Source organism: Cupressus sempervirens, chromosome 2, assembly GCF_028749045.1.
Source record: "Cupressus sempervirens isolate cs-2001-9-10 chromosome 2, ASM2874904v1, whole genome shotgun sequence".
NCBI classification, from domain to species: Eukaryota; Viridiplantae; Streptophyta; class Pinopsida; order Cupressales; family Cupressaceae; genus Cupressus; species Cupressus sempervirens.
In genome coordinates, this window is record NC_143119.1 from 701,223,914 (window position 1) to 701,296,002 (window position 72,089).

Here is a 72,089-nt window from a genome sequence, read left to right on the forward strand (position 1 = left end):
GGAATATAATATGTTCATGATAAGGGCCAACCTAGAAGAGTCATGTCCTTTGTAAGGACATGCCTCTTGGGTTCAATACAAATATAGGGTAAGTATGAGGATAGAGAGCACACAATACAAAATAAAGTCTGCTCCTCTACATTACTGCCTTATACAAATTATTGCAGACTAAGAACATTTCCAGAATTGATATTATTCCATTGAAGACACTTCATATAACTCGGATACATAGAAGATAATATCTAGCAAATATATTCAAAGCATTGTAAGCTTGGTAGTTCAGAGTTTACAGAAACTTTACATATTATCAGAGCTCTAGTAGTCGAACCTAGGCTCTGCAAATTGACAGTCAGATTTAAATATCTAGCGACATCCTTCTACATTCAATGGCTAGCACAATCAGACCCGAAGATAAGCTTCATGGAAATGAACACTTTGTTGCTTGGAAGTTTAGAATTATGATGATTCTTGAAGACAATGATGCAAAACAGTATATTGATAAAGAATCCAAGCAACCTAATGTTGAACCTAATAAAACTATCTGGAGTAAAGGAAATGGGAAAGCCGTGCAAATCATATTAGATAGAGTGAAAAATGAAATAGTACCTATGCTAATGAAACATCAAACAACATTTTGTATGATGAATGCATTATTAAATGCACATGAGGTTAACAATGCAACTAGAACCCTTCAACTAAAAAAGCAACTAAATCATATACAAATAAAGAAGGGAGAATCTATGAATTCATACTTCCTAAGGGTGGCTAGTCTATGAGATGAACTTGCAAGCATAGGGACCATAATTGAAGACAAAAAGTTAACACTTATGGCTATCGATGGCTTACCGGATTCATGGGAAACATTCTCACAAGGAGTGAGTGCTAGAGACAATCTTTCAGACTTCAATAGACTTAAAGGAGATTGCCTTCAAGAAGAATCTACGAAAATTAAGAAAGGAGGAAAATTGAAAACTGAAGATGAAGAACTCCATGTTCTCAACACAAATTCCTATAAAAGTAAGAAGAAGCACTTCAAGAAGAAGAGAGGTAATCAAAGAAATGACAAACCTACGAAAGATTTATCCAAAATTAAATGCTTCAAATGTGAAAAGTTTGGACAATATAGATCTAATTGCCCTGAGAATACAAAGTAGCAAGTAAAGTGTACAAATGTTACCAGGAAAGAAGAAATCTATGATCCTGAAAATCATGTATTGTATTCTACACTATCAAATGAAGAATCGAGAAAAACATGCGTAATTGATAGTGGATCATCTCGACACATTATAGGATACAAAGAAGTACTAGATTCTATATCAGAAGAAGTTGATGGCAAAGTTACCATCAGTGATAATTCCCCTCATTCAGTCAAAGGAATTGGGAATTGCACCTTGAAACTAAAGTCAGGTATTTCTCTACATCTCAAAAGAGTACTCTATGTACCAAGAATAAAGAGAAATCTAATCTCTGTTACAGCACCTGAAGATGATGGACATAATCTGGCATTCATGGATGGTAAAGTAATGACCTAGTCTAAAAACTCTTCATTTAAGAAATCAAAGTTGATTGGTCATAGAAAGGGATTCTAGTACAAATTAAATACAGAAACTAGTCAACCCATTCAAGCCTTAATTCATGAAGTTGTTGATATAAACGAAATATGGCACAGAAGGTTAGGACATCAAAATTTCAAAGCTTTATCGACTATGGAGAAGATGGTTGCTGGTTTACCTCAAGGGCCCGTTTGGATCGTGGATTTGAGCAGGAATTAGAATTCGAAATTCTTAAAAAAAATTAATCCACTGTTTGGGTCGCAAAACAGGAATTGGAATTCGGACAAATGTGGATTTGGTATCCCCATTTGACTCCCAAAATAAGAATTCCGTATTCCTCCAAAATACTTGTTATTTGGGATTCCCATTTTAAATCCCATTTTTTTCCAGAACATTCGTCGCCAGAACAGTTAAACGGTTGCTCCCCAACTTCAATGTGGTGAAATCAACCGTACCAAGCGTACCACAGATACCACCCCATCTAAATTCATATTTGATACGTTGAGGGCGATGACTGAGTGAAAGGAGGGATCGCAGGTAACAGTAGACCAATTGCAGAGCAGGTGTAGGGGAGTCCAATCTGCCAGTGAAGAGGCATTGTTGGTTGAAATTATAGCTGCTTTGAATTTCAAGAGCAATTGTTGCTGTTGAGAGATATTCAGAGCGGAGGCTAGAAAGACGCAGAGCATGATGAACATAAGAGTAGCCATGATAGACTAGGCCAGGGGAATCAATTAATAGGAGATGGGGTCTAAATAAGTTAAGCCATTGCATTTTAATCCTTTCAGACTGGATGGTAAAGGAGTGGACGTCCTCAAAACCTATCAATATGTGGCCTGTCATCTATTATTAGTTTAGTATTTTATACGATGTTTAAAAACAGAAGAAAATTATATTTTTAGTCAGAGCACAATTAGATAATGTAGAAACTCAAATAATACAGTATTTAGATTACTTACATTACTAATAAGAAAACACTTATTCGTAAAGTATGCTTTGATTAATAAGATAAATTGAGATTTCACAGCAGGCGAGAAAAATCTTGATGAGTGAAGGGTTTAAAGTCATCAAACTTATTGAAGTCTCCAGTAATGAGAAATTCTATAACAAAATAGTGGTGAAACCATGTAAACTGGCTAAACAAGTATTTAAATTTGACATGCCACTTATATTAGAAGTCTATTCGACAGGCAAGATATAGCATAGATTTTTCAAGTTTGGGAATGCTTTCCATTTCCTGCACCAAGCGGACGACAAATACCAGTTCACTCTCCAGTCACAGAACATAATGAAAGAACACTAATTCAGAATTCTTAATTTCAACCAAACAGTCCTAACGTAAATCTGGAAACCGTAATCTAGATTTCAAGTTCTAGAATCCCAAATCAAGGGTTTCAGATTCCCATTCCTAAATTGTATTCTAGCAACCAAACGGGGCCGAATTGAATAAAGATCATTCAAGTATATGCAAAGGATGCACTCTAGGTAAGAACACCAAAAGTTCATTTCATGATAGCACTAGAAAAACTAACAATGTTTTGAAATTAGTTCACTCAGATTTATGTGGACCTATGTTTGTTCCTTCTCTTGGAGGATTCTGGTACTATATACTTTTCATAGATGATTTCTCTAGAAAAACATGGATTCACTTCTTAAAATGTAAAGAATCAAAAGAAATCCTTAAGAGATTTAAAGAATTCAAAACCTTAACTGAAAACTTATCAGGACATAAAATTAAAACTCTAAGGACTGATAATGGAGGGGAGTATACTTCAGACCTGTTTAAAGATTTTTGTAAAGCAGGAATTAAGAGGGAGAATACTATTCCTTGTAATCCATAGCAAAACGGGGTTAGCAAAAAGGAAGAATAGAACAATTATAGAAGCAGCAAGAGCTGTGATATTTGATCAAAATTTAGAATATTATCTTTGCACAAAAGCCTCATGTATTGTTGTCTATATTCAAAACAAAAGGCCTCACTCTCATCTTAGAGATAAAACACCTAAAGAAGTCTTTACTAAGGTTAACCTTATATAAGCCATCTTAGGATATTTAGGTGCCTATTATATATACATGTCCCAAAATAAAAGCGAACTAAGTTAGAACCCTCTGGGAGGAAAGGTATTTTTGTCGGGTATAGTGAAACATCTAAAGCATACAGAATTTTCATACCTGGTCAGAAAAACATTGAACTTAGTAGGGATGTAATATTTGAAAAAGATTTAGCATTCAAAAGAGCCCTAAGTTTTGAAGATGCCACACATTTACCTAAATCTGAAGAAAATCATTAATCTGAGTTTCAGAGGGAGAACATTGAAGAAACTGAAGATGAAATTCAAAATCTTAATCTTGAGGAAACTCAAAATTCAAAGAAAAGACCACTTTGGGCCATTAAGACTATAGAGGAAACACAAGACTTCGCACCATCTGGAACCTTCAGAGAAAGCAAAAGACCCAAAAGATTTTCTAGTTATGCAGCAAACATGAGTGATCTATCTAAATCAAAACCAACCAATGTTTCAAATGCTATTAAGCATACAACTTGGAAAGGTTGTTATGACGGAAGAATACCAATCCATTATTAAGAATGATGTTTGGGAAATTGTTCCAAGACTTGAAGGAAAATCCGTTGTTAATTCTAAGTGGATATTTAAAATCAGGCATGCTACTGACAGTAACATTGAAAAATATAAAGCTAGATTTGTAGCCAAAGGATTCTCTCAAAAAGAGGGAATTGATTATGAAGAAACCTTTGCTCCTGTTGCTAGATACATTTGTAAAAGCAATCCCAGCTATTGCAACATCGAAGGGATGGGAAGTACATCAGATGGATGTAAAAACAACATTTCTAAATGGAAAAATTATAGAAGAGGTATATTTGGAACAACCTGAAGGATTTGAAACTCATAACCCTAAAGTCTTTGTTTGCAGGTTGAAGAAAGCTCTCTATGGGCTTAATCAGGCTCCAAGGGCATGGTATGAAATAATTGATAAGTATCTCTCCAATTTAGGATTCTCCAAGATTGAAGCTGATCCAAATCTCTATTATAAAAAGGATAAAAATGATATGATAATTTTGATAATATATGTTGATGATTTACTAATAATAGGTGATGATCATCCTATAGATCAATGCAAGAAAGATCTAATCAAAGAATTTGAAATGAAATATTTAGGACTCCATTACTTCCTAGGACTGGAAGTATGGCAAAATTCTGATAGCATCATACTTAATCAAGGAAAGTATACATTAGACTTCTTGAAGAGATTTGGAATGTGGAACTGCAGACCTATGTCTTCTCCAATGGAGACTAATCTACACAAACTTAAGGGAGCAGCTGCAGAATCACCCTCCATAGATTCTACTCTTTACAAACAAATGCTTGGGCCTCTTATGTATTAGTAAATACAATACCTGATATTTGCTATGTTGTTAATGTCTTAAATCAATTTGTGTGAGCCAAAAGAGATTCACCTAGTTGCAGTCAAACACATCATGAGATACTTACAAGGCACTCTTAATCTTGGACTCAAGCATGAGAAAGTTGACTTGGACTTACATGGGTACACAGACTTAGATTGGGTTGGATGTGTTACTTATAGGAAAAGCACTTCAGGATGTTGTTTTAGTTTAGGCTCAGCAATGACATCTTGGATATGCAGAAAGTAGGCATTAGTGGCATAGAGTTCCACAGAAGCTGAATACATTGCCGTAGCAATGGCCTCTTGGGAAGTAGTTTGGCTCAGAAAGTTACTTGTGGGATTATTTGGTCAACCTATGAATCCTACTCTTATTCATTGTGATAATCAGAGTTCCATCAAGCTTTCTGTGAATCCAATTTTTCATGACAAACCTACGCATATTAAAATTCCTTCCCATTATGTAATAGATATGGTAGATAGGAATACTGTAAAATTAGAAAACATTTGCACTGCAGATCAGACAACAGATATTCTTAGCAAACCTCTCTCTCAAGTGAAGACAGAGCACTTCAGGAAAGGACTTGGTATGGTTGAATTGTAATACATTTGTATTCTTTGATTATTATTAATTTAAAATTATTATTGTCAAGCTATTGACTGTTATGGGCTTCACCATTTGTATTCATTATTTAAGAGGTGATGATCTCTGAGATAGTGAACACTTCTATAAAAGGCATTATGAGAGATGACGATCTCTTAGATAATGTGATGAGCAGTAGAGAACTACTGTTAGATCTAGATGAGTTCAAAATCATATTGTGATGTAGACATTTCTATGCCATATGAGTCACAACTTGGATAAAGGAAGAATTTAATCATTCTCCAGATTTTATCCTATGTTCTGGTAGATCTTAACTCAAGGTCATGTTGTGATATAGGAATACCAATACCTATGAGTTACAACTTGGATAAATGAAGAATTTAATCATTCTTCAGATTTTATCTTGTATGTTGCATTCCATGCAATATTGTTATCACTAGTATGAGTGATGAGTCATATCGGAGGATAGTAATATGACATAGTATCATGTGTTCTATGATACCACATGCTTAGAAAATTCAGATAGATATAGAGTATCAATCTATGCTTATTCATCCTGATTGATGTTGCTAGAAATGTTATCTCTCAGTATGATTATCAAGTTAAGAGGGAGTGTTAATTCTATGTAACTACAATAACATATTGATCTGAACAGCAGATCGTACAAGATCAGGTAAAGCATGGATATCCTTATGTAGGATTTGCCTCTTTATAACCCTATATAAATAACCTTATCGGCGTCTCATTTAGGAGCATTTAAATAATGTTAGCTTGCATAGTTGTTAAGTATGTTGGCTATCTAATTTGATCTTCTAATAGATGCCAATCTTGGAGGATTATTATATGTTTATGATAAGGGCCAACCTAGAAGAGTCAAGTCCTTTGTAAGGACATGCCTCTTGGGTTCAATATAAACATATGGTAATTATGAGGATAGAGAGCACACAATACAAATAAAGTCTGCTCCTCTACATTACTGCCCTATATGAGTTATTGCAGACTAAGAACATTTCCAAAATTGATATTATTCCATTAAAAGACACTTCATATAACTCTGATATATAGAAGATAATATCTAGCAAATATATTCAAAGCATTGTAAGCTTGGTAGTTCAGAATTTGCAGAAACTTTACATACACTACCTCTCCCTAACAAAACCAACCTATCTTTAAGAAGGCATTAGCAGAAGACTAAGGAATAGGCCATTAATTATATTGATCTCTTTCATGTATTACGAATGCATATGCATACAAGTGAAAATAAGCATTACTATCATATAAATCTGAATGCCAGTATTACGCATATTACATAAACTCCAAGATTTGTGGAAGTGTTTTGGTCTTGCAAAGATTTAGGGGGTGTTGAGGACTCACCTATCATCTCCTACAATTACATTGCTTTTGGCTATAGTGGTAATATTTTGGGTTGTCCTATTTCATTGAGGGGCTCAAAAACTGAAAAAGTCAGATTTGGCTTTTGTTTTACTCAATTCAACCACTATTTGCAACATTGGCAAACAAGGGTTTGAAGCTTAGATCTAGTGAACAAATTTTCCTCGAGGCATTTTTGGCCCAAATCAAACCTTCCATTGCATTCAAGAGGCCCAAAAGACAAATTTGCATTTTTGCCAAAGTTATTTTTTAGGAAAAAACATGGTTACGGGGAGACCCGTCTCCCCCCTAAAAGTCGCGTCTCGGAGACTTTTCACATCTCCAAAGACCTCAGAAAAGGTTGGAGACTTCACGACGAAGTCTCCTAAAGTCTCCCCGTCTCCTAATCCAAAAAGTGAAGTCTCCCCGAAGTCTCCTGGTAAAATATAAATGTAAAACATAATATTAAATTATTTTATATATTTTGGCCCTCATTTTAATGTTTTTAATACAAAAATTAAGACCACCGACAATTTAAATGATTAAATCATTTAAAATATTTTATTTAATAAATTAACTTTAAAAACATTAGAAAACTTTTTTAAAATTATTTTTATTCAACAATTTAAATGATTAAATCATTTAAAATATTTGTGGAGAGTGATGATTTTTTGGAGAGCATGATAGCTGAAGACCTTGAGATGGATGATCACAACCTTGTGGAGTAGATGATAGTACCATCGACATACTAATACTAGATATATTTCTGTTTTTTGTTTATTGTACAAAGTGTTCATTTTTGTTTGCATATCGGCAATTCAACTTCAAACTATACTTTTTTGAATTTAAAATTTGAATATGTAATGATCATCTCAGTGATTATCAATCTGATATGATGGTGATCATATGCAATATTCGAAAAACAAATATGTCTATGAGATACAATATTGTGATCATGTGAGTTTTGAAATCTTTGACTTTGAGTCTATTTTAATTTTTAATGTGACATTACTATTATTATTTACTTTAGTCTTACAATATTACTATTTTCAGATTTTGTATTTACTTTTAGTATTAGACTCTTTAAACTATTAAAAAAAAAAAATTTAAAAAATTGCCATTTCCAAGTACCCCCGTCTCCTATTTGAAAAATTGCCGTACTGGTACCAGTACCCATACCGGAGACCTCGAAGTCTCCCCGTCTCCCAGTGACCTTGGGGAAAAATTATTTCCTTTTGTAAGCTATATGACCCTCAAAGCCTCCGAAGTCATTCTTCACATAAAATAAAAAGTACATATTTAACATTTTTGCGGCTTTATTGGGGGTGAAAACTTTTAGATTTATCTTGTCACAGTTCAAAGCAAAAATTGTAAAATAAATATATAATTAGGTTTGCATACCACTATGAGCCTACAGCCTGTTAATCCTATCAAACTCATTTTATGGTGGTCAATAGGATTTATATTTTTGGTGGCAAGGTGAGTTGTTTAGCACTTGGTGCCTTTACTTTGGCGCTAGCACCTAGACCCACACTCTAAGCACTTAGTTCTCCATACCGTTTGCCAATACTCAAAGCTACCACCACAATTGCACTATCTAGTTGCGACTCTTGCCAGTGGCGGACCTCTTTTTCACGCCAACGGCAATTTTATTTTGCCAATTCAGCTTAATCAAGTAAATGGCCATAACTTCAAATAGTCATTTATCAGCAATATCATTGGAAAGTTAATACTGAGCATTATCCAATGGTGCAAGTATTTTCCTCAGAACTTGGCATATCAAATAAATGGCCAGAACTTCATAAGAGTCATTTATTGCCAATACCATTGGAAAGCTAGCACTGAGCATTATCCAATGGTGCAAGTATTTTTCTCAGATTTTATTGTTGGTGCATCTTATAACATGTTGAAGTCAATTGTGCAGTTTTGGCTCCCAAGCTCATAACTTTTGGACAATTTCTCCATTTTTTGTGATTCTTGCAAAATCTTAAAGGTCTTTCAAATATCTTTTAGTCTATCCATGCACTTTTTCTAGATTATACCCGAAGTATAATGAAAACATACTTTTGTGTTTTGATGCTCTAGTTAATTGCTTAGATGTTTTGGCTTATGGAGCCCTTCTTTTGAATGGAAAGGCTTCATCTAGGCTGCTTCGTATGTATATAGCTCCTTTGGTGGACTCTTCGAGCATCCTGTGTAAACATTTTCTCTTTTATAGATCCATTAAGATAAGTTCCACACTCTTGTATATGACTTTGGGGGATTTCACACAACGTTATACCATATTATTGTACTTGTGTTGTATAATAAAGTGCCATAGAGGGTTGTAAAGTTCCTTTGTTATTTTCCATCCACATCTTTGTCAAGTGAATGCCCCTCCATGACAACAATGGTTCTCAATAATTCTTGCCTCGTGCATGTGTGCCTTGATCTTTGCATACCTTTTTCATTGTATGTACTCTCTTGGTCATTTCAAATGTTGTATCTTCTTCTTCATATACAACTTGGTGGCTCCCAATTTTGATGGGTGTGTCATCTCTCTCTCTCTCTCTCTCTCTCTCTCTCTCTCGCGCGCGCGCGCATTATGAGGGGTATTATACTATTTCGTGCTAATGCTTCCTTAGTTTCAATTTGGAGTAAATTATGCACCCTTGCATTCCTATCTTGTGGAAGTGATCTTCAATCCTTCATAATCAATGTTCTTCAAACTATTGGCACCAGTATAATGAACTTGCATTGTTGAGTATTGTCCTTAAGGTCACTCGTGCAGATTCATGTTCCATTTGTATATTCGGCTATCAGATGTTATTGCCTTCACTTGCCACCTAATCATTATTTTAGTGACATTGGGGGCACTCATGTACGTTGGGGTCTTCTTGATCCCAATCAGTACCCTGTTTTCAGAGAATGTTCTTCAATTACAGCACTTTGTCAGTCATCTTTTAACAGCAGTCAGCAGCTTCTTTGTGCTCCAATGTTATTCATGTTCCTCTTGTTTTGGGGACATTATTTTGGAGACTTCTTAGTACTTCGTCATGTTTTCACTCTTTTGGAGAGGAGTTTTCTCCCAAAAAAAGTTCTCCTTTTCTCTGTTTGTGAGAGATTATCTGTGCATGGGTACCAAATCAGTCCTTGGCAGTGGGAGCCACCTTTTGCTTCTTTGTATCGATTTTGTTCCTTTCTAAGTTGCACTAGGGGCAGGGGTGTTGATGTGAATAAACTTCATCACCTATCTAGTTCACCCAATAGGGCTGCTGAGGTCACTCATGTAGATTCATGTTCCATTTATATCTTCGGCTTATTGCCTTCATTTGCCAACTAATCGGTATTTAAATATCTCGTTGGGGGCACTCATGTACATTGGTGTCTTCTTGATCCTAATCAGTATCCTGTTTTCAGAGAATGTTCTTCAATTACAGCACTTCATTAGTCATCTTTTAACAGCTGTTAGCTTCTCTGTGCTTCAATGATATTAATAATCCTCTTATTTTGGGGACATTATTTTGGAGGCAATTTTTCTCATTTTCTCTGATTGTGAGAAATCATTTGTACATGGGTACCTATCATTCCTTGGCATTGGGAGCCATATTTTGCTTCTTTATATCAGTTTTGTCCCTTCCTATGTTGAACTCAGGAGGGGTGTTGATGTGAATAAAGTCGGATACCTATCTAGTTCGCCCAATAGGTCCTATTCACGTTTCCTGAGGTCCTAGAAATCTTTCTAGATGTTTTACTTGTCTTGATAAGATCTTATATCATTTATTTCTTGGGTTCCAGGCCATTTAATATTTGTTATGTTTGTCTCATATTATCTATGCTCCACGGGGACGCGTTTCCTGCCTCTGTACCCTAGTACCCGTACCGGGTACGAAACGGGGACGTGGGTACGGATTTTGGCCGTACCCTGCGACGTCCCTTTTTTGAAGAATTCAGAAACGTCCCCGAAACGGCCAATTTTTTTGGGCAGGAAACTTGGGGACGGCCAGCAGTATCGGGGACAGTTTTGCCGTCCCCTATCCGTCCCCGAAACTGCTGGCCGTCCCCTTTTTTCCAGTCAATCTGGTAAAGGCAAACCATCCCCAAAAAAACATTTTTTCCTAATTTTTGTTGTTCGTGTGGCCCCTAGTCATCTTAAAGACATAATAACAATATGCAACCCATATTTGGTCCATTAAAACACTAACTCTTCTACTTATTTTTCGATTTAACATACTTGCTAAGAGGAAGGAAAAAAACATAAGAGCAGTAGCAGCAATGAGCAAAGATTGTGTTTAGTGAGGCAAGATTGCGTTCGGTATTTACTATTTACCAACTATTTTAGTTGGACTTCTCTTTATTTCATTCTGATTTCAGCATGATACTTGAAGCCTTTAGGCATTTTAATTTTTGCTATATATGTATGTGATATTGTTATAATGGAAGCACTTAGTATTTGCCATTTGATAATATTCCATGTATTTATCTTCTAAAATGTCTATGGTGAATGGTTTATCAATGTTATGATATACATATTTGAATTTTGTCTCTATAGTAAAAAAAATCCCCTATGTTTTTAATCGCCGTCCCCTGCTGTCCCGTCCCCTAAATTTTGGCTTCGACCCGTACCCGTACCGGAAACACGTCCCCGTCCCCTAAAACGTCCCCGTCCCGGAAACTCCGTGGAACATAGCATATTATAGATATAAGCCATGTCATGATCTTGTTTAATCCTATTCCTTACATTGCCTATAAGGAACTATAATTGTAACAAATTTCATTACGATACTATCACCATATTGTATTCATGGTTTGGTGGAATAGCATATGTTATTGCTTCTCTCGTCTTTATGCAGGTTATTTGGTGTTGCAGATTAATGATCCTAGGTGCTCACCTTAAAATGGTACTAATGTATGAGTGATTTTTATGTTTCCAACAGTACCATATAGCGTTCTTCGTAATAGGACTGAATTTTGTCATGATGACCTCCTAGGTGTTAATAATTGGTAGCTTTAGTTAGGATAAACTATAGTGCAAATATATTATATTTATATATATAAATATATATTATATATTATATATATATATATATAAGTGTGAGATATAATATATATATTTAATATATTAAATATATTAGATATTTATTTGCCATTATAGTAATTACATTCTAATGAATAGACATGTCCCATGAAGAGACATGTCTATCCATAATTCATCCTATATTAGAGGGATGGCCGCCATTTGAAAAGTACATACAAAATACAATCGCAGTGCTATTACATTTGTAGCAGATCCAGAAAACTCAACTATTACATTTGCAGCAGATCCAGAAAACTCAACATGGTATCAGAGCCTAGTTGTAAATGTAAAATGAAATAAGAAATCTGTATCTTCATTAATGAAATGCATGGATGTTCTAATATTGAAATTACAAAAATTTAGAAACATAAAGACAATGAGCGGGTAAAACTCGCTGCAGACATTGCCACAGAAATGAAGGTCAACAATCTCTACCCTATTCATTTCTTCTGTCAGAATCTGCAGACAATATTTCATTTATTGACCATGGAAAGTGTGTTGTTTTCTACTAGCGTTTGGAAACACGTAATGTTTTTTAAAGGAAGTTTGAATTTCAAAGCACAAAGTGATTTTTGCCAAACAAATACAGATAAAGGCCTTAAAGAAATTTAGAGAGGATGTAGATGGATTCTCAATGTCTCCCACTAATGAGGCTTCAAGTGCAATCTCTGTAGTCATGGACACACAAATTATTTTGCGGCTCAAGAAGTGTGATTTCATTAGGACTGTGGTAGTCGGGTAGGCATATAATAAAGTTGTTGACAAGTTTTTAAATCTTCATCGAGTTCAACTTCAAGTCAAGGCATATAAAACTGGTTGAGACATTAACCCATGGAGTACAAAGAAACGTGTTTTTTTCATGGAATGAGATGCTTATGCGGCTATGCATAAAATATGGTTCATCAAATTCCTCGAGAGACATTGAAGAAAATATGGGGATTACTTAGACATAAGAAATGAATAATAGTAAGCCGAAATTTATCTTCTCATTATCGCTGATGTTTTCAACAGCTTGAATTGGTGATTTAAAAGTGACTACACAAACTATTTATGTCGTGTCCTTGACTGCAGAATGGACCAATTATTATATTCACGTGGATTTGAGTGGGTTTGATGAGCTTGGAAATTCTCTAATTTACAGCTAATTAAGGACATAGCTCTCGCAAATGGACCTGACTCATTAATGCTTGACGAGAATATAGGATCAAGCAAGCAAAGAAAATTGAAATAATATCAGTTTGCAGGAAAATGAGGACAAATTTGAATTACCCTATGAAAAATAGAATCACCGATAGAAGGAATGCGTCAAAAGGAGAGAATGACCAAGCATTATTTGCACAAAGCGTGTGCATAAAGCATGAGCAAAAGAAAGATAGCATTGGAATGAAACAAACATCACATACGGGGAGGAGACAAGACATTAATAGACCCACTGAGCAGATTGTGGGGATATCAATCGCTGACAAGGTAATTGGGATAATCAGACCTGACATCAATAAAAGAATATTATTAGAGGTTAAGTGGTCAACACATAAGCAAATTCTAGATGGCACATGGTCGGAAATGTGGCCCAAGGCTAACACGAGAGTGCTCTTCCTCTATTGTGGCATAAGAACCCTTGACTTCTATCAGGTAAAGGATTAAGTCTTGTGAATCTCCAAATTCGTTGCTGCATAGATAGTCTGGATATCAGGAGAGACATGTTGCAACCTTGTCAATAATCTTGATGGCTTGCAAGAAAGATGTGTTCGTGGTCTGATTGAATTGTGTAGCTACTTGGTGTCTCACCAATGTGGGTTGAAGTTGGATTCAGTGTTGCGATGGCCAATTGGGAAAAGACACCCGAGGATGTTGGAAGTGATGAACAAAAGTAACATGGCAAGTGGAGACTCGTGATGATATTTCATTTGTGATACTCTAAAGTTGTGGCTATACAAAGTCACCTTTCAATATTTTTCTCTTTCGTATCTGGTCAAGGTACAAAAAGGGGGTACTAAGAGGGGTGATTAGATATTTATTGAAGGATGAAAATTGATTCATGCATTATATTTCCTATATGGGCTCACCTTATGAAAGGAAATATTTGAAACACAAGGACGCAAGCATATGGAATTCAGATTTAGAAAGAGATTAAGAGAGAGTCTGACATCTTCAAAGAGGTCTAAATGTCGATGAACTCAAGCTTCAGAGGGAGTAGTTGGGTTCAGTCAACTTGTGAAAATCTTGATCATAGTGATTGAGAGGGAGTTTCAATGTTGAAAGTGAAACACTTATGAGGTAAACTTGATTTAATTGATTATTATACTAGTGAGATCATTTAATGCCTTATGGGCTCTGTGTAAATCATGAGGAAGTGACAACTTCCAAATAATTATTACTTGTATTTGTTGATATTATTAGAAGATGAAAATCTTACAATAACTTAATCTTCTATCATAATAAGACATCGTGTGATGACTGAAACAAATCATGACAGATGATTTCTACCATGATGGATTTAGTTCCTTAAATAGATCATGACCTTCTAGATTGTGATAGACATCGTGTGATGGCTAAAACCGATCACAATAGATTATGAATGTTCCTATGGTAAGTTCACATTACCTTTGAACAATTGTAAGTTATGGTGAATATCATGTGACTTGATATTCTTGGTCAAACCATATCTCTAATATCATATTGAGATGATATCTAAAACTGGATATCACAAGTTAGGTGATTCCTCATATCACGTGTTAGGTGATATGTAAAACTAGGCATCACATGCTGGATGATTCCTCATATCACATGTTAGATGATATGTAAAACTAGGTATCACATGTTGGGTGATTCCTTCATATCACGAGTTAGGTGATATGTAAAACTAGGTATCACATGTTGGGTGATTCCTCATATCACGTGTTAGATGATATGTAATACAAGGTATCACATGTTGGGTGATTCCTCATATCACATGTTAGATGATGTGTAAAACAAGGTATCACATGTTGAGTGATTCCTCATATCACGAGTTAAGTGATATGTAAAACTATGTATTATATGTTATATGATACTTCATATCATGTGTTATGTGATCACAAGATATGTAATATGATTATACAATTTATTTTCCCTAGCTAAGAGGGAGTGTTGATGTTTATAGCATCGATTTGATGTCATATGAGTTGACATTCTAGAAACCATTATTTACGTTGAGGTAATATATTATTCATATTGTGTATGAATCTTGTTTATCCTCTCTAAGCTAAGAGGAAGTGTTAATAATTAGTAGCTTTAGTTGGGATAAACTATAGTGCAAATATCATATATATATATATATAAGTGTGAGATATAATATATATATTTAATATATTAAATATATTAGATATTTATTTGCCATTATAGTAATTACATTCTAATGAATAGACATGCCCTGTGAAGAGACATGTCTATCCATACTTCATCCTATATTAGAGAGATGGCTGCGATTTGAAAAGTACATACAAAATACAATGGCAGTGCTATTACATTTGTAGCAGATCCAGAAAACTCAACTACTACATCGTGTGATGGCTAAAACCGATCACAATAGATCCAGAAACACCATGTGACTTGTGAAGCCTATTGAGTGAATGATCAGATCTGAAACCCTTACAAAATCTCTCCAACAGCTGACAGAAGATTCTGAAATTATGTTTTATGTGTTGGAGTATGACATTAATTTAGGTTTAGGTTAATACTTTAGATTTATAAATAGTAAATTATGAAAAAAAAAAAATTATGGGGAGTTGTTCCCGTAGGCAGTTTCTATAAGGGAAAATATGGCTTTAAAAAGCCACTGCAGTGTAATGTAAAATTTATCCACCACAAATCTGATTGAACTCAAGTCTGAATGAATCATTGAATATCAATCTATCATGTTTTAACAACTGCACTTTCATTTTGGTAGCAAAGCATGTAAACTAAATAGTTTCTGGACTGGGAGACAATACATACCCTACATTTGATTGTTCTAGCAGATTGCTTTGGTCCAATTTCTATGCCCATGATTATTATTAGCACACTTCTCTCTGTCTTATTTCTGGAACTCCACTGGTATTGTGACTGGAGGAGGATCTTGAGTGCTGCGAGAAAGCTTTTCTATGTCAGTGAAGATTTTAGAAGAGACAGAACACCTTGGTCATGGTGGTTTGGGGATCAAATTGATTAACTTCAGTCCTGTGGAGGGTGCAGAAACTGAAGATTGAGACCTGCGTGGAATCGAATCAGCCTTGAAGATTGCAAAAATAGGTTAAAAAGATTCAGTATAATTGAAGATTGAGAGTTGTGTGGGATCTGTATAACCACAGTCAAGTGGTTGCTATTGTATTTTAACTTCAGAACACCTTGGTCATGGTGGTTTGGGGATCAAATTGATTAACTTCAGTCCTGTGGAGGGTGCAGAAACTGAAGATTGAGACCTGCGTTGAATCGAGTCAGCCTTGAAGATTGCAAAAATATGTTAAAAAGATTCAGTATAATTGAAGATTGAGAGTTGTGTGGGATCTGTATAACCGCAGTCAAGTGGTTGCTATTGTGTGAGCCACTAGTCTAAATAGTTTCTGGTTGCTATTGCTGATGGATAAACGGTTCCCTTACTCCTACCACTCTTAGACAGAACAAAGTGAATCATTGAATTTTGTTTGATTAACCTTTTGATATCTATTTTAAAAAGTGTGGAGTAAAGATGCACTATATACAGTTGAAGAAATTTGATGCCGTGCAAGATTTGAGTGAAAAGTTTTACTTTTTCTGCATAGAAACAATTCTATGCCATGTGCTAGAGTAGACTGAGTACATATGCACTAGAGACCTTGTTTTTTTCTCCTCTTCTCTTCTCAGGCCAGATCAAGCAATAGACATAGACTGCAAGATCTAGACTGCAACTGGAAAACTGATTCCATACAAGGCAAAGTGAATGGTCACTCCAACTTTTTGTGCTCTGTGCTTTTGAAGATATCTATGCTACATTGGATATAACCTTGGAAGTTTTGAATGGATGTTCCAATAGTTATACTTGGATTGTTAGGGCTGTTGACTGTACTGATGGAAAACCCCAAGATTTAAGCCGCAGTAGAAAAAAGAAGTCATCGCATGCACATAAAAAGGTTCCGTTATATCTAAACTTTTTAAAAAAGAATCATTGAAGAAGCTGTCATAGACCATTATCTTTGCCTTGGACAGCATGTGAGACTCAAATTTGGGCCAAGGGTGTTATGAGTTTTGGAAAAGAGAAAGATTTGCAAATGTTTGGAGGTAAACACAACTAAATCTTTATATGTAGTGAGATAAGGGTATGTTCTGTATTTGCAGAAATAGAACTGAAGTCACATTATTGAAAAAGATGAATAGATATATTTTCCTTTGGTGTTCAAAGGTTAATTTGGTCATTGAAAGGATATATTATCACTTCAAAATATTTTATTAGTTATGGCCATGTGTGTATCAAACATTGGTTGTATTCTTGAGCCCTTCTGTGCTAAAGGTTCAACATTTTTGGAGACTCGTATGCTTTTGTTATAAAGAGAATAATGTGACATTAGATGGATGGAGTGACAAAATTACCAGAGGTTGGAGGAAAATGGAGGTAGGAGGATTTTATCATTCCTAGCTAGCTTCTCACTCACTGATGACTTATTGTATGAGAAAACCCCTATTTGTGTCCCTATAGAAAAGAGGGTGTTTGGCATCATATTGTCCCTCAAGGTGCAAGAGGGAGCAAGATTCCTCTAGGTGCACTCTATTGTGTATTCATTTTTTATTGATGATTTTTCGAGCACTTGAGGAGACATTAGTCACACTCAAGTGAGATGTGAACTTTTAGAGAAAAGGTTACCTCATATGTAGACATTTGATTGGTGATTTGTGCAACAAAGGGGGGATTGTTTTAACAGCAATTGAAGAGATGCTAGACACACTCAGAGGAGATGTGGACTTTCCGAGAAAAAGCATCTCACGTGGAGAACTGGAAGCAGCACTATAGACCTGCTTGGGGGAGATGTAAAATTCTAGAGGAAAAGTGTCTCATTGTGCATAAGGGATGGGAACACTTTTATGTTCTCTCATATTGTACAAATGGTTGCAGGTTCCACAATCACAAGATCCACTGTTGCAGTCAATTTGGCATTTCCTAGGTGAGTGAGAGGATTAGTGGAGGTGCCTCATCAAAGTATCCAGAGGGGTTGGGTTCAAAACCCTTACAATTTTCCAATCTTATTTGGATTGATAAAAAAGGTGGGAATGTTACTCCAATTTAATAAAATTAGGGGAGGAATGTTATTTGGATTAAAATAATATAAGGGAGCAAATATTGGATTATTATATTAATTTAGATTTAGGTTGGTAGTATAGATTAATAAATAATAAATTAGTTCAATTTTAGTTTATGGGAAGTTACTACCATAGGCAATTTCTATAAGGGGAAATACGGCTTTAAAAGCCATTGCATTGTAATGTAAATTCATCCGATAGAAATCTTATTGAAATCTCATCTGAATGAATCACTGAATATCAATCTATCATGTTTTTAATGCTGCGCTTTCATAATGGTGGTACAGAACTGGTATGGCTGACATAGACTGTACAACCTACATAACGAGAAGTGTACTATGGCCTAATCAAGGCTGAAGTGACTGATGAATCTGCAAATCCTATGGTATGATCTGATTTGGTACTCCACACAAATCACCACTCTATAATGGTACAAGACTCCAAATGGTGTGGCACTTGAGATGGTACAGCTATGTCCCTGCAAATTGTACAGCAGCTGGAAAGGAGTAGAAAAATGATAAATCAACCATAAACTGCCCCAAAATCATACAATGTAGATATGACCTGTCTTCCAAATGAAAATTGCCTCCACAAAGATATTAAATGATCCCAAAATTGCTGACTTGGTGATTAAAAACTATAGTAACACTGTGACAATAGTACTCAATCATCAAAATGTTGAAATCTCCATCAAATTACTGTTGTTTCAATGTAGCGAACTCCAAAACCCCTACAAATCAATACAATTGTGATAACCAGATGGGATCACCCAAATGTGGAATTCAAAAGGGTTTCTGTCCACTTAAATATTGAATTAACCAAGGGGTTTGACCCTCAAATGCTCTAAATTAAACAAACTACTCAAATCAGAAAATTGGACTTGAATTATACTCCAAATGAAAATAGATAACTCCTTGATATATATTTTTCAATGGGGCCTCTGAGTCCTATTTCCCTCCAAGTATTTAAAAGTATTGTATAATTTTTATTTATTTGTTTTAGTTTCAAATAATACATGAACCAAATAATAATAATAATTCTCCCATTCCTGGGTAGCTTGCATGAACCAAATAAGTTAAAACTGGAAAACCAGATAGAAGCCCACATAGATGGGTTCCTCTGCGTCCTAATTTTCTAAAATCAAACTTTGATGGAGCATCATGTGCAACTCCAGGAATCTCTGGAGAAGGAATATGTATAGGGAATCACAGGGGTTCTCTTATTACTCTAATTTCTTCATGCCTTCCATCTCGTTCAAATAATGTGACAGAAGCTTTGGAAGTTCTGAAAGGGGTTAGCAGCTGCTTTAAAGATGATTCAGGTGGAAGGTGATTCTCTCATAGATGTAAATGCAGGAAAAGAGAGAAAAAATCATAATAGAGGTCTAAAATACATTCTCCAAATAGTTTGGGTGCTGTTGGATAAGTTTCAAACATTATTAATCTCTCATGCATACCGTGAAGGTAATAAGTTAGCAGATTGCCTGCCAATTTTGGGTTGCAATTCTGTAGAGATTCTGATTCAAAATAACATGGACAGATCAAGCCATATCACCAATTGCTGAATATCATAAGACAAGAAGTAATACCAACTGCTTAAAGCTTGCAACAGTGGATTGTTAGTGGGGGCTCAATCTTGTTCACTTGTTGACTGGAGAACACAACAACCCAACACTTTAGTCTGATGCTGGTTTTTCCTAACAAGCGATTTTATGTGCAGATACAAGTTAAAAAATATTTCACGTCCATGGAATTCACGACAGACATCGATCTACAACCTTTGATTACAGGGCAGGATGCTGCAGCCTGTGTAATTGAAAGGCTCTATACAGTTCTGCTGTTTGTGACAATTGTGGATTTCTTCTCCACATCTTGAGCAAATGTGAGGCTTGCTATAATTCAGTTGTATATAATTGAGGTTTCTTCTCCATGTCATAGTGTAGAACATAGTTGTCCTGTGATATGAATCATTAACCTAGCAGATCTCCTGAAAGTGTATTCACCAAATAATACTCTCCTAAAGGCTTGTAAAGGACACAACTTCTGGCGAGGACAAGGTCATAGAGTTGGATTTTTTTCCACGTCATTTCCTTCAGCATAGAGACTCTTTCATGCCTATTTATAGTACCCTCAAGAAGTTTTTGGAAAATTTCTTAACAAGCATGCTGTGTCATCAATATCTGATGACTCTTTCCCTCGGCCCCATGTGCTATCACTTCAGTCACTGTTCACTCTCAACCTCAATGCTCCCCCAGCTACAACTCTGCATGAAGCCACTTGTATGCAGGAATATCAAGATGAGAATGAGGTTCCACAGCTTTTTTGGCCAATCAGATGTAAATTTGTGTTGATTTAATAAGGATCGCTGCAAATGTAATAGCACTGCCTGTATGGTATGTGTTTTCCAAAGGCAGCAACCCATGTATTTATATTGAGAATAAGCCAAGAAGAGATATGTCCCTATATGGGACATGTGTCTTCGTTATTAAATAGTTAATATAATAATAAATTTTAATTATATATATACATGTAATTTCCATAAATCATTATTATATTAATTTCTCTCACATAATAATACTTAGATATATATAAATTTATATCACATTATATATATTTATATATAGTATTGTCTCATAGGTTTATCTGACTAAATCTACCAAAAATCAACAGTACCTCTTAACTAGGGAGGATAAACACAAGATATAATATTACCTCAATGTAAAATCAGGAATGGCAAATTTTAAGGGTATATTTGATCAAAAGATATCCACCATTTAGATATCATCTCATGATATCAAGAGTAATGGCCTCTTGAATGCCAAGTCACATGCCATTCACCAAGTATTCAAAAATGTTCATAAGGTATGTCCACATGCATCCTCAATGATACTTACCATAGGAATAACCATGGTCTATTTAATGAACTTAATCCACCATGCAAGTAATCGTCTATCGTGATCTACTTAGACACCATAAGATGTCCATCACAATAGAAGGCCATGGTCTGTTTAAGGAACTTAATCCACCATGCAAATTATCATCTATCATGATCTTCTTAAACACCATAAGATGTCCATCACAATAGAAAGCCATGGTTTGTTTAAGGAACTTAACCCACCATGCAAGTTATCATCTATCATGATCTCCTTAGACATCATAAGATGTCCATCAGAATAGAACATTAAGTTATTGAAAGATTGTCACCTTTCAAAAACTTTTACAAGTACAAGTGATAATCATATGGAAGCCGTCACTTTCTCATGATATACATAGGGGGTAGGCCCATCAAAATCATGCAATCACACACATGGATTTTTAGACTCCCTCTGAATATCAAACTTTTGAGCTCCTCATCCAGTGATGCTTCTAATGGAGTGTCAGACTCCCTCTGAATCTAATATCAATCCTCATTTTCCTACAAGAGCATCCTCAAAAAAGATCAAGGTAAATAGTTCTTATTAATGCCGATAGGCATTCTACAATGGCAGAATGGGGGAGTGGGATGGTGTGAGCGTGTTAATCTTAACTTTTATTCTTCTAGGTTAAATTTGACAACCATCTACATGTCAAAAATTTAAATCTTATTATAAATAGGATATACATCTAAAAATAATTCAATAAATACCACATAAAATATCCATTTAAATTATAATATTTGGAGATATAAATCATCCATTTTTTAAGAAATTAAAATAAAAAGCTGAAGTTAATATAACACTAAATAAATGGAGATAAAGGGAATATAAATAATTTTAGATGTCATAAATTAAATTATAATTATTTTGTAGTGGACATCTATCGGCATTTCTTTAGATAGATTTATTTAAGATGTCCATACTACTAGTACATATAGAAATACAAATAAGAGATTAACTACAAGAAGTAAATAAATAAAAGTAGTTCTCAAGATATAATACTTGGAAAATACTTATCTCTTGTAGTCAAAGGATAATGCCAAAATGATGAATCCCCTTAGGATTGAGATTGATTTTAGTATAAGAGAGATCCTCCTCATCAAGACTCTACTTCACATACTTATTTATCTTTAACACACACACACACACACATTATATCTAAATATATAACATATCATTATATCAGTAAATCATATATAATTGTAACAGATTTCCACAATCCATGCTATTCTTATTTGTGTTTCTGGTGAGATTGTGTGTAAGTTTTTCAGCATCAACGTTTCGGATCATACTCCATGATCCATCATCAGGATGAGAGAGCTAAGAAAAAACATGGATCATAGAGTATGATCCAAAACGTTGATGCTGAAAAACTTACACACAATCTCACCAGAAACACAAATAAGAAAATCACACACACACTATATCTAAATATATAACATATCATTTTATCACTCAATTATTTTGTTGTGTGCATATACATATATATATATATATATATATATATATATATATATATATATATATATATATATATATATATATATATATATATATATATATATATATATATATATATATATATATATATATATTTCAGATTAAAATCTGAATATATATAACTATCTTTTGAATTCTGACTTTATTATGAATGGTATGCTCTCATTTTATATTCACCAATTCCAAACTCTAGTTCTTTTGCTTGTTATATTTATTATATTCTCATCTCTGTATGTATAATCTTATCACCTTATTTTGTTGGGTGTACATATTCGGTATTATAGAGTGCTCCTTCTCATACTATGGAGATATATTTCAATTATTTCTATTGTCCCTCCTATATTGGTCTCCAATCGAAATAATACTTGTCCACAATGCTGCAAGCTTCGTGAGGATCCGCTGTCTTCTAACATTGGCATCTATATTTTTGAATGTGCATGTTATTCCAACACAATTGGTCCTCGGTCTCTGCTCTATGCCAATAATCTGCTACGATAACGAAAACACTAGATTACAAGGGTCTTCCGTCAATTAACATGATTTGTATGCTAAGTTGCCCAGTTGTTTTATTCTCCAAAACTTCTTTGGTCTTCCATCTTCCTGCTTATATGCCTCTTTCCTTAGTGGTATATTATAGGTTGTATGAAATTTATTCCGGATCCTACTTGTGCATCAGTTCCATCTTCTAGATTAATAGTTCAAGGAGTATGAGCTGCATAGTATCATCGAATGAATATATGTTGCATTTCCAACACCGAAATGCAAGGGAGGACCGATTCAACGTATTTTCCACTGACATGCCACCCCTACCTCCATGTATCTCTTGAGACATAATCCTTAGATTTGTTTAGTCACGTATATTTCTATAGTTCTCACGGAGTTTCTATATTTTGTTTTATAGTTTCCAATGTTCCCATTCTCTGTAGTTAGATGCTTTGTCCTTATTGAGCGGTCTCCATTCTCACATGGATGATTGAATTCCAAGGAGCTCTGTAGTGACATGCATGTTTGTTTTATATCTCCTGCCATGTGTTCGTTGCAAATATATATTATCATTCCCTATTTGAATGGATCAGCAACTAGGGCACATTTTGTTATCTAAATTCTTCCCATAATGCTCTTGAATGATCTCCATAGACTTTCGTAAACCACTACCATCGGTAATCTACCATCTTTGAGTGATGATTTTTTAATTGTCAATAATTCTCTACGTAGGCTTAGTAGTTCAAACTTCGACCAATAAATACATAGCCAAGTTGCCCACAAAGTTAGCTTGGTCAACATCAAAATAAGCTCATAGTGATATTACTCCTGAGAAGCATTTTTCATACTTCTACATCATTGATCTCATCACAGCAATCTATAGGCTCTCCTGGCAATATCAAACATGGGAGGATCTCCATTTCCACGTTGGTTTATTCAAAACCTTTCTGATCAATTTTATTTTTGTATCCTCCAATGAACTTGGCTCTGATACCATGTTGATTTAATAAGAATTACTGCAACTAAAATAGCATTGGATGTACGACTCGTGTTTTCCGAAGAGAGCAATCCCTAGTATTTATATTGACGGGACATGTCTAATCGTTATTAGATAATTAATATAATAATAAATTTTAATTATAGTTATATATATATATATCATTATTATATTAATTTCTCTCACATAATAATACTTAGATATATATAAATTTATATCTCATATATAATAAATCCATATATGTATGTGTGCGCGCGCGCGCGTGTGTCTATACATACACACACACACACACACACACACTCTATAGTGTATTGTCTCATAGGTTTATCCGACTGAAGCTACCAAATATCAATAATTCGCATGTGGGGTTGTGGTTTTATTATGTCAATTGTTTTTTGCAAAGTTTAGTGTTTCCAAGGGTACATCAGTGGCTGCCATGGCAATGGGAGATATGTGGGTACAAGTTTCTTTGTAATTTCAATTTCCATTGGCCTTAGGAGGGATGTCAAGGAGAGGATGTAATTTGGGTATCGAGACATTAAGTAGTTTAAAGCTTCTAATATCCTTTGGATAAATAATGCTATATTGTATACTCCACTTCAAGTAGGAAATGAGCAAGGGAGGATCAAGTTACAATCCCTGGTTGAGTGAATAAACACCCCACTGATATCTTTCCCCCAATATTGTTGCTCGGAACAAAGAACACCAAATGCACATTCTGCATGCTAAGTTAACAATATGATTTCTCCCTTCTATGTACTTTTATATATGATGTTACTTACAGATGTAGATTAGATTTACTTCATTGCAAAACAAGTTTAGTTTATTTTTAAGATTATAGTTTCAAAAAAACATGTAAGTGATTATATTTGTATGTTAGAATTAAATATCTTCTTTGTTAGGTACTTCAATTTCAAATTCTTTGTAAACTAGCCGTTAACTCCTATTTCACATTTGTGCTTGTTACAATATTGCCACAACATTGGTTCAAACTGAAATCAAGCAATCATCCCACAAGGAATTCCACATGAGATGTATATGTCCAATGCAATAGTTTTATCAATGTGGAGAAAACTTTGTCCGAAACTTCATCTGATGTATTCTTATGCTGATTTAAGGCCCAAACTATTGTTGTGGACATTTATATGGCTACCCCTGAAAAGGATATTTCCTACTTATCTAGAATACAATTGAAATTTCTATTCTCTTTGATTTGCAATCATATTCTATTCTGATTTAAAAGCTCAATAAGAGACAACTAACTTTATGCGTTGTACATCTTTAAGGAAATTTCAACAAACAAACACTTTTGGTTATATGCTTTGCTAATTTGGTTTCAAGGTTAGCCCCATGTGTATGCCAAAAATTAAAGCATGCACAACAATTTGTCTCAATTAAAAATACTTAGGAAATCTAGTCCATATCTAAAATATGATAAAATGATTTAGTTCCTAAATTTGCTCAAGAAGTTTGCAAATTCAGCACAAACACCCAAAACAAGTTTGAGGAGTCGGCAGATGCAAAAGCTTAAAACCTCAGGAAATCAAGATGAAGTGAAAATTAATCAAGAGGTCTATAAAAATTAATTAAATAAATTACTAATACATTGTTCCTCTCTATAAGTCCATCCATGAACTGCATGAGCTTCAAATTTTTTGCTGATGCGGAGTTCCTTGTGGCAATTTGTGCATAATTTATACACTATTTGTGCTTGAGCCATTCAATCAATTCATTACTCTATAATCTTGTGTAGATCAGAAATGATTTTTTATGATACAGATGCATTAAAGAAACTAATGTCTCTAGAGCCTGGTCCTAAACAGAAATTACAAACTTACAAAAGAATATAACTTCAATATCACACAGAAAGAAAATGAAAATCTGCAGATATCACAGAACCACTTTTCACTCTGTGTCATGACCGTAGCTCATATTCCAAAACTCAATTTCATTCCTTAAAACATTTGTAAAGGTTTCCTCTGCTTTGTGTTGTACATCATGAGTAGCATTGTCTAAAGCTCTATCTGCAATTTTCTGGAGAGACGTGCAATACTGCTTGAACCCTTTATTGCCCCATCGTTGACAAGCTTCAAGAAGTGATGGTGGAGTCTTAGCATCAGATTCAAGACAAGTCGCAAAACTATCACAATATACCACTTCAATTGTCCAGAATGCCGCAATTATTACAGCATATTCAACATCCGGTTGCATAAGACTTTCAAGCAACCTGTTAGTGGGTATTAGAAGAGGAATAACACCAATTAATTAAAAGAATATTACTCGGTCTAGGCCATCATCAATAAATCTGAAGAAACAACCACTGTTGTTCTTATCCAATCTTAAATAAACTACAAATGGAAAAAGAATATGGTGTATGCTACAAAACGAATTACAAAGAACCTGCAATAGTCTTGGTTTGCCTTTTGAGGGTCGCAATTTATAAGATCAACTTCCCAATTTGATGCTTCCTTTTTAAACCAAGAAATTTCTTGTTCTAAGGCAGCCAGGCCACCAAGTATGATTTCTATATCTCCAGTGGAGGTTTTTGGTGTCTTCAGCAGCACACTCGCCAGAAAGTGCACAAATTCCCTTACGAATATATAATCTTGCCTCTGCAATTAGTTATATGACAAAAGCAAGAAAAAGGATCCACAGCTTCATAAATGTGTGAGCTATCCTATAATAGCAATAATGGAAACACAATAGAACCAAGGAAAAGCAAAGAAGTCCGTTAGATAGAACTTCCATGGAATTTTCTCATTGATGCCTGACACTGAAAATACTGAAACAGTATAAAATAAATTTAAAATTAGATAAATGAAGATTCCACAAATGGAGGAAAAGAATTCTATGATCAGAAGAAGCAATGCGAAAAAGTAAGGAATATAGATATCCTTTCCCTACCACAGGCATTTCATAAAGTCTTCTTATCCTTGGTTCAGTTTTGTTGGAGATTGTAATCCCAACTACTCACTTAAATTTCCCTGCTGCTTCTATCAACTCTGTGTCCTTTTTAAGTCATATGTCAGTAAGCATTGAAACAGTAATCCTTATTAAGTTTCTATATAATGAATCATCATGTTTTTGTTCTGCACTCTCCTGATGAAGTCAAGCCATCTGAGGGAGCAATAATGTTGATGACAAGAAGATTGCAGAAGAAAAAAAAAAGCAATTGCTAGGACACGAATATTGGATTGTTACAGTAATTTAGGTTTAGGTTGGAAGTATAGATTTACAAATTAGTTGAATTTTAGTTTAAGGGAAGTAATTCCCGTAGACAGATCTTATAAGGGAAATTACGGCTTTAAAAAACATTGCATTGTAATGTAAAATTCATCCAGTAGAAATCTAATTATGCTCTCATCTGAATGAGTATTTGAATATCAATCTATCATGAATGAGTATTTGAATATCAATCTATCATGCTTTACTGCTGCGCTTTCATTATGGTGTTGTAGAACTGGTATGGCTGACGTAGACTGTACAACCTCCATAAAGGGAAGTGAATTATGGCCTAATCAAGGTTGGAAATTACTGACAAATCTGCAAACACAAATCAACACTTTATAAGGGTACAAGACTCCAAATGGTGTGGCATGCTTGAGATGGTACAGCTATGTCCGTGCATTGATACAGCAGCTGGAAACGAGAGGAAACAATGATAAATCGACCATATACGGCCCGAAAATCTTCTAATATAAATATGACCTGTCTTCCAAATGAAGAATGCCTCCACAAATGATTTTAAGTGATCCTGAAATTGCTAATTTATTAATTAAAAACAGTAGTGACACTAACAATAATATTCAATTCTCAAAATGTTGAAACCTCCATCAAATTACTGTTGTTTCAATGTAGCAAACTCCAATACCCCTGCAAATCAGTACACCAGATGGAATCACCCAAATGTGGAAATCAAAATGGTTTTTGTCCTCTTAAATCTTGAATTAACCAAGGGTTTTCACCCTCAAATACTCTAGATTGAACAAACTACTCAAATCTGAAAATTGGACTTGAATTGTACCCGAAATGAAAATAGATACCTCCTTGATATACTTTTTCCAATGTGGCCTCTGAGTCCTAAATTTCCCTCCAAGTATTTAAAAGTATTGTTTAACTTTTATTTATTTTATTTTATTTATTTATTTTAGCTTTAAAATACATTTTATGTTAATGTGTTTAAAAATATTTTTTTATTCTAATAATATTAATTATGCTGCCCCTTAAACTAAAACTGACAGGCCCAACTTTCAAAAAATTACTATAATTTATTTCCCTTTTTTTCCATAAAGCCTACAGGAAATGAAATAGGGTAGAGATCTTCCCCGTGGTTTCATTTTGAAAAGGGGGGACATGACATATGAAAGGTCTACTTGTCACTCACTGCATTTAAGTGATGCTAGATGGAAGAAGCTTGTACTTAATTGCACAGTTTCCTACACAATAACTTCCCAATTTAGTGCCTCCTTTCTTAAACATGGAATTACTTGATCTAAGGCAGCAAGACACCAAGTATAACATGTATTTCTCTACTAGAGATTTTTAATGTAATCAGCATCACAGTCACCACAAAGCACACAAATTATCTTACAAATATATAATCTTGGTTCTGCAAAGAGTTAGATGCCAAAAGCTTGAACAAGCTACAAAGATTGATAAAAATGTTTGCATCCAATTGTTAAGTAACATGGATCGGTTTCTGCAAATGTAACTACAGTGCCATTGTTATAGGTGTGTTCCAAATGCAGAGCCCAATCTCCTATAAATATAAGAGTAGGAGACATGTCTCTATGATTAATCATTATTAGTTGATATATACTAACAATATAAATCACAATATAACATATGTATTATTTATAATATATATATATATGTTGGTAAACAGATTTGTCACTGTAGAAATTGCCCAACGGAGTGTATGTGGCAAACCATTCACAACAGTTGGATAGGCCCTTGATATCTGGCCTTCCTCTGCGTTTAGAGGGGCAGCTCCCTCGTAAGATGAAACTTTAGATTTTTTGATAAAGATAAGAAGAGCTTAGAAAATAGGAAGGAAAACCATTGACAGCGAATGCACCACACGCCTTCAACGTTTTCATAAAAAAAGATGTAAACTATTTATGAGAGCTATCAAGGACTACGCTTGAGAACTTTCACCAACACAATGCTAATTCAACCATCCACAAATACTCACATCATATCATGAAAGTAATCATAGATGAATCAACACTTTAACAATCCAGATTCCTTGGAGAGAGAACGCTAAATGTACTTCCTTTTATTTCTTGCACCAAGAAAGAAAGAAATAACTGATTACACAAAAACAACAATTGTACACACTTTCCAAAAATTGCTTTATGATCAGAGCATAAGTGTTCCCCTATATCCAAGTCCAAAAAGTCCCTTATTACATTGATCTCCAAGAATTTATAGCCAATCTAGAATAACTAACTTTTCGGGTTCGTAACTACCCAAAAAGTTAGAGTTTGGACTACTTGAAGATGATTCATAACCAACTCTAACCCTTGAAGCATAACTACGGTTAGAAAAATGAAAACTAGAGTTAATTCTAAAGTTGACCTTTTTACAAAATACATCAATAAAATTCTAAGACAACTTTAGACAGAAATACTTTTAACTTCTAATTCTTTGAACTCGTTCCTTGATCTGTAGGTGCTACCAGCAACTGAGTCAAGTTTGCCTTGTACGCTCTGAATGATTTGATGACTTGAGCCAAAGTTTTCTTCTTAATGACGATTGAACTCTGCATCTTCAGCTTACACAACTCGTCTCTTTCTAATTTCATCCAATTCTGTGACACAACCTGACAAGTTTTGAGTACAGGAGTTCAATGCTACTGAGAGACTGCTCAATCTCATCATAACACTAGCATCTGAACTTTGTTTACTGCCAAGTTCGATGTTGATTTTTGTTTCTATGCATTTCAAGATGGAAGATATGTCTGGATTTTGAGTATGTTCACTAATAGGAATACCTTCTACGATCATTAGTATTTCCCCCAAGGTCTTCTTTTTCAGTAACTTGCATGAGTTTAAGAATTGTTCTCCTTCACTCAATTGTTCATTCATACTATCATTCTTCCATCGGATGTTTTCCAGCCATATATCAATTTGTTGTTCTTCTCCAGTACTGATTAACTTTAGTGACTTGACTATATTGTTGTCCATGCCTTTAATCTCTACTAAATTGGCATCAATTTCTCTCCAGAATGTTTGTTGTTCCTTGAGAGTTGTCAATTCTTTTTTAATGCTTTGTTGTATATAATCCACTTTGGTAAATGTACCTTGAACATCTTGAAATAAGATTGATGCCTGTTCTTTCATGCTTTTTACCCACGCTTTCACCATTTTACCATAAGTTTGACATTCTCCTATGTTTTGAATGGTTTCCTCATCAAACATCTTCTTCGGATCTTCTGTACTTTCTGTGAATGAACTAGGATCTAGAAAGGAGTCACCAACCATCAATCTGATGCATGAAGAAAGAGCTTGGACTTGACACTTGAGCTGATTCTTAACTTGCTTATCTCTCCTTGATTGTTCTATTAGGACGGCAACTGACACTTGAAAATTGTGTTCTTTCCCTTCACGGGTAGTCCGGCCTAGATCCACTTTAGTGATGCTAAAATCAGATTCATTTGCCTCATTTATGTCCTTCTCTGTGACTGGTTGTGCAATTTCAACAGATAAAGTACCTGAAGTAGGGTTCACTGCTAGTCTGGAATCAATTTTAGTCTTCTTTATCTTTGTACTTCTATGCATTAAGTCAGCTACAACATCTAGATTGGGCGCCTCCAATTGAATCATCCTTTTCTTCTTTCTCTCTAAACTTTGTTGTAACCAAGATGTTGAAATACTAGCAGATGGGCTGATTAGTGAAGGAACCTATAAGACTGTAGATGATAAGTTCAGGTTATGGGCATTTTCTACAACTGGCTCCTCTTGGATTGCTTCTGTGCTTTCAGGAGACAATGAGTGTGCAGGAGATGCTATGGATTGAATCATCTCATCTACAAATGAGCGTAAAGCATTCATCTCAGGAGCTTCATCGATCATCTGTTGAATTGGCTTTAAGGTCTTCTCCTTGGGTTTTGATCTCTTCTTCCTAGTGATCACATTGAGTTCACATGTTGAAACTAGGTTAACTCGTTTATCTGGATCTTCATCATCATCTCCCCCTTGTGTGCTATGCAAAGAGCCTGAGGATGTAGGAATAGAAGATGGAATGGCTGGAACTGATGTTCCTTCTTGAGAAATATTATTATTATTTACACTACTTCCTGTTGACTTAGTAGTAGTGGCTTCTTTGACTTTATTCTTTAACCAAGTCTCAGTTCGTTGAATCACAAAGAAAGTCCTTTCCTTGAGGTCTTTCAGTTCTGGCAGCGACCAATTGATATATGGCAATTCTAGTAATTGTATCCGGTCAAAGAAGTAAGGATCAATCAAGTTTGACCCGTCCTCCGTTATGCTTGTCACATCCCATCCCATTTTGTAATCAATGATTTGTTGTATTGTAAATCTCATCTAGTCCCTTTTTCTAACTTCAAAATCATTCTCACAATTCGCCCAATAATCTTCCAATGTGGGGAAATGGAGATAGCCAGGTCCAAGTGCCAAGTTATTTTTAACATACCCGCTACCATCAAATGGAAAGCGACCGTAGAAAGAGTGTAGAGTTATGTTCACCATGGATCTCTCAATATTTTGAGCATTCGAGGAAGATAAACAACTGTAATGTCCAATGCCAATTGGGAAAGGGGTTGATCTTTTGTTCTTGCACTTTTTGTTTACTTGACCAATTTGCCTGCAGACTTCTGAAAGTACCAACCTATCATCTACGAAGCGAGGCACCATGAGAGGACAATCTTGGAAACCTCCGATGCGAATGTAAGTGAATTGAGGGTATTGTATGAAGAAGCTACCATAAATACTAATGAGACTGGCTACTTCAAGAGAAATTCGAAGCCCTATGTCTCCTTGTAGCTCCTTGGCAGTGAGCATAGAAAAAGCATCATTCACCCAGCGGAAGTGTGCATTGCTCTATTTTAATTGCAACGGGGGGTAATAGTTATAAATTTGAGTGGTTAAGCTATACTCCCCATAAGGATTTAGACCAGGCCATGACTTCATACTTGCAATTGCATACATTAGATATGAGGACATGTAAAATCCTTGGTTTGCATTGAATCTTGTCAACTGGTAATGGAAGGCATCGCTAATCATCTCTCCCCAATCTATAAATTGTTTCCCAGTGGTGATGGTATTAATATACAAAAACATCCAATCTTGAAAATCTTCAGCTGTCTAATTTCCCACCACTCTATTGAGAAAAACAATCATATCAGAAATGTCTTCATTAAAGATATTCCTACGTAACATTCTTGGCAACTGTGATTGTCCTCGCCTGGGTTGATCGAGCCAACTTTTAGCAATAACATTGAGACATGTTTCCTTATTCTGATGGAAATAACCTTAGGCACCTTCTTTAGAAATTTTTGTGAACTCCTCTCTTATGGGCAATCTGAAAGTGATGGATATAGATATTGGGTCCAACCTACCTCCTGCAGTCTTGATGTCCCTCGAATTCTGATCATATGCCTTGATACATTCTAAAACCAATTCCACACATTGAACTGCAAGTGGATGTCCCCCTGCATGGGCCAGACTACTTTCCAGCGTTCGACGTGCCAGGGGTGATTTATCTTCTTTGCTCATCACCTTCCAGAAGTCTGCAATTTCTAAATGCCCCATCTTTGTGTCAGATATTTCGGGGAGCGTGATTTTTAGTATTATAGGAGGTTCTTTACCCTGAAAATTATATCTCATATTATCACCTGTCAAGGGCTGTCCTGGCAATGGTGCGGAGTCAATTGTCACTTTTCTTTGTATTAAACTTGGTGTTGTGTTTTCTTCAGGCAATCATGTAACTTCATTAAAATCTTTTCTTCATTTGGAGAATTCAACTCTCATATGACACAGAGGCAAGCATTTTATCAAACAATTCTCCTGAAATATGTATGGTTTTGCTTCCTCTGTTTCAAGTTATCAGCTGGAACAAGGTTAAGATTGATATTTTGACAACCGGGCTTTATCGTAGCATAGATTAGTTCCTAATTTGCTTGAGGTGTACAACATTTCATCAAATGGTTCATAAGCCACATCAGATACTCCACCATTACTACTCCTATGACCTCTAACGAAAGCTGAAATGAGAGATCAAATTGTCGAACAATTCACATGCTTTCTCTTCTTGACATATTACCTCTTTGTTGGACAGTGCGGGTTATATGAAGACATGTCAAAACACTTTATTTTGATAGCGTTGATCACTTTAAATTATGGTGCTTGGCTAAGGTCTTCAATATTTCCACATTTATTCTCCAACATGCGACAGCTTAGAAGTGTTCCTGTTCGCAGTCAGGTTATTCATTTTGTTAAACAAATAGTAGGCACCTTTAAGAAAAAAAAATATGCACTTCTTCCTAATGGCGGGGTTGCCTACTTTTGTTTGGTCTTCAAATTATCTTCAAATGTCCGCTCTCGTGTTGGTTCGAAGTTTCTATGAGCGGCTTAGACAAACCTGCTTCAAGGCAAAGTTTATTCAAACAATCGAATGTAAGTGTTCTTCATTCACTCCGCTGACTGTATGGTATCGCCTTCAGTATCTGTCTCTTCAACGAAATCCATGATTTTCCAATCCTGAGAACACGTCTACAAACAATCCTTCGCTGCCTTTGGAGGAAATACACGAGAAGTGGTACAGAAATCGTTTTCAAATGCTGCAAATATGGGAGACAACTGAATGATAATACTGAGAAACGACACAGCTATCTCTTTCCATGACTTGGTGCTAACATCTGCGACCTTTTTGTGCTCCTTGTGGCATGTCCCAAACAAGTCTTACAAGGTCTTCTAATCACGAAACAATTTCCCCTGCACACTTTCGCGAAATGAAGACCAAATCCTTATAACCCTTGTCTAGACGAGGATGACCGAATGTGTGTCTACAAAAAAAGTTTGCTGCCTTGATGTGTTCTCATTCCTTTAACCTCGTAACAAACAGTAATACCAGTGTTTATCAGCAAGCCTTTGTCGCGGGTTAGGATTTCCTTGAATAGGAGGAACTCAAACCACTACTTTTCGTTGACATCGTCGATAACTACAAGGAAACGGTCAGAACTGCAACTGCTCAGCCATCTTTTGAGATTGCCGCCTGCAGAGTTGGTTCATCAATTCTTTGCTTAACACTTCTGTGTATTTGTTTGAGGACTCATATTTATATAAACGAAATCATCCATCATCATCCATCCTTGTATTTCTCCACCTCAAATGCATTTTAACCTAACTTGGTGCTTGTTTTTCTTGCTATTACCTTTAAACTCATCCTGATTGACCTGTGAACTTTATTTCCAGCCAATAGTTGTTTTAACAGGTAGGTTTCGGGATTGGGGAATTCGGGTTAGGATTAGGTTAAAAAGTTTGAGTACGGGGAGAGAGAGTATGGCTGGTACGTGGAGAGAGAAAACATTGAGGAGAGAGAGAGTGAAACTCAAACCCAAACCAAAACTCGTACTTCTCTCTAAAGGTTGGAGTACGTGGGGAGAGAAAAATATGGGGAGAGAGAAAATTTAAATTTTCTTTATGACCAATCTCTCTCTCTCTCTTTCAGATTAATTAATTTAATTAAAAACTCTCCAAAAAATGTTTGGGTAACTATATATATATCAACATTGTATCTTATGATTAAATCAATCTGAATGTAGCTATAATCTTAACACTCCCTCTTAGCTAGGGAGGATCTGCTATGGAACACAATATGCTCTCAAGCATATGGAGATATATCATCTCAATGTGATATTCCTAGAATGGCATATTTACAGTTATCAACATAAATCCATCAACACACACATATATATATATTAACATATATTACATATGGAATTTGCTTCAATTCACTATGAGGCTAAATTTCTCAACACTCCCTCTTTAGCAAAGAGAGAATTAAAGCAATTATAATACAAGATTTGAACACCACTTTAAGTGTGGTCTAAGATAGATTTAAGTTCTAGTGTCTGGCAAGATCCGGCCCGAAGAACCATAACAAATTGATTTTTATGGTGTCCAACAAAATCTGGCCCCAAAAACCACAACGAGTTTATTATCAAGGTGTTTGGCAAAATCCGGCCCAAAGAACCAAAATAACACTTGCTCCAACACATTTTGGTGTTAGGAGCTGGATCAACTATTGATAAAGTCGTCACCTTACAATAGTTACCTTCTAGTTGATACGTTCGTTATCATGACTTCCAACACTTTGGGACAACAACTTAATGAAGTTTGTCATGATAACAAGTCTACCATTTATAAGATTGTCACCTTACAATGGTTACCTTTTGTTTCTATATGTCACTGAAAAATCGTCACCTTTCATTACATATCATATGTGAAATAGTAACCATCATGAACCCAATCAGAGGGTGGTACAAAGGCTTTTACCTTATTTTTCTCTCACAAAGAGGAATGCACAATGAGTTTCACTTAGAACTTCTCCTCTCATAGAGAAAATATCATTCACAAAGGATTGCACCTCAAAAATTCTCCCTCTAAACAATGATCTTGAGAAGTTGGGTCCAATAGTTACTCCCTTAAGAGGCTCTCTTCCCCAAAGATTCTTGTCAGACTCACTCTGAATCTGATATCTAATTTTCTGGTGATAATTCATCACTTCTTTATGATATACATAGGAGTAGGCCCATCAAAATCATAAAGTCACACACATGTATTTCTAGACTTCCTCTAAGTATTAATCTTCTAAGCTCCTATGTTGCTTTAGAAAAAGTGTCATTCTGCCTCTTAAAGTAGAAGAATCTCAATCATCAAAGATGTTTGCTTCAATAGCCTCATTTTATCCGTCTTGATCATCAGGGTAAGAATATCCTCAAACATAAAGGAAAAGATCAAGGCAAATAACCCTTATAGTATGTATAGAATTATGAGAGAGACTACAAGGAGTAGATAAATGTAAAAGATAAGAATACTTATCTGCACATGAAGATTCAGAAATTGTCTTTTTTAGATTATTTGAGAATGGAACACCTCCCCTCTAAATAAGGTTCAAGTGGGAATGGAACATTGACTATTATTCCCCCCACAATGTAAAATTTCCACTCATTGTTATATTGTTGAACAATTTTGTATCAAATATGACAACTCCTTTCTAAGTTCCAATTTGTTCTTTTCGTCCATTGAAGGTCCAAACATTCATTTAGTTTAACAGTAGAAGTGAACATGTCCTTCCATTATATCAACCTCATCCATAATATGCCAATATCTTGATTGATTATGATTGTGCCACGTGTATGAATCTACAACTCATACGTCGAGTTTCATTCATCAAAGAGAGACTCGTAGATGGTTCGAATGAATTCTCAAAAACTTCATTAACGTCCTGCAACAACTCAAATTTCCTTTGTTCTGCTCTGAATATATATTTTAATAATTTGTACTGTTAATACTGCTTGCTCCAACGATGTGCTCTTTTACATAAGTTTTTTATTCCAACTCTACACACTGCTTCTTATGTCTGTCATCCTTGTTACTATTTCTTTATATTTATATGCATCCTACGAGTGTGACTTTTCAACCTTAAAAATACATTTCTTTTTGTGGCATCATTTCAACTTATTAACAAATCAGCTAATAAAAAATGACTTCTGAAAGTTTAGATTTGTTAATATAATCTTGATACTACACACAAAGATAGTGGTCTATATTTTCTTTTTATTGGTGACATAGAAACTTATTCAAGTTATGTTCCTTCGTATCACTCCTCCATATTCTTTCTTTCTGCAGGAAGCATCATGTTGTTATTTTCCAGACTTAAATTGCTTACTCAGTGTTTTATCGGGCCAGTATAAATATATTGCTGCTGCTATTAAATTGATTATTAAAACTCCACAGAGATTTATTATTGCTGTTCCAGAATACTCACCATTCACCAATACGCATAGAGCAGTTACTTCTATATGCCTTCAATGAAATCTATTGTTGTAGGACACACTGAGACTGGATAATATAATGACTACCGTCAATTATTTCCAAAGAATAATTTTTCTTTGTGTGTCAACCACATATGCATCTCACGTAACATACTTGGCAGGATTTGTATTGCACGGTTTCCTTATTATTTTTATTTCTATTAATATATCACTGAGACTAGTTGCTCATACTTCTGCACTCTTCTATCGAAAATATCTTCACTGTGACATGGAGTCTTCAATAATTTCAATCACCCTTAAAGATTCTATAGACTTTGATCACCTTCACAAAACAAATGGTATTCTGATGTGGATGTGTTGAATAGATAAGGTTCACAGAGTTTACCCAACTGTAACTCGACACATACTATTATTCCAGGCTTATACACAATAATGTTTAATGGCCACTTTTAATATAATAAATCGTGGATTTTGAAACTCCCCATGGTATTAACATTTCCGTGTCTTTAATGCTGTCAATACACGTGACATATATAAATATCTTAATCTTCAAAGCCATCATGTTTGTAGTCGTTTCCATCAGACTGTCCAAGTGTGGCGACTTCCATTGATGATGTGGGAACTGCATTCATTTGTTCACTGCTGTTTGAAACCCAATCTGTATCAGAATAAGTTGCAGACATATTGAACTCTAACGTTGCATACTCCAGACGTAGATTCTGACGCTGCAAACTCCAGACCTATCTTGTGCGTGACGTGGCTTTAAAATGAATTCACATGCCTTCTAAAATGGTCACCGTCACTGTTCATTATATTTTCCATTTTATCAGGGCCTCAAGTTATCCCTGATCAAGTTGGTTTAGGTGGAAAAAAAGTTGATATAAATCACAAACTAATACCATGCATTCATATGATCAGAACTGATTCCATAGATTCTAACATGTGCAGGCTCAGTACTTTGGAGTCAATTCTTATTTTAAATCTGCACTCGTTTTACATCTGCAATTAGGCTCTGATACCATGTTGAGTAACATGGATCAGTTTCTACAAATGTAATTGCAGTGCCATTGTTATAGGTGTGTTCCAAATGCAGATCCTAATCTCTTATCCCTCCCTTATTTTCCGTACATCATCTCAGCAGGCACTTATATCTCTCCTGCTTCCAGATGGCACCCACCCTCTTACCCTTCTATTCTTCGCTCCATTACAAGTCTTTATTGATATCGTTTGTCGTTTTCTCTCTTATGCCCCTTATCCTTCCTTTTCCTTCCATTTTTGCCCATGAATAGTAAGGGCTTTCCGATGGTAAGTTACGCTATTCCATCCATGAATCCAACAGACATGCATCAGAAGGCATGCACCCAATGATTGATTCTTTGATCGTTGCATTAACAGAACAGGAGACATGTCTCTATGATTAATCATTCTTAGTTAATATATATTAACAATATAAATCACAATATAACATATGTATTATATATAATATATATGTATAATATATATTATATAATATAATATATATTATATAATATAATATATATTATATAATATAATATATATTTATAATATTATATATATGTAGTATATATATGATATATATATCAACATTGTATCTTAAGATTAAATCAATCCGAATGTAGCTATAATCTTAACAACAATCATAGTAATCATTCTCCAACTAATGGGTATCTTGTATAAACCAAATAAGTTAAAAGTTAAAACTGGATAGAAGCTCAATTAGATGGGTTCCTCCACGTCCTAATTTTCTGAAGTTAAGCGCTGATGGAGTGTCACCTGGAAATCCAGGTATCTCTGAAGCGGGAATATGTATAAGGAATCACAGGGGTTCTATTATTACTCTAATTTCTTCATGTCTTCCATCTCATTCAAATAATGTTGTAGAAGCTTCGGCAGTTCTGTTGGGTTTAGCGGCTGCTTTAAAGATGGGTATTTCCAGGATTCAAGTGGAAGTTGATTCTCTCATAGTTGTGAATGCATGCAAATAGAGAGAAATTCACAATAGAGGTCTAAAATTTATTCTCCAAAAATTTTGGGTGCTGTTGGATAAGTTTCAACCGTTCTTAATCTCTCATACATACCGGGAAGGTAATAAGTTGGCAGTTTGTCTGGAAAATTTGGGTTGTGACTCAGTAGAGGTTTCAATTGAAAATAATATGGAACAAATCAAGCCATATCCCCATATCCCCAATTGTAGAATAACATAAGGCAAGAAACAATACCAACTGCTTAAGGTTTGCAATAATGGATTGTTAGCAGGGCCTCAATCTTGCTCATTTGTTGAACTGGAGCATACAACATTCCACGTCATCCATACGAGCGTCACTTAGTCTGATGCTGGTTTTTCCTAACAAGTAATTTTATATGCAGGTACAAGTTAAAAGGTGTATCAGGTCTACGGAATTCATTACAGACATCGCTCTACAATCTATGATTACAGGGCACGATGCCACAGCCTGCATAATTGAAGGGTTTACTACAGTTCCGCTATTTGTGACAGTTGTGGATTTCTTCCCACATCTTGAGCAAATGAGAGGCTTGCTATAATTCAGTTGTGCGTGATTATTTCAGTTTCTTCTCTATCATGTCATAGTGTAGAACATAGTTCTTCTATAAGAAGAATCATTAACCTAGCAGCTCTCCTGAAAAAGTATTACCAAATAATGCTCTCCTCAAGGCTTGTAAAGGATATGAATTTCGGTAAGGACAAGGGAATGTAAGTGGATTTGATCCATGTCATTTCCTTCAGCGTAGAGGCTCTTTCATGTCTGTTTATAGTGCTAGCCAGAAGTCTTTGGAGAATTTCTTAAGAAGCATGCTGTGTCATAGGTATCTGATGACTCTTTCCCTCAGCCTCATGTGCTATCACTTCAGTCACTGTTCAGTCTAAACCTTAATGCTCCTCAGCGGCAACTCTGCCTGAATACCACGATGAGAATGAGATTCTGGTTTTTCTAGGGCATTCAGATGTAAATTCACATATGGGGTCACAGGCTTATTATGTGAGTCTGTTTTTGTAAAGTTTTGTGTTTCCAAGGGTACGTCAGTGGTTTCTATGGCAATGGGAGATATATGGGTATGGGTTTCTTTGTAATTTTGATTTCCATTGGTCTCTTGACTGCCATGGAAATACATTCAGGAGGGATGTCAAGTAAAGGATGTAATTTGGGTATAGAGGCTTTAAGAAGTTTAGCACTAATGATATTCTTTGGATACATAATGCTATATTGTAAACTCTATATATTAATAAATCTATGGGCTAGTTGCCTTTAGTTTAAAAAAAGATAACGTAAATACAATAGACCCAAGGAAAATGCAAGTGAGTTTGTTAGACAAGTCTGCCATAAAACCAAAGATTGCTGACTACTAGAAAACACATTTGAACTTAAAGGAATGAAGATTCTACAACTCAAGGAATTCTGCGACCAAAGAAAACAACCAGAAAAGAGGAATACGCTGCTCATAAGGTCTTAACAACCTTTGGTTTGGCATATCCGTTTTATGAGCATTTATGCCTCATGGATACTAATTACCACAAAGTTTCATCTCTTCGATCACTTCTACCACTTGTCTCTATGGGAGAACAATGGCAATATAACAGAAAATGCAGCTGCAACTAACAACTGTCACTAGATTCATGGGTAACTTCAAAGCTTGTCGGTCTGAATAAGCTTCAACTTCAAGATTATTAAGAAGCTTTATCTCATCAATCTTCAGAAAATAATATTAGTCAATGCAACTCCAGATTTTTTCTTCAAGAGGGAGATCCAAAAACAATTACCAGTTCACAACCATGACCCTGTTGAATGTCTCATTTAAGATCATTGTTGAAGTTCTAACCCTACAACTTCATCCTCCTCTTAATGAAACCATTTGACCTGAACAAATACAATTTATCAGATGTAGACAGTGGACACATTTAGATAGCACCATTGCTATTTGGAAAGGAATAGAATGGACTAGAGCTTTTGAAGCAATACATCCACTTCTTCAAGATAGACTACACAACTTATTTTAAGATTGAGTGGGCCTTCAGTCAATCAATACATAGAGTTCTTTTGTCAAAACCTTTTCTTCCTTAACCATGAATGCCTACAAAGTTCATCCACTTTGAGATTTTAACTGCATCAAGTACAGTTGTGATTTAGCCCCCTCACTCTACACATTGGCTACAACAGCATTTGGCTACTTATTAGCACATGGATCTCTCAGGGTTTTTCCTTAATACCTATTGAAAAGTATCAGATTCTAATATCTAAAGGAAGAAAACCCAAATTTTAAGATCAAAACATCTATGCTCAACTAGCTTTCAAGCTTTAATTGGACATTGTTTGAACCAGAGATGTCAAAATTTCTTAGTGTTCCTTTCTTCTTTAAAGGTTCACTCTCATCCCTCTGAAAACATTTACAACAAAGAATGGAAAAGAAAATCGCCTCCCTAATTACCAAGCCATGTTGCTGGCTACTAGGTTTTGAAATCTGCAGTTGTAATTTAGCCCCCTCACTCTACACATTGGCTACAACAGCATTTGGCTACTTATTAGCACACGGATCTCTCAGGGTTTTTCCTTAATACCTATTGAAAAGTATCAGATTCTAATATCTAAAGGAAGAAAACCCAAATTTTAAGATCAAAACATCTATGCTCAACTAGCTTTCAAGCTTTGATTGGACATTGTTTGAACCAGAGATGTATAAATTTCTTAGTGTTCCTTTCTTCTTTAAAGGTTCACTTTCATTTCTTTTAAAAACATTTACAACAAAGAATGGAAAAGAAAATCGCCTCCCTGATTACCAAGCCATGTTGCTGGCTACTAGGTTTTGAAATCTGCAATAAAGTGCTTGCTGCTGCACATGTATTCTTCTTCTTGTGGGTGTCCTCAAGGAATATATGGCAAACTAGCTCACCACTGTAATTTCATAAAGTTGCTGGGGATTCTTACTGCACATACAAAGAAGAGGAAGGCATGACATCATTGATGTCCAAAGGAAAGGTATAATCTGTGTGTGCCAAATGAGTAGTCCGACTTGTTGAGAAGCAAGAAACCTAGATAGTCCTCTTCAAATATTGCGTTGAATTAGAGGTAACCTATAATAGTAATGATTAAAAAAATTGTCATGGTCTTGGTCTCTGCAAACTGCTTATTACTATAGTCCAATTCAAGATTACCTGAACTTGTGTGGCTAAAAGTACTTGGAGGTATTTTAAGCTTGTTAAGTGTTTCCTCGAATGAGTTGGCAAAGGGTTTCACATGGGCTCTCTCTCAATTATCGTATCCTACGGTTATCTCTTATTCTCTCCAATAAAGATTTGCCTCTTGCTAAGGTGTTGGCCATCATAGCTCTTAGGCTTATACCAAAAAATTATTTACTCTCTGTCAATTAACATATCCTATTGTGATCTCATATTCTCTCCAATCAAGATTTGCCTATTGCTAAGGTGTTGGATATGAAAGCTCCTAGACTTATACAAAAAAGAATTTATAGTTATGAAACCTTATATCATCTAGATTGAACCTGATGATAATTGTTTCAAGGAGCGTTTTTACTAATCAACATTGACCTCCACTCTTCTCAGAACTCATGAGCTTATGCCTGACGTTATACATCACATATTCAGCCTTCAACCCCTTGGCAGGATTGGCCTTGGAATTGTAATATGCCTTTTAAGAACTAAAATCCTGCGTTGCTTACAGGTTCTTGTCTGGGCTTTTTGACAAGCTTAACCAGAGGAAGGCTTTTGAGTCATTTTGGCTTTATACTATATAGGCATTTTAACATATTTGTGCAGCCAGACAATATTATTGTGTCTGGTTCCCAATTTATTAAGGGCTCTTTCTAAGAGAATGTCTTCAACAGATTAGCACTGCCGGAGCATGTGTTGACTACCCTGACATGCAAATCACCAAGTTTGGATTAAGCATTCCATTCTAGAGCACAAGTAGCCGAGGCATTGTTCAAAGAAACTGTAAATATAAAAGAAATGGGAGGAATATGCCCCACCTATGCCAGACTTAAGAATTCTAAATATCTTCTGTAAACTTTCCCTGCCACTTCAGATACCTGGATATGGGCTCATGTTTTACTTTTTCCCTAGGGTTTCATGTTTCTTTTAAAAGGCATTCCCAAGATGATTGCTTTGTTTGGGAATTTCAGTCACTGTTACACTTTATCACAATTTTGTGTTTTTTTTCTAGAGAAAATATGTTCTAATTTTGGAAATTTATAAATACTTGAAAAACATGACCAATGATTCCAGTGACGCAACTTTTTCATTGCAGGATAAGATTAATGTCATATTTTCAATTTATTACAGATTCAAGTGGAGTCAAGAATGTGGCCTTGAAGTTTCAACGCCCCCAAGATATACTCAATCATTGAGGAAGTGGGATGTCAAAAATGAGCTGTGAATGCCCAAGATGCCCCATTGGCAGAATTGCTTATCTAATGTCTGTTCCTGCTTCAAAGGTCGCTTTCTCTTTCTCACTGAAGGAGAAGTTGAGTCTTGGCCTCTTAGCAAGGCAAGTTTGCCACTGCTGCTACCTTGACCGAGTGGGAAGTGGTTGTTGTTGCTCAAAATGAATAACATTGCACCTTACGAAGCACAAAAAATGGGCTACTGAACAGTCTGCAGTGGAACCTCAGAGTGGGAGCCATTTTCCCAAAGGATAGTTCTACCCCATAACCAGAAATTTATGTGCACATAATGATATGCACATTTGCTGCGTTTTAGAGTTCATCACTCTTTATCCTCAGGGCTTTCAGACTTCAATGTACTCTTCTATTTTCAATATAAGCAAGTTCAATATATAAAACACACGGCTATATGTTAGCTTCAGCTGTAAACCCATCACAATTCTCACAGTGAATTTCTTCTGAATTGTAAATATGGCCGTCTTATTAAGAAGAAAAAATGGTCCAGGTTATGATGTCATTCTAATTAATCTGAGGTGATACCCGATAAGCCTAATTTAGAATACCATGCTTCCAATTTTATCACCCCAATCAAAAGGAATTTCTACAAAAGAAAAAAACTGAGCACCAGACAGAAAGGGAAGATACAGAAAACTCACAAGCCAACGTTTGAAGCAGGTGAAGTCTATGGATCCATTCTTTATGCTTTGTATGAAAGGATGGAAGGTTGCTTCCCTATACAGTTGAGTGTGCCGCTTCAACCATTCGGCTGTGATTGACGAAGATTCTCCTCCACTGGCCATGATTTACTCCCTCGATTCTGACAATTTCCTACGAACCTCTTCAGGGGAGAGTGCCCGCAGAAGCTTAGTGACAACAACTAGTCGGTGCCATTGATTTCAGTTTTTTTAAAGTACTACTAATGGTATTTGTAGGATAGGAAGGTCAATACATGTAAAGAGTCTTGAGAAAAACTGGATATGTTCTAAAATGAGAAGGTTTCCTAAGACGATTGTTAGTCTATAGGCAGGAACCAATGTATATGCAGGAACTAATGTTTTTCATTACATTTTTTTATAACAAATACAATTTACAATTGTAATATTGTGCAAGTATTTTTGGCTGGGGTTATTTTTATTTCTGAATTCAATGAAATAGGAAAAAATATATAATGATAATAAGATATTATTTTTAAGTGAATCATCTTATTTATGAACAAAGGCTTAGATGTATTACACTGAGTAATAGTGTATTTTCATATGTTATATTATAAATAATATGTTATATATTAAGATTTTGATATTATTAAGTCAAATTTGATTATTAGATAATATTAAAGAATTGGTATTTTTTTATTTATATTATGTGTTCTTTTATACAAAATTATTATTATTAATTTAAAATAAATTATTATTACTTTTTAAAAATATTTTTTAAATTATTGATAGTTCATAAAAATGTAATCTCAACAATATATGTACATTCATTTATTTATGATCTTGAGTATTATGTGCAATGGAACTCGTTGTATTTTGAATAATTTTTTATTGAATGTAGTATAATATCTTAGAATTCTAGCTCCAAAATACCAATAATATAGAGAAAGATCTATTTATGAGATAAGTTTCATTATAATTGTTTGTTTCAAAGTATTAACTACAAGCAAAGCAAGTATCTATAACTATAGAGACTCAAAAATCAATTAATCTGATAGGAAAAAATGTAAATGACTAGAAAATAAGTGAATTGACTACATGCATTTTATTGAATACAAAATGATTACATATAAAATATTTGCATATTTAAATTCGTACATTTTTAAAAAAATTATGTCATGTATTTTTTAAATGTAAATTTATTTATAGAAATATGGTAATTGTCTTTATAATTATACATTAATGGTGACTGTTATTGCTCTTGATTTATTTTAGCTATGGTAGAGAATTCATTTTTAAAAAAATCAACAATCTAAATTTTAATTTTATTTTGAAAGTATTGTAAATTTGATAATAGTATAAAAAATGTTTTTTTTTTAAATTGTAATGTTAGTTATTTTTAAAAATATTTTATCATGTAATTTTTTGAATTTTTTTTTGGGGGGCAAGAATTTACTTCTATCTAATTTATTCTAGTTTTAATTTAATATTTTTTATTTAATATAAATTTAGTTTTATGACAAATTTTATTTTATCTTTTTATATAATGTAAAATTGAATAATTGTATCTACACAACATACACAAGATAACCAAATCAATCGCATTCATTGATTATTTCTTAATATGTATCAACTATTTTTCTCTTTGAATATGTGTTGTGCAATGACAATATTAATAGAAATGAACATCATTAAAAATTCAATACATATATCATTACAACTCTAACAGAGCTCTTATTTAAGTATATGGGAATAAAAAAAAAAATATTAGGAATGTATAAAAAACTTTTAATAAAGTAGGTCAAATGGATAAAACTCACTCTCATATATATAATAAAAGGGTATGACTCAAGACATTATTTTTAATAGTTTTAGAAGATAACACAATTCACAATTTAAATATGAGGAATTATCATGATTTCACTTTGAAACTTTAACATATACTTAAATGTTTAGAGATATAATAAGATCAAGGGTGTCTCTAGGTGACTTTCATTAATTGCATTATCCATAATACATTAATGTTGTAGTGATAAGAAGCGTTACAGGGGAAATGGTTCTGGATATACACCCTGATAACATTGAGAAGGTTTTGCACCTGCCAGCTGTAGATCAGTTCCAAAAGATAACATATGACATAACAGATCGATGGTATAGGGAGCATGAGTAAGAGGCAAAAGACATAATGCAGGAGAAGTACCTAATTGCCAACCCCTTGCTAACAGAAGAGTCGAAAGGTTCGACATGATAGGGGGTACACAATTGATGATATTACCTATAGTATAGTGTTATTGAGCAGAGTCGTGGGACTCCCAACAGCCAACCATCTGGAAACTTGGATGGTACATTTCATTGAAACCATCAAGAGGAGGGGATTATCGATTGACTAGGCCACCATCATTAGCAACAATTCGGACGAGCAACTCATTTCAGTGAAGATTGACCCTTGGTTCTTCATGACCTCTTATGTCACATATCTTCAAGCAACCAAGCCAATAGATTACCCAGGGTTAGTTAAGAGAGGGAGCACACAAGACACAAATACTTGGTCGTACATAATATACTTGTAGTTGGTACAAAAGAAGTTCCCATTCAAAATCCCAAAGTATAGGTTGGGGAGTGATGGCTTCATCTTCGCCATAATCTGGTTCATTGAAGGTGATTATGCAAAAAGAATATCCATAGAAGTCACTGACTGAGTAGCACAAGTGGGTGCTTACTATATTCAACTCAACATGTTTACACATGTTCAGGTGATTAGAACTCTCCTATGTTTGAAAAAAATTCCCCTGATATGTTGGTACTACTGGAGATCTAGCTAGGATTGGCCTCAACTTATCATAGGGTCATAAAGCAGCATAAGAAGACATGGGTATGATCCAGATCTATTAGAGCTTTCAAGGTCAAATAATGTCAGGACATTACCACATATGAGTTGGAATGGGGTTAGTATCCCTTAGATGACTACCTAGTAGCTCGCTTATACTTCAACAGCATTGGGATGGTGCGACACCTCATGGGGAAACAATTTGTACCTAGTGCCACAATCAAAAATTGTTAGATGAGTTGTGTAGATGACTACGACGTTTAGATTAGGAACGACTATAGGACGAGTCTATAGATGGCGGAGAAATCCCTCAATCTAAACATCCCTCTAAAGATATGGAACAAAGATATTGAAGATGTGTTGGATCCACTATAAAAAAAGGGATAAAATCTTTGAGAGGTTGATAATGAATGTCGAGATTAGACAGGAAAAAAATCATGATATACAACACAGGGCCAGGCATGTCATCCAGTTAATCCAAGATTGGGTTAGAAAGCCCTTTCACTTGGAATCAATTTTGAATGTGTCAACACTACAAGCAAAGGCCAGACCTAAGAAAGGTAAAGGGACTAAAGTCATTGTCTCGACATACTAGGAGAAGTCCCCAGTGCGACCAGAGATAGTCTACAAACATGAGTGGGAAGTGGCTTACTTCTATAGTGATATGGCTAAAGGGAAGAAGAGAAAGAAGGTAGTGCCTGAAGAAGAAGCCCGACCAAAAGAGGCTTCTAGTGAGGAACCACAAGTTCAAGGTGAGGAAATAAAAGGTCTAGAGGAAGGAGCTTAGGCTCCACCAATGAAAACCCTAGCCCAGAAAAAAAGCCTCTCCATCAGTACCTAAGAGGGTTAGGAATGAGATGGTGGTAGTAGGGGAGAAGAGGAGGAAGTTGAAGAAGAAGAAGAGTGCCTTATCACCTCAAATTCCAAAAACTATACTAGAGGTAGAAGAGGAAGAGTAAGGGGGAGAAATTGAATGCCCCCCACTCAACAAGAGGACCCGGTCGACAAGGGTGGCAAAAGAAGAAAGACAAAGGAGTGCAACTCAGATGCCTCCTTCCATTCCAGAATAGCTAATCCAACTCAAGGAGTCCACGTATCAGGAAGGGTGCATAGAATCTATGGAAGTGGATGGATCTGATTTCTTTGACCTCTTATATTTTGACTTAAAGCCCATCAGGACACATTTTGAGGGAAGAGTAATAAGGGACACACCTTAATAAGAATCCCTAGGTGTGGACTAGAATCAATTACCTCCATTACTACAAGGACCAATGGGTTTGCCACCTCTACCACCAAGGAAGCCACCTTCACTGCCTCCTCCTTTCCCAGAGCAAGAAACATCCCTATGCCCCCACCATTCACTCAATTAGATAGTCATGCAGTTAGTGGGGATGACTTTCAATGGGTGCATACCAATGAGGTTTGGGAGGAAGGATAGATTTTTGGAGAGAAAACACAATAAGTAGAAGGATCTAAAACCTCTCCTCTAAGGACTATTCAACCACCCCATTCGTCGAGCCAGCTAAGATAGAGAAAGCTCCAAAAAAGAGTGACTAGGGTAAGAGCCAAGTTTTCGAGATGACCTCATCTTCGAGCCAATATATGTCTCTTATGGGTCTAGCTCTGGCATGGATGAAGCAAGAATTATTAACTTGACAGAGGAGATACAAAGAGTACATAGAGCTCAAGGGGTTGGAGGCATTAACAAAGGAAGTGAAGACATGGTGCCTATTTAGGGTGATCCAAAGTAGCTTGCCTTTTTCATGAGGAATCAAGGTAGTTATCTAATAATACATATAGCTATTCCTCCTTCGCATGCACACATTGATGATATTTGCCTCAAAGACTACCAAATGCAGGAGGTGATACTTGGGAGGCCACCCCTCACATGACCTTTGACAACAATAGACTTGAAATAGATATTTCAGCACCTAGATGAAGATGAGGCGAAAATTTTGGAATTGAGAAAGCATAATGATCTACTTTGGGAGTATGTAAAGGAGGTAGTTGGTCCATTGGACCTGGACCATGTTGAGCTCACATTAACAATTGCCCTTGAAAAATGAACTCCAACTGCAGCATAAGGGGATTCATTTTTGGACATGCCAAAGGTGGCATCATAGTTTTGAGGATAAAGGCATTAGTATAATTGAAGGTAATTTGAGCCTTCTACATAGCATCTAGAAGAACATTAACAAGTTGGTCATGGTAGTAGACCAATATTTTGGGCCAATGGATGAAGTGCATACCTGGACCAATGATCTGGAAGCATTGAAGACCATCAAAGGTTAGATGTATCAAATGTTGATGGATGTATATACTATAGAAGAATCAGATAAGATAGATGATTGGATTGAAAAGGTATCAGTCGACAATAAATTCATGATAGGCTTATGTGAAGAGATCTAGGATATGAAGAATAAGGCTTGAGAATAGTTTTCAGAGGTAGATAAGTATTAGAGTCCTAGCAACTTAGAGATTTTGGTAGATGACTCAAGGATATAGCTTTGCTTAGTCAAAATAGTGGTACATCAATTTAGAGCTTTGTTTGAAACAACATCCTCTTAAGATGATGTTATAAGGATCTTCAAAATTGAGGAGGCATTGATCGAGTTGGACCCTAAGATGGAAGATTTTGCAAAAAACCAAAATAGAGATCAGCAACTACCAACAAATGTTGTATTCTAGTTATAAGTCCTTAGAATTTTTAGGAACTGAAGAAATTATTGTCTTCACCCAAAAGTTCAAAGTAGTGCATCCATAAATCATTTTGGTACAAGGTTCACAAAACCCAAATGCTAGAAATTAAGATTTTCACACTTAGAGAATTCTACCAATTTTGGTTCTATCATCTAGAGGTGTGTTAGTCCGAAGGTGCACAATACACAAAGGTGTTCTTTTCAAAAGGTGCACAAAACACAAAGGTGTGCTTTTCAACAAGGTGTGCCAAAAATTCTAATCATTAATGGTGGCACTGACAGTCAACTGCCAGTTGTTATTTTTAGCATTCCATGCACAAAAAATGTGTTTTGACAATAGTTTAACTCCCAAAAATTCTTAGAGAAGGTCAAGTTTGCAGCATTTTTAGAACTCTTGGTAACTCCTAGATCATCCCATGACTTTTCTCTACTTATCTTCTTCTTTTTTATTATTTCAATTCATGTAAAGGCTCATGCACCCATCAATTGATATAAACAAGGGTGGAGACCTACTTAGCACCATTTAGAGACTTAGTTTGTAGATAATTAACTTTATTTTATTAGTTTTTAGCATAGTGTTTACATTAGAAGAGTTCTCACTCCTAACACAAAACAAGGAGAGGGTTTCTTATAAATACATGGATGTAATATGTACTTTAGGTCGATATTTTGATGCAATAATAAATAATATTGATGCTCTCATTCTAAGTATAGTAAATCTTGTCGAAGTGTGTTATTTTTTGTAAATTTATGTTCATGAATAGTAATGGAGCAATGATTTTATTGCATTGTGATAATTGTGTGATCTTTAAATTATAGTGTTTTTCTTATGTTAACAAATTCTATTATTGTGACAAATTGGAGAAAGGACCGCTATTGTTCTTACATAGCATTTTGTCTCATGTGTGTACATTTTCTGTGGCTAAACAATTTGATGAATTGTGAAACATCTTTTGGTTTTCATTAAAGTTTCGATTGACAATTGCATTAGTGGAGTTGAGAAAGCGTTGCTCCTAATTTCATTGGTTTCCTACTAGGTCATTTTGATAATTTAATTTGCAAATGTGTTGCTACTTTCACTTATGTCCATTAGAAATTTCCCTTTCAGTAATTTTCTTTAATCTCTCATTACTCTATCTTTGTTATTTCATTTTCAAACACTTGGTTAAAATATGAATTCGTGTAGTTGCATTGATAATAAATTTTTTTTAAATAGGAATTCATATAGTTGCATTGATAATAATTTGCATTCATCATAAAATACAAAATATATTGGTTTTGTGGTTATGTTTCATCAAAGTTGTGCAGAATTGGTAGATACTAGTAAAGGCCTCCTTGTGAACATTCACATTTATCTTTGATTGAGCTACCTAGCAAGTTAGAAAATAACCATCTGAAATCTTGCAATTGGTCATTGATCAACTTTTCAAGAGAGAGATTCATGAGAATTTATGTCATTAGCATCATGTAAAACAATCACTCAATAGAAGTTGGCACTAAAAGGAGGGCCTGAAAACCATTCTACCCAAAAAACTAAGTTGTATTTTAATAGTTTTGCAAATTTCACAGTTCTTATTTTTCTAAGTTTGTTCGCAGTCACAAGGTCCACTTTTTACCAAGGTGTATTTTTCATCAAGGTGCATAAATTGGAAGATCTTGACCCATTGTCTCCCTTTCAGTGAGCATTAAGGTCTTTGCCCTATAGACAAGAGTTCTTAGAACTTGGCCACTTTTGCAAGCCTCATAATGACAAAGGGATACCTAGGCTCCAACTACTTATATTATAAATTCCATAATCTTCATCTATATTGCATTCAACTTTACCCCCACCTATCATTCCACTGAATCCTCCACCTATGGCTTTATTTGCAAGCATGGTAGATTCACCAATCAACCTACATGGTCCACTCAATGATCTTCCTAAGAACCTTGAGAATTTTCGCCCAAGGTTCATCTCCAAAGATACACGAACAACAAAAGATCTACATCAAGGTTTTTAAAGAAATATGCAATCGAAAACAAATTTAAGAAGAAAACATGGTCATTCTCTTGTTCCCATACACTCTAGGAGATGTTGCATTTAACTTGTACATGAACTTGCTATCAGGATCTATTCCAAACTAGGCAACTTTTGAGAATTTGTTCCTAGATCAATTCAAGGCATTTGTTAATATGAGTATTTTACATCACTAATATATATCTATCAAAATGGATCTAGTAGAGACTATCTTGTGCTTTAGTCATCATTTTCACATGGAATACCACAAGTTGGAAACCCCTTACACTATATCAATGGGGGTTATAATTTAGATCTATTTAAACTCTATAAATCACCCATCATTATCTTCCTATGAGGATTGACTACTACAGACATTGATACTCTAGAAAAGGTTTTTGAAGAAGCAATCACCTTCACCAAATAGGCTAACCCCAATGGAGGATGAATGATGATGTCAGCGAATGCTAGTATGATGGTACCATTGTACCCCACAGGAGCACAAGTGATGCCCAATCTATTCATTCTGATGAATCTAGTCTCAATACAATAGGCACCTGCTACCTCAACTCTAGCTATAACCTACCCAAGATACAAACCTCCAAAATTTGCTTTCTTTGAGCAAAAGGTTACAACATCTGTCAAGGTAGAGAGCAACATTACACTAGAGCTTGATCAAATGAAAAAGACCATGTCTCAGATAATAATGAGCTAACCCATCTTTGATTATCACAAGGGAAGAATAAAAATCTCCAAAGAGCTAACATTGGCCCAAAAACAATAGTTATGGTCAAAATTACAACAAGAATTTTAGTGTAAATAATGTTGTAGGAAACAATTTTAACACTCCAAATTGAAACAATGGTTTTCAAAGATAGAATTGGCAATGGAATACTTGTCTGAACAATAGAAGTATCCATACAGACACTAATAATAATTCCTAGTTTTTCAATATCAATCTACTTAATACAAACCATAATATACCAAATGATGATGGCATGTTCATAGACCTAATGGTTGGGAGAAGATGCAGATCCCTTGCAAAATCTACTTGAAGAAATAATTACTCAATTCATAGACAATATGATTAAAAAATTGCAACGTTTGGGAGAAGATGCAGATCCAAATATCTTGCTTCTTCCATGATTTTTTTTCATTGCACCATACAAGTCACTCAAAGTTTGAAAGCTTAAATTTTCAAGATGTGATTGCCCAAGTTTTGACTTAAACAACATACTCCGCAACTAGCAAAGCTATGAGTGACATACCCAAATGATGTATTTAGGGAGGAATTTGAAGAATATCATAATGCTTTGTATAGCGATACATCCTTAGATGGTTGAGCTTTATCATCTCTTCTTGAAGGAATGATCAAAGTTCAATGAAGGAGATTCTTTGTGAGAGGTCAAGGTTGGACTTCAGTTGTCATCCATCCTTAACCTCAAACTTACAAAATCATGGAGTTGATTGAGGGATCAAGGATATAAAAAAATAACAAGAAATGCTCATGTCAAATACAACAATCAGTGGGTCATCAAGTCCAACACAGGGAAAGATGCAATGGGTCCCCAAGAAATGATATTTCAAAGACCAAATGAAGGAAAAGGTTTAGACAAATAAACATAAGTCAAGGAAACCCAAAGAAAAACCAATCTGGACACTCAGGTTTGATGGTTCCGAATGCAAACTAGGTGTCAGAACTGGAATTGAGTTGGTTGATCCCAAAGGTAAGTCTTTCTATGTTGCATATCATTTATAATTCATGTGTACTAACAATGTGGCAGAATATGCAACCTTAATATGCAAAATCCTTTTCACATTGGAAAAGAATGTCAAAGCTCTCATAGTCAAAGGAGACTCTCAGTTGGTGATTCAACAAGTCAAATTGATTTATTCCTACAATGACAAAAGGTTGATGGTTTATCATAAAAGAGTAAGGGACATGATGGAAGATTTTAAAGCATTAAATATCAAATCTATCATGAGAAGAAGGAATGCAATAGTTGATGCACTCGTAATCTTTGCTAGTGAACTACAACTACAACTCGTGGAAAGGACAAAACTCAAGAGGTTTTCAGTAGAACTCGTGGCTGCCCCATTCATTCCAGATAATATTAATAACTTCCAAGTTTTCCAAGATGACCAACAAATTCTAGAATTCATCGTGTGCAACAATTTGTTCAAAGGACAAGAAGTTGATGACACACCCAATGATGTACCTGAAAGGGATGAACTAGAATATGAAGATGAGATAATAAATCTAAAAATTAATATTATTCCTAAGGGGATAGTTGAGTTGGAATTCATCTTTGATTGAGATGAATCAATATGCCATAGGAGAACCTCTGAAGAGAAGAGAATGGATGAATGTGACTCTTACAACCTAGGCACTAAAGATGACCCTAAGATGGTAAAAATTGGAAAAGCTTGTAACTCCTAGGAAAGATCAGACATGTTGCAACCACTCACATTATACAGAGATGTCATCACCTAGAGTTATGAGGAGCTCAAGACATATGATCCCAACATTATTACCATGATATTCCCCTGAAGCTTGATGCTAAGCCTTTTTGCTAGAGATAGAGGGTGGTCAACCCCATTATTAAATCCTTGATAATGAGATAAGTATAAAAGTTGTTGGATGCCAAGATCATTTTTCTAATTCAAAACTCTACCTAGGTTATCAACTTAGTAGCTGCATGAAGAAAGATCGAAGAGATTCACTTTTACTTGGAATTTTGGAATTTGAACCAAGTATCTCATAAAGATAATTACCCATTGCCTTTGGTTGATGAAGTATTACAAATTTTAAACGGATCTAAAATGATGTCTTTTTTAGATGGATACTCAGGACACAACCAAGTAATGGTAGATGAAGAGGATAGATTGAAGTCAACATTCACCACTAAATGGGGAACATTTTCATACAGAAGGATGCCCTTTGGCTTAATTTAATGCAGCAACTAAATTTCAAAGAGCAATAGATGAAGCATTTAAGGGATTGATAAAAAAATTCATAGTCATTTGGCATATCTCTTAACCTAGAGAAGTGTTCATTCAAAGTTATTAAAGGGAAAATCCTAGGACACATCATCTCTAAAGTCAATATTTCAATTGATCCAAAAAGGATAGAAGCAATTATGAAATTATTGCCTCGTCATACTCAAAAAGAGCTTAAGTCATTTTTTGGGAAGATTAACTTTGTACAAAAATTCATCAGTGGGTTCATTGAGATAGTTCACCCTCTCAATGATTTACTTAAGAAAGGAGAAAAGATTGACTCAATTCCTAAAACTCAAGAAATCTTTTGAAGACATCCAAGTGGCTATTTCTAAAACCCTAGTACTTATGAGTTTTGATCATCAATTTCCATTCAAAGTGTATTCTTTCACTTTGGAACACTCATGTGCAAGTATTCCCACACAAAAGAAAGACAAAGAGGATGAAAGACCCATCACATTTATGAGTTGCCCCCTAAAGAATGCCAAATTAAATTATCCCAATTTGGATAAATAATTGTTTGACCTAATAAAATATATCAAGAAGTTTTGCCATTGCATAATATAGAGTAAGGTATATGCCATTGTACCTGATCACCCTGCAATCAAATCATTTCTAATGGAGAATGAGCTAGGGTAAAGAAGAGTAAAATGGATTGCCATCCTAAAAGAATTTGACTTAGAAATTCACCAAATAAAGATAGTAAGAGGACAAGGGTTAACTAAGATGATATTGGACAATGAAGAACAAAGCATGGTATCTTAGGTGGACATCAAGGAAGGGATAATAATAGATGTCTAGTATCAAGACATTATATTTTACCTCTTACAAAATTAGTACCCTTAATGGATGAACAATTCTCAATGTAGAGGTTTGAAGATGAAATCTGAGTCCTATATGCTTCAAGATAGAAAGCTCTACAATAAAAACTATGAAGGGATTTACCTAAACTATTTGGGCCATGAAGAAGTAAGAGAACTACTAGAGAAATATCATGACAAGTTTGATACTAGATATGGATTAGCGAAGGCCATGATCCATCAGATTCTAAGATTAGGATAATTTTGGCCTACCATTTTCAAGGACACATATGAGCATGTATGTTCTTGTCACATTTGCTAAACAAGTAGCAATAAGGAAAGGAACTAAGCTATACCATTGCAACCATTTTTTGAGGTTCACCCTTTCACCAAGTGGAGGCTAGATTCCATTAGGCATGTAAACCCATAATCAGCTACATAACATATGTTTGTCCTAATGACTATGAACTATTGCACATGGTGGATTGAAGCTTAAACTTTTATGAATTATACTACAAAAGTGGTCACAAATTTCTTGGAAGAACATATTGTGACTAGGTTTGGGATGTCGTTCTTTTTGGTTTGTGACAATGGGTCATACTTTGCATAAATTTTCCTTACCCAATGGGCATTGAAGAATTAGGTCATAATCAAATTTGTGTCCAACTATTTATATCTACAAGAGAATGGCATGGCTGAGTCTACCAACAAGAACATAATAACAACCATAAAGTGCTTGCTCACATAAAATCTAAGGGATTGGCACACACAATTGAAATATGCCTTGTGGACTGATAGGGTCAGAATAAAGAATGCTTTGGGAACATCCCCATGTTTGCTAGTCTATAGCCAAGAACCCATATTTCCCCTCAACCCCAAGGTTCTAGTGTTAAAATTCATGAGGGCATATGTTGAAGATGCAAATAAAGTCCAAATATGATAAATAAGCCCTTTGGAATTAGATAAGAAAAGGAAAACAATAGTAGAACACGTGTCAAAACATCAAGGTGTCATTAATGCATTTTAAGTAGTAACTTTTCTCCAAAAGTCTTCAAACTAATAGAGTTTATATTTTCTTACTGATAGTATTGTACTTCTTACTTGTCATGTTTTCTTAAAATTATCAGGGATGCAATAGAGTTTTACCTTTATTAGTTGACCCTAAGAATTATTTCTACTGATTTAATTTGAAGAACTTTCTTATTGACTTGAATTTGGTGATTTGTTGTTGGTTATGCTTTTCTCTTATTTCTTAACCCATGCTTGTTTGATATTGTTCTTTAATGATTCAATACTCATATAGTTCTTTTCCATAGCTTGTCGGTATCTACATGTTTTATTTGTATGACCATACTTATGATAGACATAACATGATGTATCAGTCAATCATGTGTATGTTTTCACATATGTATACCAACATTTTCCTACCAGATGTCAATACTTTGCATAGTTATTGCATTGTATGTTCCCTAACTTCCTTTTTAGTAATGTTCCATTCCTACAATATTCATCCTTATGAACAAATAGGTTACAATTATAATATTGGCCCATGAAGCTTCTTTCTGTTGAAGTACTCAATGCTTTTATTGTGAAATCTCTAACCCCTTGTCTAAATTTGTAGCAATTGTAGCAAAACCTATTAAAGGATGCCTTTGATGAGACATTTGATAATTTTCTTCTACACACATTAGTTGTATGTCCTAATTTATGATAGTTATAACATGTAGATTTTTTTGTGTTGATTGTTTCTTGGTTGAAATGCCTTTTCTTTGATAGTTTTAGTATTGGAAATATAAGGTAGGAAAAGTTACTGAGAGGGGATGGGTGAATCAGGAAATAATAATACTTTATCTCACTCCTCCAATTAATCCTTCATATAATATTCTGATCTAATTGCATGCATGAAAGAATGAAAGCAAATAAACATTCATAACACTTTGATACAAGATATGGTAATCCAAAAACCTTCCAATAAGAAAGTAAAATTGGGGTGGGTATGATACCCATAAGCTTTAGTATTGCGGTATAAAGTTAACCTGTTAAGGCTTATAATTGACCACTTCTAGTGATCTTCCCTATTAGGAGCAACAAGGACTATGAGGTCCTCCTTGTTAAAGGATTTACAAACATACAATGAAGTATGTACATAGTTAGGAGATTTAGAAAAGACTGCTAAGTCTACCCTGTTAAAGGATTAAACTAATACACCTGTTAGGATGCACCAGTGGCTGATCTCTGATTTGCAACTTTGATTTTCTAGTTGAGATTCCTTGTAATGCAATGATCACCTAACTATGATAGGTAAATCTCTATTGTCCCTTATACTTATTGTAGCCTTCTTTAAATTTCACTTCTACTAATTATACCTCTTCACATTCTTATTTGGATATGATACAATGTATTACATATATAACAATCCAAATCACAACTTACTAGAGTTGGCTACAATATCAATTTCATCATAATTCACAAAGTTGGCCCAACTGTTGTAACTCAAGTTCCAAAGACAAACTTGGTGATGTTCTAATACTTGAAAAACACTGTCAACACTCATCAATCTTTGGCACTTGGTTGAACTTGAGGCTCAGTCCATACTAATCACTTCCAAGAAGCTTGAACTCAGTCAACACTTTGTGACTCGGTGAACATTGAGAAACTCGGTAGCTATTGAATCACTCGGTTGACACTGTATGAATCGATCAACACTAGATTTATATTGTTAACACTACAAGCTTGATAGACATAGTATAACTTGGTTAACATACCATAGCTTGGTTAACACTACGATCTTCTTCACTTTCACTGAATAGCTCAGTTTGCACTCTACATTGTTTATGAAGCTCGGTAAACATTGTGTTGCTCAGTAAACACTACAAACTGACTCAAGTGCTCAGTAGACACTATATTCTGACTACTTGGCTTAGGAACAACTAAATCACTTGGTTAACACTACAAACTAAATTATATGCTCGATAGCAACTATAGAGCTCAGTAGCAATGTAACCAATTGACTAAGTCATGAGTCAATGATAGACAAATTGACCTTTATGTCAACAATCTCCCCCTTTGGCATTAGTGGAAAAAACACTTATCAAACCAAAAGTTTGAACTTCAAAACTAAACCATCATTCAATGTCTTCAACTTAGATTTGACTGTCTTCTGCTGTTACTTGGTAACATGCTTTGTATTTCTGATTTTCCAAAATTTCTTTTGTAAACTTATCTTCTACTTATCTCTACAAGTATCTTCATAATACTATACTACTCCCCCATACATACATCTCCTATATACATCTCCGGAGTATAGTATTCTTCTCTTCCTTTACAATATAATATATCTACTTCTCCCCCTTTCTACAACATACAATATCTTTCCCCCCTTTTGAAATAAATGCCAAAGGTGTATAATATCTATATGATAATACCAAATTGTGACAAGAAATCAAAATGTACCTTTAAATAAGTACCATTTTCTTGTCCCAATTCTCCTATAGTACCTCCCTTGCATGCAATGCAATATGAACTTTTGCTGATAATTCCATTATGTGATCAACTATGGGAAATTGTCATGGATGAAAGTCTTTGCATGCTCAATGTATTTCTGCAATGCATCTATGTTTGGAAGAATAATGCCCTAAATTTTTGCAAGTGTGGCCCTCATTATGGCTTCTTCCTTCAATCATTTTGCCTAAGGATTTGTCAGATATATGATTTTTGTGTAATGTGCAGAATTGTAAGTTGGGTCAAGTAACATATGATGTACACTTGCCTTCATATCTTCATCTATCTTGGAAAATTTCTCCTTAATTTCCTTTGTAAAGATAGATATGTCACTTAACTTGACAAATAGTGAAACAACATTATTCACAGAGGTTTCTAGTGAAATAAGAGTAGTAGATAACTCTACTTGATCTATAGCAATTCTTTGTGCACCTTGTTCCAATACTTTGTTCTCAAACTTTCTTTCAACTCTTTGAAGTAGTTTCTCCTATTCATTTGAGTTTTGATTGAATTTGTGAACAATTTCTACTAACTGTTCTATAATAGGTTGAGTACTATCAACCTCAATTCTTAGAGCATCAACAAATATGCTCTTTATGTCTTCAAAATTTTGGTTTTCTTTCTTCTTCTCTTCTCTAAGATTCTATTGCTTAGCTCTCTTCTTTAGTAGTTCACCCATGGTGTTCATTTGATTAGGGGTGAGGGTAGAAATATCCCAATTTGGAATAATTATATCCTCATCTAGATCAATAGCTTATTTCTCTTTACCCTTTTCCTTGAGAATGGTACAAATAATTTGTTTACCCTTCTCTAAGACTTCAGTACTCAGTTGAGACTAGTTCTCAACTATCATTGTACTATCTGAGGATACACTTAGAATAGAAACAATTGTATAAATTGATGGACTCCCAATAAATGTAGAAACAACACTAATAACATAAATACCTTATTGCTGCTTGATCAAGCCTAATGATGGAGGGACTAGCTTCTCAAAAGATGAAATGTTGGGCACTTTTGTTAATGTAACATTCAACTAAATAGATTCAAAGCTTGGTTGGGTACTTGATATAGTAGTGGTGTCCACAACCAACCTCAATAGAAGCTTTCACTAAGCCAGACTGCACTAAGGTTGTGCTCGGAGAGTGAGGAAATGAGGCCATGATTGTTGCTATAATTTTATTTGGATTTGTTCCCTCAATGCCTTGAATCTCTGGAAGGCTTCCTCCAGTAGCTTTCTATTCTTCGTCATCATCATCTAGCTTGACATAATCTAACTCATCATCTTTTATTTTTGCATCTTCTTCCTCATCTTCATCATCCTTGTCATCAACATGTACAATAAAGTCACTAGGTTGGTGCAACTTATAGATGTTTCTCCACTTGGTAGTAGTTGTATTCACCACATATTCAATGTCTTTAAGCAATATCATACATGTGTTGAATTTAAGAGTGAACTTCTCTTCATTTTTCTTCAAGGATTCCTTCTCTTCCTTCTCACTAAGATTCAACATGAGTTGTCTTAGAGTTTGTTCAAAGATGTCCTTGACAGTCTTTGTTGCACTTTCCCATCTAGGTTTGATTAATTATAGAAGTTCATTAGGAATTTTTTATGCAAACTGATCTGGTGAGTACTTCCATTTGCCCAACTTTGTCATTAGCATATCCTCAATCTCCTTTTTCTCTTTTGCATTCCTGGTTTCATACTTAAGAGACTTGAAATTTTCCATGCCAGATCCTTCTTCCATCTTCTTTCATCTTTCTTGAAGTGTAGGTGTAGATCTCTTGAAGATTATCTTCTCAACTTCATCTTCACCTAACTTCAATTTCTTCCTTGACTTGGTTGCCTTTCTAGTGAATATAATAAGGGATGATCTGGTAGGTTTGGTTATAATAACCTTACCTTTCTTCTTGAGAGGTTCTTCTTCCTCATATTTGGTTTCCTCTTCTTCATCCTCTTCATCATCACCGTCTACATCATTACCTTTTCCCTCGGTAAGCATTAGAGAACTTTCTTGTTTTGTTATTTTTAGTATCTTCTCTACTCTTTTCCTTCCTTTGCTTACTACTTGAGGTAGCTTGACTTCAAGCTTAATTATTTCCTTTGCCTCATCATAAGTTCCAAAATAGGTGGCTTTAGGATACACATGCTCATTTAGTAGAGCCTTAATTATATCCTTAGTGTCATCAATGTTAACCTCATACTCTAGAGGCTTAACCCATGTCACTCTAGGTCTGACCACCTGAATATATACTTTGTCATAGTCCACCAAGTTATAGATATCATCCTTGTAATCTTCTAAAAGTTTCTTAGGGAGCCTAAATATATTATGCATCTTCTCCTTGAATGATTCAAAATACTTATCCATAGTGTTATCAAAAATTTCAACCATTTCTTCTATATACTCATTAATCTGATATAAAATAGGTACATCTTTCCTCCATACTACTGTACCTTTGGAAGGGAAATTTTTTTGAAAAAAAAAAGGATAAACATGTCAAAAGTGATCCAAACTTACATGGATTATTCTTTGATCCTCTAATGCTCACCATGTTCTTGTTGAACTGATTCAACAACAACTCGACAATGTTGAAGGATGGGTTATTCTTCACAACCTTGTATATAAGATCTACAACTTCATGTGATACATTGTTTAACCGACTGGAGTTGTATATCTTTTGTGAAATTACATGTATACCAAACTTCAGCTCCATATCAGTTACTCCACTTAGCTTCATACCTCTTTCATCCCACTCAAAAAGATTCTTCTTAGTTAGTTCTAGTTGACCTAGGGTTTTGGTCATTTTGGCTTTGTTTAGCATAGGAAGCCTAGTGATTGTATGAATCATTTTCTTCATTATCTGAATGGGTTGGTCCAACCATAACTATCCATTATGTACACGACTTATAATATATCTAATCCATTTGACCTAAAAGTCTCTTGACATATGTGAGATATGCATCAAAATCTTGGTGCTCAAATGTTGATGTTCAGGCTTCAATACATCATCCACTCACAATTCATTGAATTCTTTATTCATCTCTAAGGTTCTGAGTTCCTAAATAGAAAAATGGTAAAAGGAATGGATGTCATGCACGAGTAATACCTTAGGCATAATTTGAGACCATGTACCAACTGGATCAAGGACCTTTGCAATCGCTGGACTCAACTTGAAATTTGATGCCTTGCAGTCAACTCCACGAACCAACATTTCATAAAATTTCTTTCCTTTTCTACTTGAAGATTCCATGCTCAGTAGGGTTTTTGAAAACTTCAAGAATTCTTCAACAACAAATACTCAAATTGCTTGGGGGCTTTGAATTCATTCTTCACAAATAGCTTTGGAAATTTGTGGTGAAACAATGCAATTGATTTTTTCCTTTTTGACAAATTTCCTCTCTTCAATTACCATTAATGCTTCGTACTTCATACTCACTCGGTGATAGGTTGTCCACCACTTGGTTTATTCTTTAATGCTTGGGATATATCTATAACTTGGTAGAGTCATCAACACTCGATAGGAACTATTGACTCTATTTCTGTAACCAAAAACAATATGCAACTCAACCTTGCTCGGTAAGGTCTTGCAACTTGACCTAGCTTGGTAAGGTCTCCTGCTTGCCATCATACTCGATGATGCATCTTGAATTTTGATTGGATCATTTTGCTTGCTGGCTAGAACTAATATTAGAGTACTTCTTTTGAATCAAAATTCCAATGATCTTCATAGGGAACTAAGCTTAAATGATTGAGCCATCCAACTCATTGACTTGGATTTCATTCACTTCATGATCTTGGTTTGCATTCTTTGGAGATTTTGGTACCCATTCCTGCCTCATTTGTTTTTTGATATTGTCAACTTTGGCTTTCTTTTCATCTTCAATTCTACCTGTGCTCATATAGTTCTTGGAAAGATGTCCAAGTTCTATACAAATAAAACATCTTTTGTAGTATCTCTTTTCCACTTATAATGTTTCACATAGTTTGCTCTTTTCCACATATGATGTTTCACACAATTTGTTGTAGTGTGTCCAGATTCACCATAGTAGTGACATAGACACCATGTGTTGTAATCCCATCCAAATATTACTTTAACAATTTTTTTTGTTGGGTTCCACTGCTTGCTTTTGCATTCTGAATATTTATGTTTTTTTTTCTTGCAATTGTGACATTTACCTTCAAACTTAGGTTTCTCTTTGCATTCACTTGCTCTATGATCATGCTTATTGCAACTATAACACTTTCCATTGAACTTTGCTTTTCCATTACTCCAACATTTGTTTGATGTATGACCTATCTTACTAAAGTGATTACAGGTAGGCATTCTATTCTTTTGAGCTTCTTGCTGAGATGATTCACCTTCTTCTATGTATCCTATTCCATCTTTACCTTTGTGTCTATACTGACTTTGCTCATTCAATTGATTCACACTTTTCTGATATTCCATCATTCTTTCATAGGTTTTCTTTTCAATGTTGAGATCATTTTGTAGTCTTTCATTCTCTGATCTTAGATTCATAAGCTCTTCATTTTCATTGGTGAGTTGATCAATGAAGTCTATTTATTGAAGGGATAAATGTTGAATTTTATTATTCGTTTCTTCTATCTCTTCTTTGGCTCCATCTTTTTCTTCCATGACTTCACATAATCTAACTGATTGGATTTCTTGTTCTCTTTTCAGCTTTCTAACTTCTTCTTGAAGATTGGAATTATTTTCTATTAGGTCTTTGGTTGCTTCATCAACTTCATGTAAATTTCTTTATGGATATATGTCTTCAATTCTTTCTTTAGTGTAGAGATTGTCATTCATTTGTACTAGAAGATCTTTTCTTCTTTTCAATGCTTGAGAGAGTTGCTCATTTTCTTTCTTGAGTTGTCCAATCGCCAATTCAAGATCTAACTTTTCATTGTCAATATTCTTATCTAGCATGTATACCTCTATTGCCTCTGATCTTGTCTCAAGTTGTTAAACTTCTGATGTGAAAACTTGAAAACTCTGATACCAATTTTTGGAAATATAAGGTAGGCAAGGTTACTGAGAGGGGAGGGGTGAATTAAGAACCAATGAAACTTTATCTTACTCCTCTAATTAATCTTTCATATAATATTCTAATCTAATTACGTGCATGAAAGAATGAAGGCAAATAAACATTCATAACACTTTGACACAAGATATGGTAACTTGAAAACCTTCTAATTAGAAAGTAAAACTGTGGTGGCGATGATACCCACAAGCTTTAGTACTATAATATAAAGTTAACTTATTAAGGCTTGCAGTTGACCACTTTTGGTGATCTACCCTATTAGGAGCAATAAGGACTATGGGGTCCACCTTGTTAAAGGATTTACAAACATACAATGAAGTATGCACTCAGTTAGGAGATTTAGAAAAAACTATTAAGTTTGTCCTATTAAAGGATTTAATTGATACACCTATTAGGATGAACCAATGGTTGATCTTTGATCTACAACTTTGATTTTTTGGTTGAGATTCCTTGTAATGTAACAATCACTTGACTATGGTAGATACATCTCTATTGTCCCTTATACTTCTTGTAGCCTTCTTTAATTCACACTTCTTCTCATTATACCTCTTCACATTTGTATTTGGATATGATACAATGTATTACATATATACCAATCCAAATCACAACTTACTGGAGTCAACTACAATACCAATTTCATCATAATTCATAAAGTTGGCACAACTGTTGTAACATGGGTTCCAAAGACAATCTCAATGATGTTCTTATACTCAGAAAACACTGTCAACACTCAAAAATATTTGGTACTTAGTTGAACTTGAAGCTCAGTCCACACTAATCACTTCCAAGTAGCTCAAACTTGATTAGTACTGTGTGACTTGGTAAACACTGAAAAACTTGGTAGATGTTGAATCACTCGGCTGACACTGCATGACTCAGTCAACACTCATATTGTTAACATTGTGAGCTCAATAGACATAGTATAACTTGGTTAACATACCATATCTTAGATAACACTATGATCTTCTTCACTTTCACTTAATAGTGTGGTGGCCTCTGTTATGCTTAGTTTTCACTATACATTATTTATGAAGCTCGATAAACACTGTGTAGCTTGACAAAAATTGCAAATTGACTCAGGTGCTTAGTAGACACTATATTTTGACTGCTTGGATTAGGAACAATTGAATCACTTGGTTAACACTACAAACTAAATAATAAGCTTCGTAGCAACTGTAGAGCTCAGTAGAAATGTAACCAGTTGACTAAGTGTTGAGTCACTGTAGACAAATTCACCTTTATGTCAATATCTAGATGATTCACCAATTTTAGATTTACTTTTATAGGTGTAGTCAAGTATAATAGTGTCACTTGATTTCTTTTTCCATTTAAATTGTTTATTAATCTTTTTCATGCTTGTATCAAATTTGGTGAGTTTTTCATTAACCTCTTGTTCTACCTTTAGTTTGTTTGACAGTTCTTCTACCTCTTTTCTTAATTTCTCATTTTAATTAATGACTTGTTAGTTTTCCTCACTTGTATCGCTTATGTATCCATTCATTGTATTGTTTTCCTATTGTAGTCGAAGATTAACGTTGTCCTTATCTTTAATTCCCTTTCCCAATATTTTCTTTTTGGTTTCCAATTTTCCTTTCTCATCTTTGAGAGCTTTCATTCTTTCTAGAAGTTTTTTCATTCATAAGGTTTGACTTTCGAGTTCCCCACCGTGTTTCTATCTAATACATTAACCATTGTGGCATTAATTTTTTTTTTTGAATTTGTACTATTCTGGGAAAGTTCTTCAAGATCCTCAAGACTTGTTTGAAATCTTTCTGATAGTTCCTTCCTTTTTACAAATGAGACCTTTAGTTTCCTCTTTAGTTCATCATTTTGGCCTATTGCTTCATCTAGGTCTTCTTCAAGTTGTCTTTCCTTCTTGTACCTTTCCATTTTCCAAATCTACTCTCAAGTTGTTCAAATGATTTCACTAATAGAACTAAGCTCTAATAACAATCATTAATTATAGCTAGGAAAGGTTAAGTAATGGGGTTGGGGGGGCATGAATTCGTACTTAAGTAAAATTTAAATTTTTCATTATTTAACTGATAGTCTAATTATGCATTAGTCTAATAACCTAGATCTAACCAACATAATAATTATTTAACTATTAATAATTCATATAATACTTCATATGCATGAAAGTAAATAACCATTCAAAAATTCATACACATGTAACACTTAGATATTGGTATTGTAGAAAACTCTTAGTCAGAGGGTAAAACTGTAGTGGGGGTGGTACTCACAACTTTTTCACTACAGTCAAAAAGGTTTTTTGATTAGGCATACAATAATGTTTCCTTATGAGAAACTCACTCTATAAGGAGTGACTAGTACAATTTTAATTTTATCATTATCCTACTAAGACTACTTCGCTAAGAGATTTAATCCTTCCTATCCAGGCATTCACCTTGTTAGATGGTTTAACAAAATTTCATACATGAACTTAATAGTCTTTCTGAAGACTTTACAAATATTGTAAAATTGATTAGGTATTATATAAGATAACTTGACCTATTCAAATATTCTCCTTAATCTTATTTGATCAAATTGTTTCTCTATCCTTCTACTGTAATGGTCACTATTGTTATCTCCTAGTTCTCTCTTTTTCTTTCTCTAGTCCTCTCTCAATTTTCTTATTCTCTCTTAGTCCCCTTTTTTAATCTTTTTATAATCAATAACCCTAGTCATAATCCCAACCATAGATTTCAGGGTTAGTCTATCTCAAAAATTCTCTCACGAGCTTCTGATAATATCACTTATCCTTCACTAATAATCCTTCTTTGATTATATTTTGTGCATGTGAATAGTATTCCCTCCATGCCAATAGTAACTTGTCTTTACTAATACTGATAGTAAGTTTACCTTAGACATTTTGACATCAATGACAAAACTTTAGTTAACAATCTCCATGTCTCCATGTCAGTGCTTACTAACTCCAACACCTTGCACAATGGAGTACTATATTTTTTCATTTTCTAAATAGTTTCATTCTTAGCATAATTCATAACTAGATTCTTCATAGTTAGTATAAGGGACTAATACAATGAGCTAATAGATTCTAGGTGTCCACCTTAATACCCTCCTTCACAATAGAAGGGCTATAGACATGTCAAAACTCTAGTCTATCTAGAGACCTAGTGCAATGTAAGTGGTCCTAAGATCCATTATGTCCTTTTACAACCCATTTATGATACATTAGGAGTCATTAGGAAACCTTAAGACCTATTTCAACCCTTTAGGAAACCTTAGGACTCATTATAACCCCTTGCCACAAATTATTATATTGAATAGATGTAGCTACAATCCCATTTCCATCAAGAATACCATTGCACCATTAAGTATTATCTCATGTAATTTCTTGATAGTTTCATTCTTAATAAAATTTATAATTAGATTCTTCATATTTGGTATAAGGGTTTGAGTCATTGAGCTAATATATTCTAAGGTGTCCACCTCAACACCCTCCTTTACAACAAATAGGATAGTGACATATGCAAACTATAATCTAGGTGAAGGCCTAGTGTAATGTATAAGAGTGTGAGTTAATGAGATAATAAATTTTAAGATATCCACCTCAACACCATCCTTCACAACATAAAGGATAGTGACATGGGAAAACTATGGTCTAGCTACAGGTCTCAATGTCAGGGGTCTAGCTAGAGGCCTAACATATATGTAGTATCATGAAAGGAAATTGACTAATGTAACCTTTATTCCTAATAACCTAGAATTGAAAATTTATTCATAAAATATTGTAAAAAGGTGAACTTTTATTGGAATCTAAGTCCTTTAGATCTCACAATACCACTAGACCTATTATTCAATCTATGAGTCTCTTGGAGCTCAAACACTATCACATGCAATAGAGAAAAAGGAAATATTTGTTTCAACTATTATTTGTTTTCATGGGCTTCCAATAGGAGAAGGTAAATTCAAAAAAGGTCTTTATATGATTATCCTTGGATATCTTTCATATCTATCATTCAAATTATTAGAACATAGAAGGCATCAAATCATTAGAGGTATTTTGGAGTTTATAGCTTGTAAATAAATTTGAAAAGGTAGTTTCAAAATATCTATTTGTTTGAAGTCTGATGGGAAAGTTAGATACCAAGAGGGGGGGAGTGGAGTGAATCAAGATCTATAAAACTTTTACCCTTTCAATAAATGTCAAATCTGATAACTTCACCTCTAATCCTTATCTCAACAATATCATAAATGACATAAACATTTACTGCTATGATGTATTAGATCTAACAACTAATCACATCCATGAAACATGTAAGAAAATGATCAACACATAACACAAAGATTTTGGTTACTCAAAAACCCTCCAAGGTGAAGCTAAAACTAGGGTGGGGATGACACTCATAAATGTACACTACTATAGCAATAAAGTTTTCCTATTAGGGATGGACATTTTTATCATATTTGATGATCTACTCTATGAGGGGTCTACCTATAAAGAGCTTACAAGACTTATACAATCTACATCCATCTCTTTTTCTACTTAGTCCTTCCATTTTTTTTATTGGCTAATCACCTTGCATAGGGATTAATGATCCCTAACCAAACACGTAACCACCTCCATGATTTACTCCTCAATCATTAAAATGTGCATTTAAGTTAACAAAAATGGTTTACCTCAATGTTTATGTCATTCCAAAAGAATACATCAAAAATGGTTTACTTGACACTCAAACAATTGATGCTTGATCATGTCTAACATTCATGTTGTCACTCGTTCCTATCTACCTAGCTTTTAATGTATGACTTGGTATCTATATGCTTGGTGTAAATAGTCTTTTGGATAACTTTACATGTATTGGAGTACTAGGCGACCATAGACTTGCTCGATAGTAACTACTTCTCAGCTTCAATTGAACTACATACAATATTTATTCCTTCACTCGACCTTAGTAGGATAGCTCAATCACAATGATGACCAAATAATCATGCCTTGTGAATGACTAATTATTTGACACTATAAACAACATAACTTAGGGATTAACAATCTCTGCATTGACATTAGTGAAAAAAACACTTTGTCATGATCAAAACCTATACAATTTATGAAATAAAAGTACTCCCCCTTAGAATATAACCCATATCTTTCTTGGTATCTACTATACATAAACTAACTTTGACACTTAGTATATACATACAAAACTTCAAAGTTTCAAAAAACATTTTACTGAACATGTCCACTATCCCTCATTATCTGATCATGTCCACTATCCCCATTATTTTTGTCACTCATGGTTATTAGGGTGGAGTAGTGGAAATTCCATACTTGTCCAAAAATGTGTTATGAATTTGTAATATCATGGCTAAATCATGTTCCCAACTTGTCTTTACAGACTCCAAAATATAAATCTTCATTTCTAGCATAGTATTTAGATCAACCAAACTATCAACAATAGAGAGATTAAGATCTCTTTGTACTACTTCCTTTGCTAATGTAAGATATCTTTGCATAACCTCTAGGTGAGGTATTAACATTGTTTGAATAGAGATGAATTTAGCCAGTATTATTTTGTTAATATACATCAATTTAACTCACCCTTCTCAGGAACTTATTAATCTATTAAAATAAAATGAACTTAAACTTGTGTCCATGTTCAAAGAATATCATGTTCTTAAATATGCATGTATTCTATCAATAAGGTCTTGAGTTTCTTTTGTAAATACTATAGCATTAGATAAGTTTTGTACAAAGAATCAAGTTCCCAAGGTGTTGGAAATACAATAGGGAAGTAAACTCTAAGCGGGGGCCAGGGGGGGGTGTGAATCACAACTTAAAAATTTCAACCTCAAAAACTATTCACCACACATCCATCTCACAATCTATGCATATAAACTGAAATACTAAATTATACATATAAATCCATAGCATGAAAGTAAAATATTCAACACATGTATGACACAAGATATTTAGCTATCTAGAAACCCTCCAAGGAGAAGGTAAAACTGGGGTTGGGATGACACCCACAAATCTTCACTGCTACATTAATAAAGTGTATCCAATGAAGGTTACAATGTTTTGATCATGAAACATGATCTACCTTGTCAAAGGTTTCCCTTGTTAAAGGCTTACAAGATTGTTAGATCTTACTATGTTAAAGGATTTAAACACCCTGCTAAAAGTGTCTCTGGTGAGAGGACTTAAACTTACAATGAAGTAAGAACCATGTTAAAGGATTTACAATATCCTGTTAGGACTACTTAGTTAAGAGATTTAACTATTTCACCTATTAGAATGTCTCAACAATGATCCTTTGGTTAGAACTCTATTGCTTGATGTTAGATCACCTTTATACTGATGTGTACTTGATCCTTTCTGATCAGATGTAACTCTTCTATCTTCTGATTCCTTTCCTCTATTCTCCTTTAACTGATTCTGCAGCATAACTCAAATCATAACATCTTAATCACCATGAATGCTCTACTTCAATTCTCCTTAAGCATTCTTAGAAAGTTTAGGGTTTGTCCTCCTTAAGAAGACCTACGTGACTTAGGGTTAGGTATGAATCAACGGTAGTGATTCAACCATCTAGCCACTTAATCCTTCTATTTTTTGGATTGGATGCATGTAATGCATAGGTATTCACAATTAAGATTCATCCTTATCATCAAAGATCATAAAATAATCATTAAGTCAACCCAAAAATGGTTTACATAAAAGTTTGTGCCATTACAAACAACTATGTCAAAACTGTGTAACTTAGCACTTGAAGTCCCCGATGCTTGACATCAACTATAACTTCAATGTTGTAACTTGGCCTCTAAATGACTTGGCACCCACTAATCACTTGACATATGAATAGCTTAGTATGTACTATATGCTCGACACTTGAGTGACTCAACACTAATTATTCAACTCATACTGAATATCTATTGCTCGACATATACTATCTAACAACTTATGCTTGGCATGTATTACTTGTTTAGCATGAACTAATTAAATCACTTAAGTATATGGTCACTCATATGTCAAAACCAATTTGAGATTAACAATCTCATCATTTGATATGAGTGACAAAATACTTGTTCATGCATGAATAACCTTTAGCCTTTACAATCATAACTCAAATAATATCAACTTACATACAAAACTTCAAAATTTTGTAAAAGCTTATGACTCATCAGTCATACCTCAAAATTCAATAACTCCCCCTGTGTTGATTATGTTTTTCTATATCTGAATCAAAATCATTTCTCCTATTGAATAGATTTGTATTGATTGATCTGTGTCTTCTCTTTCTGTCATTGATTACTCTTTTCTCAAAAATGGTATCTCCCTCAAAAATATTGTCTCCCCCATACTTTTTATTTCTCCCATTCTTATTTTTCTCCCATGTTTATTTCTCCCCCATTTTCACAGTTATGTCAAAGGGTTATACACTTAGAGTGTGTTTGTCCAAAAATATTTTGTGGACCTCAAGCATTAGTTTCAATGTAGTATCCCAATTATCACAAGCTACCTCCAATGATTTGATCTAGATGGCCAACTCAACAGCAAGGTGGACTAAGCCTTGATGAGTAGAAAGATGTGAATCTTTCTTCATGAGTGTTTTAGAAAAGGCTAGTTCCTTGTGCAATATCTCCATATGTGGAGTCAGAATGGGCTAGATGCTGATCAATTTAGCCTTGATGTTTGCTTTATCTGTATGTAACACTGCTAACTGACTTTGGGAGTTTAGGAGGTTCCTAAAATGTTTCTCACTCTAAGCTAGAGATTTTGGTAGAGTTATACTAGATGAATGCATGTGACTCTCCAAACTCAATATGTGGCTCCTTATTTCTTGTGTGAAGAGTGTGGGATTGCACAATTTAGTGTACAAAATGAAAATGTTCTCTAGTACCTTCTTCACACTATCAATTTTGTTTGATAACTCAACCTATGATAGTGCAATGGAACTTGATA

At 34.7% G+C, this 72,089-nt stretch overlaps 1 protein-coding gene across 1 annotated transcript; it reads right to left on the minus strand.

The window, feature by feature from the left end:
* Window positions 1–25,760: 25,760 nt before the first annotated feature.
* On the minus strand, window positions 25,761–44,660 carry LOC149575313 (heme oxygenase-like, multi-helical). Its single transcript, XM_089815086.1, has 3 exons — window positions 44,299–44,660; window positions 26,587–26,798; window positions 25,761–26,413 (listed from the first exon to the last, which is right to left on the minus strand). Exons 1-3 carry the CDS (start codon window positions 44,440–44,442, stop codon window positions 26,092–26,094), a joined length of 678 nt encoding a protein of 225 aa, XP_089671212.1. The 5' UTR covers window positions 44,443–44,660; the 3' UTR covers window positions 25,761–26,091.
* Between the last annotated feature and the right edge of the window lie 27,429 nt (window positions 44,661–72,089).

Coding starts and splice junctions, on each gene's coding strand:
- LOC149575313 (XM_089815086.1), bottom strand. CDS start 44,442: ATGGCCAGTGGAGGAGAATCTTCGTCAATCACAGCCGAATGGTTGAAG. Junction 26,799..44,298: donor CCTGCTTCAAACGTTGGCTT/GTGAGTTTTCTG, acceptor AACTAATTGCAG/AGGCAAGATTATATATTCGT. Junction 26,414..26,586: donor GCAAACCAAGACTATTGCAG/GTTCTTTGTAAT, acceptor ACCCACTAACAG/GTTGCTTGAAAGTCTTATGC.